At 40.7% G+C, this 71,911-nt stretch overlaps 4 protein-coding genes across 5 annotated transcripts in view; 3 read left to right on the forward strand and 1 right to left on the reverse strand.

Annotated features, from left to right (window-relative positions):
• LOC102299395 (netrin receptor UNC5D) overlaps positions 1–11,634 on the forward strand; it is a 185,354-nt gene extending 173,720 nt beyond the window's left edge. Inside the window, exons 14-18 of the mRNA XM_005929783.2 lie at positions 1,895–2,125; positions 6,182–6,331; positions 7,571–7,735; positions 7,967–8,145; positions 10,315–11,634. Of these exons, the coding sequence (XP_005929845.1) occupies positions 1,895–2,125; positions 6,182–6,331; positions 7,571–7,735; positions 7,967–8,145; positions 10,315–10,513 (924 nt within the window). The 3' untranslated portion in view covers positions 10,514–11,634. The remainder of the gene's footprint in view (positions 1–1,894; positions 2,126–6,181; positions 6,332–7,570; positions 7,736–7,966; positions 8,146–10,314) is intronic.
• A 16,200-nt stretch (positions 11,635–27,834) lies between these two features.
• On the forward strand, positions 27,835–51,185 carry tnfrsfa (tumor necrosis factor receptor superfamily, member a). The gene is made up of 10 exons (XM_005929784.3): positions 27,835–28,148; positions 38,621–38,804; positions 40,284–40,415; positions 45,457–45,568; positions 45,696–45,826; positions 45,932–46,030; positions 46,119–46,165; positions 47,027–47,302; positions 47,397–47,433; positions 48,505–51,185. The coding sequence occupies exons 1-10, from the start codon at positions 28,116–28,118 to the stop codon at positions 48,804–48,806; spliced, it is 1,353 nt and encodes a 450-aa protein (XP_005929846.1). The 5' UTR covers positions 27,835–28,115; the 3' UTR covers positions 48,807–51,185.
• A 663-nt stretch (positions 51,186–51,848) lies between these two features.
• Positions 51,849–56,788, reverse strand: LOC121814952. The gene is made up of 2 exons (XM_042223253.1): positions 55,011–56,788; positions 51,849–53,816 (listed from the first exon to the last, which is right to left on the reverse strand). Exons 1-2 carry the CDS (start codon positions 56,739–56,741, stop codon positions 53,472–53,474), a joined length of 2,076 nt encoding a protein of 691 aa, XP_042079187.1. The 5' UTR covers positions 56,742–56,788; the 3' UTR covers positions 51,849–53,471.
• A 10,217-nt stretch (positions 56,789–67,005) lies between these two features.
• Positions 67,006–71,911, forward strand: part of trappc13 (trafficking protein particle complex subunit 13) — a 10,426-nt gene continuing 5,520 nt past the window's right edge. For both annotated transcript variants that reach the window (XM_005929786.2, XM_005929785.2), the window contains exons 1-2: positions 67,006–67,154; positions 68,256–68,324. In XM_005929786.2, coding sequence (XP_005929848.1) covers positions 67,109–67,154; positions 68,256–68,324 — 115 coding nt within the window. In that variant the 5' untranslated portion in view covers positions 67,006–67,108. The remainder of the gene's footprint in view (positions 67,155–68,255; positions 68,325–71,911) is intronic.

The raw sequence follows: 71,911 nt of genomic DNA on the forward strand, positions 1-71,911 counted from the left end.
AACGGCAGAGAGATTCTTTGAATGTAAAGCTGTGGACCATCTCTGTCACTGAGAAATAATGAGGCCTTTATCTCAGACAGGATGCTTACTCAAAATCTAATCTCTGGAATTAGTGATATAATGGGAGATGGAGGTTCCTCTTCCACTCTTTCTTTCTCTCTTTCCTTCTTCCACCTCCGCTTCTATTTCACTGTGTCTGCCTCTCAGTGCCATTCCCATTAAAGTCTGCACTTTGGTACACTAGATTTTGACTCTATCATTTTTCCCTGGCTGCCTGGCGGGGATGAGCTATGTCATGGAGATCCTTCATGTCTGCTCCAGCGCTAATGGGGCAGGTTTAGGAAGCTATGGGACACTAAATTACCCTACATTGCTTTATATGCCTCAGCCAGGCCATATGCAGAGGGGACCTGTGGGTCACAGTTATGTTCCAAAGGTGATTTAGGGAGAATTGAGCACAAGATGAGTAGCAATTGGCCGTTGGATACAACTGCGCCCCACTAATCCGTTTTGTCAGTGTTACTGTATCCCCATCTGTTTAGTGAGATGTGTCATTATTCATTTGGCCGTCATTCAGCTTTGCACAGCTCCTGGTCCTGTTTAAGTCTATGTACGAGGGAGAGATTCCAAGTTACTGTCTGCAAAGTGTCTTAATAAAATGCCTAACAGCAATGCAAAAACGCTGATTAGTGGCTCCCGTGAATTGTTGGTTAACTGCATGACCATTCAAAGTCTTTATTTGTCTTTATTTTCTACAGGAAATGGTGGCCAATGAGATAATGTCCAAGCAGTCAGCTTACAAACTATTGCCTTAATCATGCCAATACAGGCTGGATGTGGTTAAGCTTTTAGTTTGTAAACTTAAAGCAGGTTTTTAATGCAGTTATGTGCATTACAGTCAGCACTACTAAAGAACATATAGCATGCATGATTGCAGCACAGCTGAGCACAGTGATGCAGAGTCAAGTGGTGTCTTCATATTAACAAGTGAAATGCATTACTGAAAAGCTGAGAGTAATTTAAGAGCACTATGCCCTGGAGCCACTAAGACCTTTGCTTGACCTTGGGGGTCTGTGACGCGCTACCAGCCGGGTCCTTTCAGGCCTTGTGACATTTATATAGATTTAATTTGTCAGCAGACACATTGTTCAAAATGAAGCTATCGAAAGATGCGTCGCTGAAGGCAGGTGCCTGCCAACAGAGAGAAAAAATAAAAAGGAGACTGTACTGGACAGACAGAATTTTTTCAACCTCCTGAAACCCGTTTTCAACAACAGTATCACTCAGGATGCATCAAAAATCACGAGTATGACAGAATTCCAATATTACAGTGTTCTTATGATTAATTACTAAGCCACTGAAGTCATTATACTTAACACCTCCATATTTTTATCCTTGGACTCTACTAGAGTTCCTGTGCATGACTGACAGCTTAAAATAAACTTATTTAACTTATACTGTGCCTCGTTGCAGCCCCTCAGTTAATCCTCTGTCTGAAACAAGCTGTTTTAGCTCCCTCCACTTTTCCTTTAAGCAAGCTTTTTTCCGACTGACTGCCCCTTGCAAACAGAGGGTTTGAGCAGCAGGTGGGTGAGGCTTCTACTCACAGCCAGAGCTATCTGCTCTCATTGACATCATACGGAGCCAAGAGTAAAAAAAAACCTGTCTGACTTGGAGTGTTCAAACATTCTGTAGCCAGAGCATTTGGCTCACAGGGCTTACTTGAAGATATGCAAATATCAGTGTTTGAAACTCTGGCCGTGTTTAATGTGAGTATTCACCAATGCAGCGGATCATGTGTGCATATAGGCATAATATAACCAAAGTAAGAAAAAGCATATTACATTTAATCCTGGACCTAAATTAGTCTCCTTTTATGTCCCTACCACCAAAGGAAGTGATGTCTGTAAACGAGGAGAGCACCTCCTGTTACTGTCTGCTGGAGGCCCAGAAGTGCCATGTGCTGTTGGAGCATCCAGGTCGCTACGCTCTGGTGGGGGAGCCGCTGAATCAGGAGGCAGGCAAGCGTCTGAGGCTGGCTGTGTTTGGTAGTCCGGATGCCAGCAACTCTCTGGGCTTCACCCTCAGGGTTTACTGTGTGGACGACACACCCCATGCATTTCAGGTAAGAGGGAAGAGAGAAATGATGAAGATCAGGAATATACCTGGTCATTATATGAATGTAGGTGTTTCCTACATTAATAATTTTATCAATAAACCTCAACTCGTACTAGCATACTCACATACTTACATTTGCCACTTGATTACTCAGTTGATTTTATCAGTGGAGCACCACTAACTATTGGCTGAGAGCGCCATTGGATGCTCCACAAAGACACACAGTATGCTCCATTTTTGTCTTCTTTGTCTATTTAAAGACTGAAAGTGACAGAAACAATCTAATAAGTCTGATGTAAACAGCCTGCTGCTGAGTTATTAAGCTCCTGTGCAGGTGCAGGCTAGTTTTGTTCTGAACTGAAAGTGACAGTTCCACCTAGTAAAGGGCTGAATGTGTTACTGATCTGAAGGCAGCCGAAACCACATCAAAAATGAACAGTGATGCCTTCACTTATTGCTAAAAAAAAAAAAAAAAAAGCGAAAGTGCCTTTGAAGGTTGACTCATTTTCCTCCTGTTGTACGTACTGAAGTCGCTTTGACCTGTGACGTATTCACTTATTCATTGACATACTCATTGAACTGCATTCAAATGGTAAAAAGACTGCTTAACTTCACAAAAACAAAATAGATTCATGATTTTCCCTTCATGCAACATCAAGAGAAGCACACAAAAAAAAGAAAACACAAAGGAAGGACAAACTCTGTTTTGTTTGAAATGGCCAAACTTGTCTCAGTGGTACACATGAAGTCATATAAAGGCTGCTGAACATCACTGCGGCTGTGATTTAGCTTAAGGCTGATGTCATCATTGCGATATGCTAATATTTAGCTAAACAAAGCGTTGGAGAATCAATAATTTTGACCAGATTAAAGGTGACCTGCAGAGTTATAACTAAAGTAACAAATTCAAAGTATTTCCCTTGTAAAGTTAGTGATAGTACTACAGGAAAAGTTCAAGAGCAGAGAATTCACCTCTACACCTACATTCACAGAGTTATGCTGCTAGCCTGGTGACCAATATTATTTCCTTAGAATTATGATGTATAATGAAGTCTGAATAGATTATGTAAGATGTAAAATATGCTGCAAAGCTAATGCAGTAGCCTGGGTTCCACTTTGACCTGTTAGCCTTCGGTGGCTCCCTCTCTCTTTATTGCTTCCTCTTCAATGTACTATGTAATAACAGAAAAAGCCCAAAAGATGATTTTTAAAAAACCTCTAACTCTCACTGCCTTTTAAACAAATAAAATGCCTGAATCTTTATAGCATGATCACACATGACAGCATAGTACCCTTCATAAAAAAAAGAGTTAACGAGCCTAGCCTTCTGGTGTCCCACTAATAAAAATCTTCCCCCTTTGATGAAATTCAAATCTTCTAATGGTGCAGGATCAGGTCGGGAGATTAAATGTATTTTAATTGTAAGTTAAAAGAAGGTGCCATTTTTAAAGTTGGAAAGTTGCTGGTGGTTTTGTCTAGAAGATTTGCTGTCTGGAAGAGTTTTTTTGTGCTCCACTGAAGATATGTTCTGTAACATAGCCGCTGGGAGATGCCTGAAGAGACAAAGAGGGACTTTTAATTACAAAGACAACAGATGCTTCAAGGTTGCGTCTCTGCCCTTTCTTTAAGTAATTTAATTTGCTCTCTGTTAATTAAATGTGTTTCAGTATTGCATTCCATGTGACGAGTCTTAGAATCAGACACAGTCTGAGATGGTGCACAAGTTCACTGGTGTGCTCTTGAGTGATGAAAAGTTTGCCTTTCTCCTCGCAGCGAAAGCCAGACTCAAAAGTACAAATGTACCTCTTTGTTAAAAGATGCTGCAGTTTAAAACACGACTTTTTCAATGATTGTTTCTTTGCTGTTTTAATTAAATTATTCTGAAGTTGTGCTGAGAGCTGTCCCTTAGCCGCTCGGCCTGCTTGAATTTTTTGGCTCCACCCCAGAGGCAGAATTCCAAGTGAACAAAGAGAAATTGGATGTAGGTGCCAAGAGCCAATTTACTCCACCTCTCCATCAGTCAGACTTGGTTATTTGTTCATTTGTTCTTTTTTTTTGCCTTTGTTTGTGCTCCATACGACAAATAATTTCCCCTGTGAGCTTGAAGCAGGAATCGATCAGGTTCAAGGCAGCCTGTGTCGTTTGCATTGTGCTCTTTTTCCCACCCTTCCCTGCAAATCCAAGATACAGAAGATGTAAACACAAACATGCAAGTCGAGCACACGCCAGCACATGCACGCATACAGAGCCCTTCAACAACAGAGTGAAATTTGATGCTTTTGCTGCTTTAGGCGAATACATTTCCAGAGACTGGCTCTGAAAGCTCCTGAATATTTTAGTAATTTTATACAATTAGCCATTCTAATGTCTCTCTGTTCATATGTGCAAAAGTCAGCTGTGAGTCGCTGCCCCGGATGTTTCCAACTACATTCATCGTTAACACGTAAAAGGTGGCAGCAGCTGTGTACTCTTCATTTTACTCTGTCTTTTTATCTGTTAAGAATGCTGGGAGGCATACATCAATGTGAGCACCCAGAAAATGCTCCATGACTTTTAAAAAAATACACTATAACAAGAGAAAACAAAAAAAATGTTGAGGAGTACAGCAGATGCAATAGATCAATTGTGGAAAGGTCTTAAGACAAAAACGGAAAGGAAAGCTGTGGTGGACTTAATACACAGATTGCCCACAAAAACAGCGATTGCGGGACGAAAACCTCGACACAGTGGTCAGTGGCACAATCATCATCATCACAATCTGCTCAGAGGAGACTGTGAAAGCAGCATCAAGGAGCCTCTTGCAAAAATAAATCAATCAATCAATAATTAACTGTTTCTAAAGTGATGGAAAGCCAAAGTATGGAGAAAGACAAACTATTTCACCGCATCAATATAACACGGATCATGTCAGAGCATGGCTGCCTCTGGAAGCGGCTCATTTGCCTTTATCGATGATGCAGCAGATGACGGCAGCAGCAGGAGGAAATCGGAAGATAAATTTTGTTTGGCTGCGTACAAAGGAGCTCTCCCAGTCTCACAAGACTGTGGCCACCAAACACACTGGCTGTGAAACCAAAGCTTTTATCAGTGACAACTCAGACCTCACCAGATTGAAACCCTTTTGGGCATTTTACCTGGAGAAAGAAGATTGAAGAGAGAGCAGCTGTAACAAACATCAGCTAAAGGCAGTTGCTTTGAAAGCTTAGAAAAGCATTTGTTATGTCAGCGGCTGTCATTGCGTCTCAGGGCTATGCACTAGACATTCCCACTGTTATTTCCCTCGACATTCATTTGTTAACTTACCTATCCACACCTAAATAAATGGGGAACCTACGCTGTCTCTCTCTCTTTTTTTTTGTGGAGCACAGTAAGTTCCTGTCACTCTGCATATTAATATTGTTATTGTGAATTTTCTCTCTGCTTTGAGGGAGCTTTTAGTATTTTTAGTACCCACTCAGTCTGGGCACATTTTGAAAGCATAAAAATGATGTTTTTACATTCATGGTCACAGTTGCTCTAAAAGAGTGCAAGCCCGTCTGGTGGGGGGGGGGAAAACAGAGTTTTTCTTCCATTTTTTTTTTCCATTTGAAAAATAAATATAATGTTTGGTCACATTTTTCAGACTGGTTTTAGGGAAATAGCTTAAAAGTTCTAGTTCAAATCTGACTGTTAATGCTGGGTATTACTTTCATCAGACCATTGCTGTTTGGTCAATAATTGTCAGAAAATATTCACAAATTTCTTTAAATTGTTCATTTTCTCCAACCAACAGTTCAAAATCCACAGTGACTTAATTCAGTGTTAAAGACAAAGACTAAGGCTGATGTAGCTGATGATTAATTTCAATCAACTAATTGTTTGAGCTGTTCTCAGTTTCTTTCATTCTTCCCTTTTTCAACTTGAACTTTTGGCTCTGATTCATTGGTGCATGTTTTCAAATCTGTGCTCTTTTGTCTTTATGTCTTTTTCCTGACACACTGACACTTAACAACCTTTTTTCCTGTACTTTGCTAACCCGTACCCCACCACTGGAAAAAAAACATGTCACACCTTTCCTTATCAGGAGGTGGCAGTGGGCGAGCGCAGCAGGGGCGGGCGGCTGCTGGAGGAGCCTAAAATGATGCTGTTTAAGGCGAACACTTTCAGCCTCCAGGTATCCATCCAGGATGTCCCACAGTTGCTCTGGAGCATCAAGCCTTTCACCACCTGCCAGGTAGGCACTTCCTGTTTTCTATCGTTTCGAGTCAAAAGCAGGACATGTGTTAACTGCGTGTGCATGTTCAGTGTTTGTCACGGTCATGCACAATGAAGGAAGCTGTGCACCTTCATCAGCTTCCCTGTTTTTTATTTGGTCACATCAAAGCCAGAGGACAGCAGCAAGGGCACAGCAGGGGATCACTATGGCTGGCTATCTCGCCCACACACACACCCTTACGAACTTAATTATGACTTCCAGGCAAGGCATATACACACACACACCCACTCTCATATCATGCTTATCTTCCTTGGGGTCTCCATGCTGCATGTTCTGCTCTCCCCCATGATGTTTATCCCACCAGTGACATCCTATTAGCAGAATTAGCCTGTTATAATGCCCCAAGTATACTAACTAAGATTTCTCAGGGAAGAGCTGCTGTGAGAGGGTGCTGCAGGGAAGACGACGACAGGCTTTCATTCAGACACTACTCTCGTCTAAAGGAGGCTTTTATAAGAGTTTGTCCCGCTGTCTGATGGATCTGAAGAGAGGATGATTCATCTGTAGAACAGTGTTTTTGACCTGTTCTTACTGCACCACTGTCTGGGTTACACAGTAGTTAGTAATTGAAGGTGAAATGGACCTTTTAGACTGCATAGCTCTGTTACTTTTAGTTTTTTCAGTTATTTGGAGGAAATGTAGTGCGAGCTGCCCTAATACCATCAGCACAGCACAGCTCCTGATCGAACAGGTTGCAGTTACATGTATGGGTTTTGTATTAGGAGTATTAAAATGTGGAAAATTAAAAATAAGTTAATGAAGTGTTTGATGTCAGTAGTGTCGTTATGTTGACCATCTCTGGACTTTCAGGTAAGTTTGGTATTTAGTTGCTTTATTAAGAATGCTCGTGCATTTGTAACTTAAGCATTTTTTTCTCAAGCAGTAGTTAAGTTTTTGCACTAATGATTGTAGCCTTTACACGTGGTTAGCAGGATGTATTTACATCCTGAGGGCTCTAACACCCACCGGTGCTCCTTCTGATGGGTAGACTTCTTGATTAGGCAACATCATCGATTGGCTAAAGAGGCTGCTCGTTCAGTCTTAATTAATCATGTAAACAGCAAAGCGGGTGGCAAAGCAGGATTCAAATAACAAATGTCTTTAGTGGGGATTTAATGAGTGTGTTGTCTCCACCAGCCTAATCCTTTCATCATTATGTTCGTCCTGTCCGCCCTCCCGTCTCTCCTTGCTCCGCAGGAGTTCTCCTTTTCTCAGGTGTGGGCCAGTAACCAGCATCCCCTGCAGTGTGCCTTCACTTTGGAGCGATACAGCCACTCCTCGTCTCAGCTCTCCTGCAAGATCAGCATCCGACAGGTCACGGGCAAGGAGCAGATACTACAGGTCTACACGTCTGTAGTGGAGGTGAGTAGCACTCAGAGAAGGCGTGGTGCGTGGGCAGTCATGCGGCCTGTTAATAGGTTCTTTTACTGCGCTGAATAACTCTTGATTTGATTTAAGAGCTTGCTTAATGAGCCTCTCAGGGAGCTTTTCATCTATAGATTGCAAAGTCCTTGTCCTTGTCTTCACGTTGAGGAGGGGAAACTTTTTGCATCAAATCACCCTGACATCTCTTACTTTTTGTCTTGCTACTAGAATGAAAAGGGAGTGGTTCCCTTTTTCACGCAGTCGGACTGTACCATCACCTCCCAGACAGGGTCAAGGGCCTTTAAAATCCCCCTGTCCATCCGTCAGCGGATCAGCACCACCTTTGACACCGCAAATGCCAACGGGAAGGACTGGCAGCTCCTGGCTCAAAAGCTCCACATAGACAGGTCTGAGTTTTAACACTCTGAATGCTGCATTTCATTCTCGTGCCTCAGCTGCCATTTACATACTGCTGAGTCAAATAAAAGAGCAGGTATGTTTTCTTTAGGTCCGAGGAAGAAAATAGAAAATGTTCCATAATGTAAACACTGTTCCCACTGTGAAGACTTTTGTTTAAATCTGAAATTTAGACACCACGTCAGAAATTATCTTCTCCAGCCTTCAATAACATGCCACACCGCCAGTTTCATTATAGATCGTAAAACACATGCAGAGAAAGGGAGAAATGTTAGGCACAGCCAGAATACTGTAGAGAAGAGATGCAGTGTTTTGTAGAAATCTGAAGAAAGGTCTCTGACTGCTGACAGGCCAGCCTCTGGCAAGAAAATGTGTTCATGTTAGCACTTCTCATTAGCAGCATCTCTGCATGTGCTCCGTCCTCCAGCCTCTCGAGAGGTTGTGCCAGGTCAGTTATTTGCGTAGGCTGTGCAGGATTTCAGTTGTTTGGTGATGGGGTGATCTCTATTTGTGCTTCAAAGGAGAAGTCAATAATCAAGTGCTTATAGCCACGAAGACTTTAGATCTGTGCACCCAGAGAATGTACTCACTGTCAGTACTCTCTTCCTCAAGTACATCAAGTACTTGAGGAAGAGAGTACTGACAGTGAGTACACTCTCCATCTTGCCAGTTGGAGACACATGAGAGGGAAAAAGTTCACTAAGAAGCTATGACGGGAAACTGTGTGATTATGGAATTTCGCTTCAGCTGAGTCTGAAAACAAACACCTGTGACTGAGAAATGGGGAAAAGGATTTCTGAGCTTTTTCTACCCAGCCAAACACACCAGGAAGCATCTAATGGGAATGTCTCTACCTAGTTAAGCTGATTTTTGTAATTATTTCTCTGAGTGTGTGGGAACATCAGCATACAGAGGTGGGAAGTAGATTGGCAAAGACAGGGAGAAGGCAACAAATGAAATCCCATTGTAATGAAACAGTGCACTCTCTTGGAGAGGTGCTGTAACAACATCAGAGGAAGAAAATAGGTGGAGATTGAATTTAAAACCTGTTTTCTCATAAACCACACAACAAAGTGTGGCTTAATTTGATTGTTCTACTGGTGTGTTGTATTATTTTTTTTTATTGTTTGTTACCATTGTTTAAAAAAATAAGAGTTATATTTATCCAAGGATGGTAAATATGGAGCTGCCAGGCTGGACTTGAAGAGGAAGATTCATGGAGTTGTTGAAGGAGACACGCAGAGGGTTTGTGTGGCAAAAGAGGATGCTAGAAATAGGATGAGATGGAGGCAGATGATCTGCTGTAGCGACCCCTAAAGGATCGTACAAACCCATGTGAATCAAAACAGAATGCAATGATTCTCTTAAGCCCGTGTTATTAAAAGTGGAACATAGAAAACATATGAAATGTGCCATTTTAAGACAAATATTGACTCATTTTGACTCACTTTGACAAAAAAGTGTGGACAGGGCCATGTTTAACACTTTGTAGCATCCCCTCTTCTTTTAACAGTCTGTAAATATCTATCTAAATATCTGTTCTTGTCTGATAGAGGATTTATAATAGTTATCAAATCCAAATATTTTCAGTTGGTGAAAGGTCTGAAATGCAAGCAGGCTACAAAGTTGTGATGTATAGATGCAGTATGCACGACCTTTTCTGAAAAGGTTGTAACCTAGATGGGAGCATATTTTCCTCTAAAAGCTGTACATACCTTTTAGCACTGATGGTGCCTTTTCAGATGTGCCAGCCCCTGAATTGGATGGATGGATCAATGGATGGTAAAATGCCTCAGTTTGAACACTTGATATGTTTGATATGTTCAATTGTAAATAACACAAGCTTAAAGGAATTTGCCATTTCGAAGGCAAGAAGGGTCTATTGAAAGATTAGACTGAATATTCACAAATCCCTGTACCAATTTCAGGCACAAAGCTCAGGATATCCCAGCTCCTGCAGCTTTGACTCCTCTTTTTAGTCTCATCTTTTGTTCATCGTGCCTTTTTAAAAAAATATGTACTTAGAACAAGCAAAATTACCTCAGTGATTTGCATTGGCATCTTTGGCATAATAACTGCAAAGTGATCGCCTCATTACTACTTCACTTGGTTGCTATCCATCGTCAATATTATAATGTTCGATTTTTCCTGTTCTGCAGGAACTTGTGCTACTTTGCATGTCAGGAGAGCCCGTCATCAGTGATTCTGACTCTATGGGAAGCCCAGCACCCGGATTCTGGGGACCTGGACTCTCTGGCCAGTGCCCTGGAAGAAATCAGCAAGGTTCATTCCCCTAAGGCGGTCTCTCTCAGCTGCAGCAAAGAGGAACGGGACTCTGAATTCACAAAACTGGCATAGAGTGGCTGTACATCAGATGAAAATGATGAACCTTTACTGCATGAACATTTATGTTCAGGTGTAGTAGCTAACCTACAGTGAGGTGGAGGAGATGCACAGAGGCCAGCAGGGCAACTTAATTATTGACTGTTACTAAAGGAACACCTCTGTTAAACCAAATGAACCATAGAGGCAGAAGGAAATCAGGAAATGACCAAGAGATGTGTTATTAGGAGGCACCAACAAACTTTGGAAAGGCATCTCAAATTGACACACAAACACACACACATTCATCTTTCATTGAGAAATGTCAACTTCTGATACTTCTGAAGACCAATTTGATACCCTGTGTTGAAGGATTACAGAAGCCTGTGAAAAGAAGACAAAGTGTGTTTTAAGGAAGCTGCCAATCAGGTTGGTGCCGTGACCTCCCAGGATTGGATGTGCCGGTACTTGCCCTCAAACAGTCATCTGGGCTGTCAAAGTGTTTAGTGTAATGCCATATTTTCTTTATGTCACTGACACCTCATGCTTTTTTTTTCTTTTCTGCACATATTTCTGCTGAAGCTTTTTAAAAACACAAAGAAAAAAATGAATATTGGCTCTTTATTTTGTCAGAACATCTTATTCCACAGTGATCAGTATTTGCTAAGGAGATGGAGATTTATGAGAAATTACTTTTTAAATGCCTTTGAGAATCATTTTACACACTTTTTTCAGCTCAACAGACAGAGTCCACTGTCAAAGCACCGACAGCAGAGGAGGGTAACTCACCCACCACTGATCTGTGCCTCATATAGCAATGCAGCCAGAGGTCCATCCCTGAGTGTCTCTCTTCTTAATTTGGAGGAAAATTACGTTTTACTGTGAGTGACCTCATAGCAGGCAGACAGTGGGGACAGAAGTGTGTAAAACGAAAACAAAAAAGATTTCTGGAGCATGGAGATGATCAAATACCAGGAAATGGTTATTCAGAGACACTTTGCCATCTCTTACTCCCTCTACTCCTGTCTGATCTTCCCAAGCAGAGGCAGCATCCACTTGAAAAATAAGATAAAAAAAAAAGATATCCTGATCAGGAAGTTCCCACATTCGGTTGCTCCAGCTGCCCCCTCAACTTAATAAAGTGACTTTGTGTTGAACTCTGCGTTGGCACTCTCTTTTCATGTGCTTAATGAATTTAATTCTGAAAGGCCAGACAGCCCACATGCTGCACAGTGGTAGAAATCAGTCCATGTTCAAAAACTCAGATAAGAGATTAAGCAGAGTTTCAGAAAGGTGTAAAATATATACATATGCACTATTTGAGTTTGGACAGCAGATCATTGCCATGTTGGTGTTGCATCATGCAGCTGTTTGAACTCCATCTGAAGAGAAATATCTGACAGTCTCTTGGTTCTAACCCATCAAATTTGCCTAAATTAGTAACCCCCCTTGAAAGGCTCAAATATTTTTAAATGCCTAAAACTCTTGATGGATTTAAATTCTTAATGAAGACTTTCAGCAGAGTTCGTCTGCTCAGTAAGACCCTGTGCTCCACGGCACTCCACAAATTTGACATGGTTTAAACATTTTAAAAAGCAGCATGTTGAAAGAGCACTGCTTTCTTTCTTACTTTGATGCATACTTTGGCATTTTGAGAAATTCAGCCATCGCACATAGTTTGCCAAGAATGTTGAAAATTTGACACTACAGCCGGTAGTTGCTTAGCTTAGCATTACAGCTGAAAATGGAGAGAAATAGCAAGGCTTGCATAGGAGTAACAGCATGTGCCCAAAGGTACCTCTAAATCTCAAGTACCTACCTGTAAAATTTGATTATAAAAACATTAGATTACATGCAGGACTGTATGCCATCGCTTCACCATGTATCTTTAAGCTAAAGACTAAGTTTATTGCTAGCTGTAGCCAGCATCAACATTAGGTTCTGGGAGTCCAGGCTTACCTAGTAAAGTCGCTGTGTCCCCTCAGCTGAATTCCACAATTATACTTCAACTGCTCAACTAATTCATCCAATTTGGTAATGAAAAACGCATTTGTGGTAACCAGTATGACTAAGGAGGACACTGAACCCACAGGCCTATGGAGGTCAAGCCAGGTCAGGTCCTGAAACTAAATTGAGATCATTTCAGCTTGTGCAGCTAGTTTTAGCTAGCATGCACCTAGTCAAATATTGCAAAAACACACGAAAACATGTTGAGAATACTGTACGCTCACAGTCAGCTTTCCTACTGTGTGGTGATTTTACTTATCCACTTTGGCACCAAGAGAAAATGCCTACTACTATGCATATATCCTTCCAAATATGTATAGGGTGTTTGGGAAGTGATTTGAGCCGAAAGCCCCCTGCTGAGAGGGGCCAAAGTTGACAACCATCCAGTTGTCATGGTCTGCTATTGATCCACGTTGGCTGTATCCTTCCACAGACAAACTAGTGTGCAATCTAGTGAATTTCTCAACATGTGGAACAGTTCTTCTATTTAGCCTCCCAACTTTGTGGTCAAGCTGGCAGAAAAAGATGCAGATTGAAGTGCTCATGCTGGCTTCATACAAAAAAATTTATTTCTTATTGATTCGTGCCATCGTGGAAATAGCACAAAGACATGCAGTTCATTCAATAACTGCTGGGAATCTGTTTTCAGTTACCCACGACTGCTCACTGAAAATAATACAAACCTGTACACGGTTAGCAAACATATCCAAACCTTGTTTTTCTATCTGTCTGCATCAAAGAACAGCACAGAATAAGTTGGACTGATTCTCCACTATTAGCTAAAAAGTTGCTGACCAAAGTTTGGAATGCAGTCATGACTGCAGGAAATTTATTGACAGACGCCCTCTTAGTAGTCGCATGCTGAGTCAGACCTCTTACGTTTAGTCAGGATCTAAACATAACATTTAAAAACACAGCTCACAGTACAGTAAAGATATATATTTATATATCTATATTTTACTCTCGGATGTATCTTCTGAAGAGTGTAAAGTGTCCGTTCCTGTCTGTTCAGTTTTCCCATTCAGATTCCCCCATTCCCAGTTTATAAAAAGTGTGAAAAGAAAAATAACATTACGATCTGCCTTTAGTCAGCATGGTGCTGACTAAAGGCAGATCGTAATGTATTTTTCATGTCTTTGTAATGCTGTTGACATCTATTACCTGCATATCTGCTGAATGAGGACTAACAGCAGTGGAGTTCTTGATTCATCAGCTACAGCTCAACAGCTGAACTCCATTCACTCCAAAACAGGTTTTCTCAATTGTGAGAAAACTACATGGAGCAGATTTTTGTCAAACTTCAGACGGAATATAAAGAGTTTCAAAATTAGAATCAGGTCCCAGTAGTGAACAAGTAAAGTAATAGAAACTGATGTATGAACAGGAAATGAAATTGGTCCATGCAGTGCTGTTTTTCTACAGCAGCTGCATTATTCCCATACTTGCTTCTTCTGTTTGCCATCAGGAGATACTTTCCATTGCCACACGAACGGGGCCAACTTTTAGCATGCTCACATATGGGAGTGCAGGAATCATCTGGAAGAACAATCTTACCTATTCAGAGTTTGGTGCAGGGGATCTCCAGCAGAGCTGCACCGTTGGCCTGCGTTGCTAAACATTTTTCTGCAGTTGCTCACCAAAGAGGAAAAAAAATAATCTAACACATACCCCACTGATACATCATCATTCCCTGAGCTGACTCCTTGAAAATGACTTCTGATGAAAGGCTGGATCTGCCCTGCATCCTCTGCAAGCTGCTGTGTGGCAAATCATTTCTATTAGCTTTCAATTTTTATGATTTTTTTTTTCTTTACCGTATTTACGGATCTTAGCTCGGGTCTTTTTAGATCTCAAGAAATACACACCATTCCAGCCATCTACAGCCTTCTATAGGGCAAGTACTGGGAGAAAAACATCACATTGAGAAGAATGCATAAAGGGAAGGAGGGCATGCAAAAATATGTGTGCTTGAATTGATGAGAAATACAGCCAGAGATCAGCCTTTTTATAAAGAAAACAGTCAGTCGCTCTGGTACTGCTGCTCCACCCTACACATTATTATTATGGAAATATCAGAAAGTCTAGCAGTAATACAAACAGCCTGAAAAAGGCCATTTCTCCAAGCTGAGCATCTTGAGAATGCTGCAGTGGATGGGTGAAAGCTGATGGTCTACTGAGCAACCAAATTGTATTCAAAGAAAAGGACTGTGAGTCTTGACTGAAAGGTTGACCCACAAAGACGGGATATAGCCAGTATTTTCTGGCAGCACAGAAAACCACCGAGCACCTGCCAATGGGCAGTATCCATTTTTCTACATCAGAGTGGAAGATACTTTATTAAGTCATTTTGTCTCCATGTGGAATCAGCATTACTCTGCTCTCCCTAGTTTTCAGTGAGCTTTCTAGTCAGGGAAGGAACCACACGATGCTATGCAGCTCTCTAACAAACAGTGACAACTCTCTGATTTATGCCACCTCGCAAAGATTTTGTGGACACTGCTTGAATTAAAAATGACTTTGGACATTTGGATTTTGTTTCTGGAAATTAACAGAATTTCTTTTTTTTCTTTTTTTCTTTTTGGCAGAAGGAGGAAACTTGTCAGACTTTTTTTGGCTCAAGATTTGGACAAGAAGGTGTTGCTTTGCCAAATGTTCCCCTTTTCCCAGATTGTCCACTCAGTGTCTCACATACCTTGAACTTTGGAGATTTTTCTTTAGTGAAAATGTTCAAATGCCAAATTTTTCCATCTTCTTTTACTACTTCAAGCCAGCTTCCCTCTCGCCCTACATATGCACACGTATACACATGCATACAGGAGTCACAACAAAACTGAGAAGCTTTACAGTTACCCGTGTTGTGCATCACAAAAATGAGTTTTCTAACTAATTGTGCCTCTTTGTGTGGGTTTGGTGTCATAGGAAAAATCTGTCCAGAATGTTTTATTATTATTATTATTATTATTATTATTATTATTATTATTATACATCATATCAAAGGAACTAATTTGTTAGTTGCAATTTGTTATATGCAAGCTGTATTGTTTGATGCCATGCACATCCATCTTATATACACTGCAGAGGTGTTTCCAGAGAATACTGAAGCATTCAAACCTGCTAGCTCCGATGCTAAGACGTGCAGTGGCGATAAGCTAGCTAGAGATTGAGGATGCGCTTTGTGCCCATCAGTGTCCTTTCCATAAACTCAATGACTCAGAGTGTACATGTGCGACAGTGTGAAAGAGAGTTATGTGTATACTTTAAAAAGCTGTATAACGTGTCCTTGGAGAATCCAGCCTATAGTAGTGCTACTATCTCAGCTTGTTCAGAGTGTGATGTAAAGTGTTTGGGTTTTTTTTTTACTGCCTACTATCTTAAGATCGACACTTTGGGAGAAAAACAACAGATGCTAACTTAAGTAAAATGATCTGAGTTTATGAAACGTGGTGACAGTTTCAATCAAAACTTTCTCATTTTACTGTTTTTTCTTTCGGTTGTTTTTTTACTTCTGCTGCTGCCTTTAAAAATTCGAGCATCCTACAAATCTATTTATTGTATCGAACAGCTGGGTATGTTCAGTATCTATTCAGAAGGTTCTGTATATAATTTATTGCATTTTCTGTATGTTTAGTTGGAAACATTTCAATGCATTTTCTGTGCTAAACATTTGAGTTAAGTGCTATATGAATGTTAATGTTGAGAACAGTCACTGGTGATGTTCCTATGGGCCAATTCTTTGTCCTTTTTCCCATTTTTTTTTTCAAAGTTTTGCAAAAATTTTCAAACTGTATATACTGTATTGTGTTGAAATAAATATGCAGTGAAACGGTATTATTTGTTGTTGCTCTAGGATACAATCAGTTTCCTTTCAGATTAGCTAAACTGCCCTAAATCTGGCCAATTTATTAGGTACCTAATCAGCCAATCATGTAGCAGCAACTCTACTTCTGCTACTACTCCTCTGGGTATTTCAGAAGACGCTGATCTACTTCCACATAAACCTCTCTACAGTTTACAGAATGCTCTGAAAAAGAGGAAATATGCAGCGAGCGGCAGTTCACTGGGTAAAAGATCCCCTGGTGATGCCACAGACTGACCAGGCAGATTTGTGATTTGGGTTAAATAGAAATTCAAATCACCACTTGTTACAACCGATTTATGCAGAAGAGCATCTCTAAATACATAGCACATCAAATCTTGAAGCAGATTGGCTACAGAAGCAGAAAACCACACCGGGCACCATCAGGAAGCTGAGGCTACAGTTCACACATGCTCACCAACATTGGACAACAGATGATTGGAGACTTTGCCTGGTCAGAAATTGGCATCTATAATATGAAAGCATGGATCCAATCCACCTTGTAACAGCAGTCTTTGGCTCTTTAGCACCAACTATGTATCACAGCCTAGCCGAGTATTTCTGTTGGCCAAGGCCATCCCTTTATGACCAGTGTTGAGTATAACCATCTCCTGATGGCTGCTTGCAGCACAATTATTTGTCATGTCACAGAACTCCAGGCATGTCAAACTGGTTTCTGAGTTCACTGTACCCGAATAAGCAAAACTGAAACTCATCACTAGAATAATCACAAGTTGAAAACAGAAATGAAAGCTTCAAAGGTGTCACTGGAAATAAAGCTTGCGATCACCTGAAAAAAAAGAAATCCAAAAAGGAACCAAGAAATCCAACAAAATCAAAACTTCAGGCATAACAATAAAGCAATTCGCAAAGAATTCAAAACCGCCAAAACAATAAAAAACCTGAGGACGATGACAGGAAGAGCTTACAGAGAAGGAGAAATTCGCTTTCTTTCACAATTAAACTTGTTTTGAAGGATTTTATAGTCAACACAGAAAAAAAGTATGAGGCATTTGTAAACAAGCTTATTGATAGACACAGCAATGCTGCATGCTACATCCTAACGTCTGGATCCTCACATGCACAACAACAAGAGCAGCAAGAAAAAACTTTGCTGCAGTACTACTTAACAAATAGCCGCTAACTTTGCTTAGCTTCATAGCTTGGTAGCATTTGCTAATCACTATGAAATAAATGAACAGATGGATAAACCTTGACCGTATAATAGCACAAGACGGAAATTCAGGGGTAATTCCAGTAAATCATTTTCACTCAGTACTGCACTGTAACGGTTACATAAACATAAAGTGTTGAAATTGAGAGCTTCAGCAGACAACCATGAGTAACACTTGAGTATACTGAGTTGAGACTACTGATGCTAGTTTATAGCTCTAATACTGAAAGCGGTAAATGAATGAGAACTCATGCTCCCATAACACTGAAATTAAAGTCTGAATTCATTTAAAACCTATATACCTCTGCTGTGAACATTAATATTAAACATTAAACACTGCTGTTTAATATAGAAGCCTAGTTATGTAAAGGATTTACTGTGTTTTATGAAAAGCATCTTGGTGCTAATGATTTTCCCCTTACTCTAAAACACAGGTTTGTTCTAATAACTACTTGGTTCAAATAATGGTTGTTTGATGATTGAATACCCTGTTATAAGCCCACTAACTTTCACTTTATAAAAAAGTAGTTAGTGGCAAATTAATTTGCAGCAATGCGCAGCTCACTGTGCTGCAGGAAGCTCTAACGCCTCCGCCAAGCACCAGGTAGGGAACACAGGAAAGCTGAGAGCTGAGCTCAGTGTGATGCATTACTTTTAGTTCTGCATCTACATAATTGCAATAAACAATAACATAAATAAATAAAGGAACGCTGGACTAGAACTAAAATTTGTCTACTGCCATTGATGAATGAACTCTCTTCCTTTCAGGAAGTCTGTTCTTATTAAAAAGAAGTTCTTCCTCCCCATTATTGCCAACAGCTGGATTATCAGATAATTGACATTCTCTGATATTTTAGGTTCTTTATAATATTACATATCACTGTTAAATTAAAAAACCAAAAAATGATCCATCTATATGAATTAAATCAATGCCAACAATGGCAACAATCAAACCTCAGTCCAATCAGCAGATGGCACTGTATGCTGTCTTCCTATTGAAGGTTATCTTGTCTAGACATGCCTCAACATTCTCTGTGTGCGCATGTGCACACAGAGACAACTGTAGCTTGTTTCCATGACATGAGGCAGCCTCACTTGTATGTGCCCCTTCACAGTGTAGGTAAGGTCTGCTCAGGCCTGGCAGTCAGCAGGCAGCTACACCCTGTCTGCCAACACCAGCAGTGGAACATTCACCCAAGAGGCTGCAGTAACTGCAAGACTCTGTGAAGCACAAGTGTCACTTTGTCCTTGCAAATCCTGCTTGATCTGCATTACTTTATACTTTCCCACAGCAGAGCTCGAATTCTAAGTTAATTTTTATCTATTCTAGTTGAATATCGTCACTCAGCCATGCAAGCGATCTCCCGGCCGGATGTCATCTGTCCCAGGAAGGCAAACAGGCAGGCTGCAGGCCTTCCCAGCAGGCCTCTCTTCCCCTCCAGACACTACACACACACATACACACACACGCACACAAATCCCTGGCACAGCCATAGCCCTCTCACCCCTTCTATACCATGCCCCACCCACTCTGTGTCTCTGGACAACTGCTCTGACTCAAAGTCATTAAAGATGACTCTCTTCTCGCACTTTCTTTTTTTTTTTTTTTCAGCCCCTCTCTCCACTTCTCTTTTCTTTCCATGCTGGATGAAAGGCCTCCCAGACACCCACTCCATGCACATACCATTCAGGCCAGGACACACAGGAAGTCTATGTGCTGCGCTGAGAAGGGGCTAGGGAAGGGGAAGGGGAGGGCGAGGGGAGGGGGGGAGTGACAGAGGAAAGGGGATGGGAGGAGGGGGGTGAGCGTTCAGCACAGAGGGAGAAAGAAGGGAATGAAGAGAGGAGCGGGGGGGAGGGGGGGGCTAAATGCAAGTCATGTGAAGCTCATGAGAACTAACCTACAAAAGTTGGAATCTTATTTTCCTTTTACCAACTCTTTTCACCCTCCGCAGGCTCTTAATCTCACATGTGTTTATTTGCTGCTAATATGCCAACTCCATCTATACTTTAAAGAACATTTTTTTGAACTTTGAGCTTCAACTTGGTACAAAATGTTTCTCTCATCTCAAACAGCCTCAAACAGCAGCTTCAGTTAAGTTGTTGTCAAAGACTGATTTGGACATTGCTAAATGTAGTGCACAGCGATGATCACATATTAAGTTTATTGAACTGTCCTAAACTTTGGTTGATAGGAAGCCAAGCACAACTGACACCAGTGAGCTGAATTCCTCGCAGTTGTTTGGAAGATCTGGGTTTTTCTTCTCTTTTTTTTTTGCAAAAGGCGCCATGCCTTTTAGTTATGAGATTAGCTTCAGCCAAAATTTGCTATGGAACTGTGAATAATTGCATCACGTGGAATGGAGCACTCAGTGCATTTGTTACTTTTACAGGGTGTACTGCTTCAGTGTGTGTGTGTGTGTGTGTGTGTGCATGAGTGGGTGGGTGACTGCAGCTCCAGCTAGCAGGGAACGGCGTCACGTCGCATGCTTTGAATTACTGTACATTTGCGGCTGGTAGACAGGCTGCTGCCAACTGTCTCTGAGTGGATCAGACAGCTAACATCAGCACTGTGGGCTCTGCCACGAGTCCCACTTTAATTCCCTCTCACTTTTTCCAGCGTGCTCTCCTTTTCTGTCTGCTGGAGTTCTCTCGACGCTCTGTCTCATTTTTGCGTGCTCTTCTCCATGCCTCTATTTTTAATCAACTTCACACTCTCTGCCATTTTTTTTTTCCCGTTTTTCTCTCAAATCGCAAAGTATATACAACAGACACACAGACCCTGACACCCACACACATTCCTATAACGCGGCTCAGACAAACACCCACATTTGTCGGAGGGTTTACACGGTTCACCACTCAGCTAATCTTCGTGGCCTTGCACACAGTGAAGTCTGCCTTCTGTCGAAATGCGATTATAAAAATGTAAAAACAAAAGCAGACTCAGGTGACTACTTGGGGCGCATTACAACAGCGTGATTGCTTTTGCTTTAAACTGGCCTCCTCCTGTGGATCCTGCCACAGGTGGTGCCAGGGAAAGTACTGATGACATCATGGGCAAAGGTTTCAACAAAGACGAGCATTCCTCACTCAGTCATAATCCGCGGCCTTCATATACAGCTCGTCTTTAACCAGACAAAACCGGTCCGGACGCTTTTCTCTCACACCTCCTTTTTGCTCTGTGACAGCTCCTTTATTTCGCCCCCTCCCTCTCCCTCATCGGCACTACTATTAACCCTTTTTTTCTCTAACTCAAGCAAAGTGTTAATTGGTTTGACACAAAGGCACTTGACACTGTATTTCCAGTGTATCTTGCCAGGAACTCCCACACGACGTGTCTTCTGTTTTTGTCAAATGACTTTAGGAATTTGGCATGAGTTGATTTTTTTTTTTTCTTCCGGCACTACTAAGAGGACATTGATTCACAAAGGCAATTTTTACAAGACCCGTGTCCTTACTTATCCTCACTATTGCAGTCTAATCTTGTATCAAATATTACTAGCAATAGAATAAATTGTCCTTTTTTATGTAAATCTACTTCATGGGACATACATTACATCCAGGAAGTGGTCATACATGGAAACCAATGCCAAGAGTTTCTTTGGTGTTAATGCCAAAGAAGGTTTGGAGCTCTTCAGTTACTGAGTCAACAGACTGCCGGAGACATTTACGGACTGTGCACCTCAGTGCTTATAATACCACTTTACACCTGATCGTGGAATATCGGGGGAAGAAAGTTCATGAATAGACTTGTTGCAATGATGGCTTCCTGTTACAGTGCCACACTCAAATTCACTGAGCACTTCAGCGTGATCCCTTATTTCACAAATGGCGCTGGGCAGTATGCATCTGAGGCAATGAGACTGAAAACACCCAAATTCAAAAATTAAAAGTGTGGCCCAGTACTTTTCGTCCATATGTTGTGTGATGTGCTATACTTCCTGCAAAGCTCACATTGTCAGTGTCAGTGCTGGAGTCAAGGCCTACACACATTTTGTCTGTAGTTTCTAAAGGTGAAACTTTTTCCTTACCCCTACTTTTTGAACAACAACAAAAAACCTCACATTCAAGAATGCTTGTGCTGGACATTGAAATATGCCTAAATATCCATTGCCCAGCATTTATGTGTGGGGGAAAAACCTTGAGTCTTTTTAAAGCACACTGCTTTCATCTAAATTAAATTTGCGACAACTGATTTTTTTGGATGACTTGGGAACAGCACTAATAAATCAGCTGATTTCTTGATACATAAACTGTTTATTTCTACCAGTTTTATCACCAGCCGAGCTTCTGCCTTAATCATGCAATCAGTAGGTTTTCTTAACCACGTTTCCAGTCTGTGACTAGGGTTAGGTGAAAACTAGCAGATCGATTGCCATTAAACTTGGTAGGTAGGCATCTAATTTACACCCCGATCTAGCTCTATTACTCCTAACTCGTCCGGTGTGACTCAAGCAAGGCTGAAGTGGCAAATAGTTTAGCCATCTTATCGCAAAATAATTGACTAACGGTAAGTCAAGTTCATTTGTTGAGTGTCTGAATTCACGAGGATGCCCAAACTAGATGTCGTGGCTTTGATGAGCTATGATCAATGAGCTACGATCCAGAACTGCAGTCAGATTGGTACTACGAAGCCACGCTGTTTAAAAAACGTGCATAATGTGTCCCTAAAATGCAATTAGACAGCACCATATGCTGCTTCAACACACTTTTGGTTGACTGTTCTTCCCCCACAACAACCCTTTTATATAAAAAGTAATCCTGGTATGTTTTCTTATGTGTAACATAGATTATAGCAGGTTCATTTCTTAACGTGTTTTGAATACATAACACCATTCGTGTGAATGCATTTCTTCTCCACTGCTGTGTCTGTAATGAGAAGGAGGACTGTAATAGATGAAGTTCATTTTCCAATCCTCCACACAGATGATGGGAACATAAACACAACATTCACAGTACAAACTTTCAGCTTTGATTGAACACAGTAACCACCCTCTGGCTGTTGCTGTTCATGCTGAAAGCTCTTAAAGAACACCACCATATGTTTAGAGTGCAGTCCTTAATAATGCTAGCCTCTCTTACAAATATGAACGCTTTATTTGTCTTAATTCAATCTATATAACAGGCGTCAGGGGTTAAAGTCCATCATTAAATGATTAAACTAAGTTTGATGTTCTAATGTGCAGTATAACAAATAAGAAGTGATGCAAGGCCGCATGTCTCTGCTCTCCAAAGAATGTGGATCACATTTTTAGACAATTCTGTATCCAGAAGTCGCTGCTATGCATTTTTTTCTTTTAAGTTTATAACAAAATCAAATCAGAAACAATTACAGGACACGGCAACAGTCATGCTGCAGTGACATAACAGCTCTTCTGTTGCTTTTCAAATAATCTGATCTCAGTCATCTTCACAAGGCTTACATCCTCTATTTCAGCTCCTTGTCACTTTTTTTTTTTTTTTTGCTCATCCCTCATAAACAACAATTGAAACAATGCACAGCCGGCGTCACAAGATAAGTCACTGACGCTCAGGAAGGTTTCCCTTCCCTTTATTTATTTTTTTCCTTTTTTTCACCCGTAGGTCACTTCTCTTAAAAAGAAACAAACAAACCTCATCTGTTGCATACGTACACCTACAGATATGCAACACAGTGCACAGGGCATTGCTCACTTCTTTATATTTTGCGTCTAAAAAGTTAGATTTTCTTTAATTTCTCATTTTAAAGCGATCCCTAGCTTTGAAGGTCTTACAAAGTTTTATTTTGGACACTGACTCACCGAGTCTTTGTACATGACCATTTTCAGAGCTGTTTTTTTTTTTTTTGTTAAGTCACTTAACACTGACCTATGAGTCATTCAAGCATTTAAAAAGACACATAACTCAAGGGATGAATCAGTGTTGCATGTACACACAACAGACAACTTAGCAAAGAAACAACTGTAATTGTATTTTTAGGCACTTTGTTACAAGAGCACGTCACTTGCCTTGCAGTGCGTCCTCAAAAAATTTGAGGATGCACTTCACCTGATCCATCTACCAAAGCCTTATCAGAAAGGGTCTCAATGGAAAGGATGGCAGCCAAGAAGGTATTTTTAAGGAAGGGAAACAGGAAGAAAAATGTTGAAATTTTTGGTTGAAATCAATATCAATATGTACAGAGGAGATCAGGAGAGAGCAACAACAGTGGGTGTCTGCAGCCATCTGTTACACGGTGGAGGCTCTGTCATGGTTTGGACTGCTTTTCAGGATTTTGTTGAAATTGATGCAATTATGAACGCTGAAAATATTGTCAATTTTTTATCTACCATATAATATCATCTGGAAAGCATCTGATTGGCTCCAACACACCTATTTCTGAAGACCAATTAAAGACTGTGTTGAAAAATAAAGGTGGTCATACCAAATACTGACTTTTAAGCTCATTAGACTTGTACAAATGGTGTTTTTGCTTTATATCCTGTATGTTTATTTGTGTTTGCAGATGTTTTATCTGCTCCACCCATTTCCAATTTTCCTATAGCAAAATATAAAGAAATGAAGGGTAGCTCAAGACTTTTATGCGGTACTGTAAAAACAGAAGTGCTATATCACACTACTCCCACACAGGCTATGCAAATGATCCCTCAGCTGCACGTCTTTTTATCCAGCAAAGATCCCTTTCTGAAGAGGTCAGAGATTCTCCCTTAAATTCAAGATGACAAATTGGACAAGCTGTAAAGAAAAGAAAAGTTGTTTTTCCACAAGTTTGCTATGTGAACTAATCAACCCAGTAGCCATTAATACAGACTCGCTCAGGATAAGCTTGCAAATAACTCAATCACACACTTCCTGTTTTTCAGCACGTAGCCTGTGACCTCAGAAGGAGGAGCACAGGATGTGCTCCAAGTGGAAGATACAGATAGAGATTTCCTAGACAGTTTTAATTGAAACACATGTTGAACGTTGGGGGAGCAGATAAGTTGCATCTGTTGGACAACTGGATGAGTGTTATGCTGTTTGTTCCTGTTACTGTGATTGAGTTTCAAGTCCGATCAACTTCTAGAGAAAACTACACGGTTTATTTGATAGTTCGTGTTTATTTAATGTTTCTGTCTATACACAGTGAAATATGCTTCCATTTGGAGCTTTAAGTCTCACCACTTTTCAGCAGCTTCCTGTGAATAAACAACACAGCTGGGAGAGGACTGTGAATTCTGTATTTTTTTCTCAGATGGTCTGCCAGGCGTGAGAACTCATCTGTGACCAGATCACTCAGTTTTTAATCAGCAGTTAATTTACCCAAGCGGTTTTTGTTTTTGTTTTTAAACCAAAAATCTCCTTTCGGCTCCCTACTTTCCTGTAAAATTCACGAGTGCGCCGTTGGTCACAAGACATTTAATTAGTCACTGTAATGTTTCAAAACACAGCAATCGGTCTGTCCGCTGGTGAATGAGAAGTGAGACACACGCCACACAGCATTCACTCTAAATGTCTCTAGAACTTGCCCAATCTTTCTTTCGTCACATGCCTGTCTGAGTGAGTGGAGGGCATGTGATTTATTTATACTAGTTGTTCGGCTCTGTTTCTTTATTTGTATGTGTTGCAAATTAACCCGGCAAGGTCTAATGTAGGTATGCTTCGATATCTTCTGCGCCCCCCCCCCCCCTCCGCTCCCTAGACATCAGGCTTTAGACCACAGCCCCATTCCAGATAAGATGTTGTCAGCAGGAACCACATTTGAGAGGATGTTTATTGTTGTGATGTAGTCTAAATGGTGGAAAAATGTTATGTTGTCATTAAAAAGTAGCTGACTTTCTCCATAAACTGAAGCATTGTTTGGGTTTCTTTTCTCCTCATTGTATTACATCCCTGTTTCCATAATATATTACTCCATATCCTCGTATGGATTTGGATGCCAGTTGAACACTTCAAAGTCACACATGTTGATAGTTCACATTTTATTTCCATCAAACTTTCTTTTAACAGCTCTCTGGGAGCATGTAGGAACTCAGGACCTATTGACATAGTTCTGAAAAAAGAGTATTTTGTGTACTTCATTTATTCTATGATTGTGCTGCTGTTTTTCAGACCACTAAGAGCATCTTTATTTTACGTGCCAAATGTTCTCAGGAGGGCAGCAGGGTTCTTTGAGTCCCGTCCATCATGCAGAACATGCTTTGGCTGAAATGAGCGAGCCGTCTTTGAGAAAGATGATGGATAATAGCATATGCTGCTACAAAACCTGTATGTATCATTTCGTATTAACTCCGTATTAAATGTTTCCTTTACCTTATCTTTGCCTATATTTCCTTACTGCCTCACAAATGCTTGCTTTTAAACTTGTTAGGATGCCTGGGTCGTCGACCCAGGGTTTTTGAGTTTATGATATTATTTATACTGTCTAGTTTTTGGTTTCTTTGAGTTCTGTCTTTTGGCTTAGGTCTCTGTCTTCTTTAGTTGCTCTGTCTCCCCTATCACCCGCATCCCCTTGTCTAGTTTGCGTCTATGTGTATCTTAAGTTCCTATATCCCCGTGTTCAGTCAGTGTCTGTGTCTGCCCTGTTCCCACGTCTCTGTTCCCTTTGTAGTGCCTGCTTATGAGCCTGTGTCTTTGTTCAGTCTGTGTTATGTGTTTCCTGTTTTACTTTGAAAGTCCATGTCTGATGTTAATGTGTCTGGTTTTGCTTCCTCTTGTCTCGTTAGGCCTGATTTGCCCCAGCTGTGTTTCCCTCCTGTTACCCATTCCCTGATTGCTCCCTCTGTGTATTTAAGCCCTGTGTTTCTTGTGTCTGTGTCGCGATCTACCGTTTACCAAGCTGTGTGTTCTGTCAGTCCTCCGGTATTAGTTTATTTTTTTGATCGTTTCCAGTTATGTTATATTTGAGTTTAACATTAAAACGGTTTTTGAGTTTACATCTGTCTCTGGAGTCTGCACCTTGGGTCCTTTTCCTGTCTGCACACAGCCACACCTAACAAAACTACAAGCTGATAAAAAAAACAAAAAAAACTGATTGTCCATAGGAAGCAGTGTCCATGATATCTAAAAACTATTTCAAATTTTCACAGTCCACAGGACAGTTTTCGACATCAGCCTACTTAAAATAAGATGCTTAGAGAAGGCTCCAGCTCTTCTTGAGCTAACTTAATGTGTTTTATTTCTCTTCTTATAGTGCAGAGTTCTAATTTGCATTCTCAGACGCAGCATTTGTTCATTTCCACCACTGTTCCTGAGCCCATGCAGACTGCAGAGTCACCCAGAGCTATGCAGATCTGCTTTTCAGCCTTTTCCCTCGCATACAAGGATTTCTTTTCATTCTCTAAATCTTATGGTCGACTTTACATGACAAAAATTGCCACAAAACTATTTCAGTTTGATTTTATTTATATAGCAGACAACAGTCACCTGAAGGTGCTTTATATTGTAAGGTATAAAGCAACAATCAGATGACCCCCATAAGCAAGCAGTTGGCAACAGTGGGAAGGAAAAGCTCCCTTTTAACAGGAAGAACCAAGCTGGTGGGGGGCTGCGTGTGCAGGATTGAAGATACACTATGAAAGACATCAAGAGTTTAATGATAACTAACAATTAAATGCAAAGTGGTGTATGCACACATGGCAAAAAGAGGTGAGTAAGAATAAACTATTTGCTGGCCAAGTCTTTTGGTTAACCCCTCCCCAGCTTTACTTCTCAAAGATTCATCCTCTGTGGTATGCTCTTTTATTCCCAGTCATTTTACTAATTAGTTGGGGGGGGAATTCCACCAGATGTTTTCTTCAGCGTCCCATAACTTTTCCAAGCGTTGAGTCCTTATCCTATTATGATGTGCAAATAAATAATTACTAGTAAAATTTCCATGTGACAGTGCATCTGATCTTCTTGTAAACAACCGTTAAACTGTAGGTTTAATAATAGACCTTCTGATTAATCATCAGAAATAAGAGCGAGTCCACTTCAGTGCTCTGCACGCATGGAGAGTGTCACACTTTGGGATCACTCATTTCTTCACTTGAGTTCCAACTTGTTGCACATTAGCCGTTTGTTACTAGTGAGTTACACATTACATACCCAGGTTAATGTAGCTGGAGTGTGATGCCACTACACGCTGATCAAAGTCTCGTGGCGTGATGATTTGCAGACTTCTGAGAAACTCCCTCTGCTTGCATGGAACAGTGTTACACACTTCACCCAGTAACAACACACGGTCTTCAGCGAGCAACGCAGTGAAATGCGTTAAAATGTTGCTGTTTTGCTTTGCTTTGCAAAGCTTCGCAATTTCCTCCTTCATTATTATTCTAAGGGACGGGTTGTGATTGGCTCGCAGTCTGACGTCACGCGAAGTGCTCGAAGCATGAAAAAAAGAAAAAGCTCCTCGCTGGTGCTCAGACCGTGTCTGTTTCTCCTCTCTCAGGAAAAATCCGTAAAGTTTAAACACTAAAAGAAAAAAGAAGAGTTAAACTCATGAAAGAAACCGGGCGAAGGAGCGAGCGTAGGTCGAACTCGTGTCACTGTTTTCTTTTTCGCTGTATGTGTTGAGTTTTTTAAAGACTTCAGAGTAGTTTGGGTTTTGTAAAGCGACTTTCCAGCTCTCTGGGATTGTCTCTCAACGCGAAGCTCCCGAGATGAACTTCGATCCGGTGGTCGGGAAACTTCATGTAAGTAAACACGACACTTGCTTTCTAAATACGCTCTTTGTTGAATGCGTACCACTCTATTTGCGTGTGTCCAGTGGATTGTTGATTCATTGACGCTCCTAACTTGATAGTTTCTATAAAAAATCATTTACCAAAGTGGCCTCTTAATTCAAGCTGCCGCTCGGATAATCTAAACGTTTATAATCTAAAAGTATATATTTTTTAAGAAAAGGCTTCTGTCTCATTAAGTTAAAGCGAAGAGCCGACACAGATAAGAGTGTCGTGGAAGCTGAAATCACGTCCAGGCCTGTGAACTTGAAGATGAAACAAGTCCGTGCATTGTCCCAGACACAGGAAGCAACACTGTGTTTATTGTTGTTAATTATTAAAGTGTTTATTTCTGGAGAAAATGCAGAAATACTTTGGTTTTTGTGTCTTTGCTCTCTTCAGTGCATGTGCTGGATCATTCACTCGCTCGCCCCCCTCTCTCTTCCAACACTACAGCCACCATCTGTGTTGGACATCATGCGGTCACACTCCTCAGACATTCAGCATATGACGGCTCTCGGTCTGTCGCAGCGGATGTAGCTGGCCCTCTAGCCGCTATTAATGAGAGCTGTGCGGCCGTGGGCCTGCTGCCTCAAACGAGCTTTAAATCAAATTGTGTAGAATGTGAGAAGCATGACTGAATGTCTAATCAGAAAGCTAAGAATTCACCTTATCAGTTAGTCCATAACAACTCTCAGCTATTTCTCTCTTTGAGTTTATTCCACTCAGACCTTCACAGACACGTCTTTTCATTCCTCCCCTGTTGTTTTTTCCAACTGTGCCGCCTATACTACCAGCACTGTGAGCAGACTGGAAGCGTTTGTCCTGCATTAAAAGTACTTTGATTAGTGCAAAATACGCATTTGAATTAGAGGAGATCTACTTCCTTTGTCACAGTTTACTGGATTACACCAGGATAACGCTACACGAGATAAGATGTGGAAAATGATATGAGTTCCTAATGACGGAACAAATCAAGCGTTGGCATCTTGTTTGGCTGATGAGGGTAGTGGCGTTTGTCAGTGGCATTTCATCACACATGCCCACTGTGGCTCTGCTCACTGTACATGGAGCTGTTTAAAAGTAAATGTAATATCTTCTGATGGGCCTGGAGCTCCAGTGTTTGTTTTCCCAGTTGTCTGATCTGCGTTTTAAGTCATGCAGTGTTCCATTACTGAAATCCGATTTACTTCTCCGGGTGGCAAAGTCAATGTTTATCTCTTTTGTAAACCACAGTACATTCTGGAGGCCTCGCCAGCAGGCTTGTTGCTAAGGGACTATGAGGAAACTTCAGCCCCTCCTCATCTCCTCCTCCCCACCTCTCTAATCCCCCCCCTACACACACACACACACACACACACCACCCCTCCAAATTGCCCGAGTGTACGTGCCTGGCCGTCCAGTAAACTTCCTGTCTTGAGTATACAGATTTGCTGATATTAGTGGCATCAATTTACTTCTTAGAATTGTCATGCCCATGCAAATGTACACTAGATTTTTATCTGTGATTGTTTACTGTGTGTCTGGGTGTTGGTTCACACAGGAAATAGTCCTCTCCGTCTCTGTGGACTACACAGACAAGGGCAGGACAGGCATCTGGGACAAGCGGAGGCCAAACTATGACACTGGGGACAAGCAGTGGTCGGCAACGCTAGTGTTCCTAATACTGTAGACACTGCTTGTTGCCGCTCTGCTCGGTGACCATGTGAACAGTTATAACCATGCCTGTGGCTTAGAGAAGCTGTAGAGAGGCCGAATGATGCAATGCAGCGCAACTCAGTGTCTGATACCAGGTGGCGTCTGTGCCTTTTTAATGTGGGCTCTTCAGAGAGCCCAGGATGTTTTATTGTTAGTCAATTGATTATCCTGTGTGGACCTGCAGTTGCTAAGGTGAATCACCCTAGTCTTATCAAAGGACTCGCTGACTCATGGAGGGAGTGCCACCTGTTCAGGTGCTGCCTACCCACGTAATGCATACCAACAGAGGCGAGTCACCGCTCACATCTGAATGGTCCCGAATTGAAGTAAGTGCAGATAATTGACTCCATGTCAAACATCCCCACTATCAAGATAAACAGAATAACCTCATCTAGTTTCAGTTTGCTATGTTAGCTACTAATTACATCTTTCATACATGGAAAACATTCCTTTGGCTAACCCTGTGTCACATTGTGAGTGCTAAAAGGTAATCTTTACTGGAAGTCACTTTTTTTCATGTCAGAAAGTGCTACGAAGGATTGTTGTGGACATAGAAGCCTGTTTCTAGACTTTACCTGATATAGGTGCCCATTAAAACAGTTCATTTCTATTTATATAGCAAGAAATCAAAACCACAGATCCCTACAATAGACCCTAAGATAATACAGAGAAAAACCCAGCAATCAAACGAGCGCGCACTTGGTGACGGTGGGAAAGACAAACTATTTTTTTAACAGGACGAAACCTCCAGCAGAACCAGGCTCAGAGACAGGCCGCTATTTGCCACCATATCCATGTGATGTTTAGTTATGCCTGTTTGAGAATAGCACATGTAATGGTCCAATGAATGCACAGAGACAAAGTTTTATTATGGATAACCTGTGTCATCTACGGAGGCAGTCAAAACAAAACTCAGTGTTTCATTAGTAAGGATAACCCTGGAAAAGGCTGTCAGGACACCTGCAGGACACCGGCCCTCATGGACTGGGATTGGGGACCCCTGGGCTATGTCCTGCTGCATATTAGAAAAGGCAATGTCCTCATCTGATTCTAATAACTGTCTGGAGTTCAAGTGAGAACATGGCTTAAAATAGCTAAAAGAGTAGAGTGTGTTGTATGAGCACATGGCACATAAGTAGCTGTTCATATATACAAGAACATCATGAAGTGAAAGCAGCACTGTGATGTGTCTCTCTCCAAATGTTGCTAACACAAATTTGGAATTTTCATTATGGATAACTCAGTCATGCAGTTACTCCTCCACTGTTTTATTGCTCTTTTCAGTCACTTTTTAAACACAGCTCCACATGGTCCCTGATCTTAGCTTCTGTGGCGTGACGGACAGTTTGGTATTACTGATTAGTGATTCCTTTTGGTTTTGTACTGGTTTAAATAAAGCTCGAAAATTGCTATACTTCTATTTTCAATTTTCGGCTTCCACCGAGTATAAAGAATCATTGTGCACTATTCTATTTTTTAATAGTGCCACTGTTGGTCTCGTGTTAAAAATTTTTACACTGTAATTATTTTTTGAATTTCAGAGAAATCCCCGAGTAAAATTATTTATTAATTTTTTTTAAAGAAAATCCCGACTGATCGAACTCATATTTTTATTTCTGTTTGTTTACTATGTTTCTGTTGCTATTTCTTTACTTCTTTTACTTGTTTGCCTATAAGCCAATATCAAGGTTGATATCAGCTGACAGCATTCCTTTTGATTATTGAATTATTCCATGATTTCCTTTCCTTAATAGTCAATAATAATCGATTAACGTAGTCAAAAGTACAGTCCTGGCCTAAAGGCACCTTTCAAACCTGACATACCATGAAGCCAGATCAGGAAAATGTTTTGCAGCGGTGCTGTATCTTCTGATTTCCTGCTCTCCTGGAATGAATGAGCAGATTATAATAAAAGTGTTGAGTCTCGGAACAAGCTCAACCTTTGTCTAGAAAATGGAAGTCTGTTTACAAAGACATAAATCTGGTGCAAATTCCAACCATTGATGGTCACTTAAGTCCTTCTTGACCCGCTAAACTAGTCACATAGTCTACATTTTTTGCAGCGGTGTGTTTATAGAGAACTCAATAAACCGCCAGCACTTCAAACTGCCCCCCTCCCTTTTACACAAAGATGAGCTTTAGGGAAGCTAATGTGATTGTCTTTAAAGCGAGGTGATGGATTCCTGCTCATTCTTAAATCTGTTAGTCATCCTTTCTTTGCTCTCTTTTTTTTTTTTAATTCCCTCCCTGCAGGAGTTGTCTTGTGATTCACCGCTTAGCTTTCCTGTGACAGGCCTAATCACGATTTGAAAAGGCCAAGTTAATCGCCCGGCAGCACACAAATGTGATTTGTGGATTGACATTCAAATTGGATGTCCGTAACGTTCTGTATGAGTTACAATGACGTGGAGTACACATACGAGCAGTCAACCTTTACAGACCACCGAGACCACATCGACCTGGCAACAAAATGATTCGAACGAAAAACGAAAGAAGCGCCACGCTGCACCTGCTTACAACTGCGTGGAACCTTTTGAACTTTCAGCAACCCACTTTGTTTCACTCATCAAAACAATGCAGCCATTCTTTTGCGGTAAACATCAACGTCAGGGTATCAGTAATTTTGACAAGTTGTGGTCAAGAGTCTCTCAGGAAATTCAATACAGCTGTCGTCATCGCAGATCATCGTTCTTTTTCCTTTTTTTTTTTTTTTTCTTTTTCCCCCTGGTAAATGTCACCAAACCTGCTTGTGACACACTGTCACCCTCATCTAATCAGTGGAGTGCACCTCCTGAGGAAACTCAAGAATTTGTGCTATGGAGCAGCAGCTTCCCTGAGTTATAAATATCCAGCCTAGCGGATATGCTGTGGGTCTAATCGGGTGCTGGGCCTGCTCTAAGGCAGGCTGCTGTGCAGGGAACAGTTTGGAGCTGAACCCTGCATGAAGCCTCTGTATTGTCTCGAGCTTCCTGTGCTCCCTGAGAGGAGGGGGCAGCCGCTTTTCACACGCTCCCCACACATGCACTCTATGTGTGCTTGTGTGCTATATTATATGTGTGTGTGTGTGTGCGTGTGTGCGTGCGTGCACTGCGTATGCGGCCTAACAATGTGGTTTTGAAACTGTTAGCGCCTTCTTGTTCTTAACTGTACTGCACTGACACAGGAGCCATTCTCTTTATTTTCTATCATTCAGCTTTATAATGATGAATGTGTGCGAGCTTGGCTGAACTTTGAATTTATTTACAGCCATGCAGCGAGTGTCAGACTTATTTCTCCTGACAGAAGCTGGGCTGTACTTGTCTTCATAATCTAACCCAAAATGTCAGCGTAATTTATCACTCAAGGAAAGTTGTGCATGATCAACCCCCTTTCTCCAGGCAATGCCAGGATTTATCTGTAAAGCACAGAGCGTTCACTGTCATGTCAAGGTCAGTCGTGGGGGATTTGAGCTGTACAATACAAAACAGTTTCATTAAGACCCAGAACCCCTTATTGTAACATGTAAAACATATTAAATAAAGTTTAATTTAGGACAGAGTATATGTGAAGATTCATCTTAAATTAGGAAATGAAATCACATTAAACATATTTTGAGTGATAATTATCAATTATATACTCATGACATTACAAAAGAAATCAGTATTTCAGTTCTTAAATGACTACATGATGACAGAGTAACACCAGACATCATGAATTACACAATCTCTTGATCTGGTAGATCACATGTTTTTGAGTTCATCGCCATTAACTAAATAAAAGCACTTTTCAAGTTCTTCTGCATGAGCTAAACAAAAGTGCAACTCATCATACAGTAAGGACAGCGCTCTAGACGCAGCAGAGGTGCATCGCAGGGCAACTGACGGACAAAGCTACAAGCAACGAGCTACATGCAGAGACCTCCACTTCCAGTCAGAATATTAAGACAGGAATCGGAGCCAAAAATAAGCCTGAAGCTAAAGCAGAAGTAGGTCTCTGGCACACATTTGACTCCTTCCAAAGTTAATTGAGCAGATAGAAAAAGCCTTAAGAGGTCAACAGTCGCACCATATAGAACAACAAGGCGAGACATGCGCCATGTTGTGCTCCGAGTCTAGCTGGAGCTTTGTCCTCTTAAGCCTTTAGCCAAAATGACAAGCTTTTTAGTAAGGCAACCCTATGCGCAGCTAATCATGTGATCTCATGAGTTCAGCTAAATCTGTGGGGAAAATTGTGGTTCTATCCCCCCCAAAATTGTCATATGATCTTTTGGCCGGTTTGGTCACCACTGTAATACATTATTCCTTCAGAAATATGTTTAAAACATACGAGACAGTGAATCGGTTAGCTTGAACTCTTAACCCCATTTTATTGTTTTGGGGGTTTTTTCTAGTTGTTTGTTTTTTTCTTTTGCAGTCATATTGAAACCAACTACAGAGCTAGGAAAATTAATCACTTAATTTGAATAAGCAACCAGAAGTAGTTGAATCATCATAAATCTGACTGATATTCTTTGTGGTAAATGGAGTAGTTAAGTTTTTTAAATATGATATATGTTTGACTTTTTTTAAAAGGCACGTTTATTAATTGATTAAATTTCAAAAATGCACATGCAATTCTGTAAGTAACATGTATCTGAATGCTACAATAACACAATGAACAAGAGATCAGTTATTGTGGCTTGTTAAGTAGTGGATGATGGTAAAGGGCAGAAGAAGCCACGTGTTGAAATATGAAATTAAATTAATGTTTGAGTCAATTTTGATGTTCTGCAGAGCCTCGCCTGTCGCGTGCTGAGGTTCTCAAACGTTGTCAGGGTGAAATGAGTAAATTCCTGCATTCAACATGGAAATAAAGGAGTGGTGGTTGATAATCAGTGTTGGTTTACTTAGTTGCTCAGAGCCTCCGGCTGCTGAGCGACGATAATCCAATCAGATGATTAGGCTGCTATCAGATCGAATAGAATAACCTTTTATTGTCATTTTACATGAACAACGAAGTTGTGGGTGCTTCACACCAACTGTGCAGGAATAAAGTAGAAATAGAAGGACAGTAGAAATAAATGGCAAACAGGAGAACAAGTAGAGAACACAATAGAGAACAAGTTGCAAAGTGCTTGGAAGAAGTGCGATAGACTCGATCTGAGAATTACTCAGACCATCAGGCAGCCATGGGGTGTGTGTGTGTGTGTGGGCGGGGGGGGGGGGGGGGGGGGCGGGTGTTAACTGTCAAAGTCTAATGAGAAAAAGCAGATCAACAAATCAGTGCAAGTTACTGTAAAAAAAAAAACAACAACTTTCGATTGAAGTGATATGAAGTGACAACTACAACTGGTTTCCTTTAGACTGCACCAAAGAAAAGTGTAGGCGGCTGAGTTAAAGGTGTGTGTTTTATGAGTAACAACATAACTGTGCTTTTTAATCTCAACTTTTTTCCTCGTCAGCCGTATTTTGTGCATGTAGTGTGACGTCGGCTGCGCGGTGTCCAAGCTGTCCCTTAATTGATGAAAGAAATTTATTTTCTAATAAGAAAAGCATGATATGGAAAATCAGGTCCTGCTCTGGATGCAGGACTATAATGAGGTGCATGATGTCTTTGCTTATCAGTTGGCTATGATTGAAATCATCTGTCCGATATGAAATGAAGACGCTATCTTAGTTTGTTTGTACGTATTGTGCATGTCTGCGTGAGAGACGGGGCGAGAGAGAGACCCTCGCATTTTCTGTTTCTGCCCATCTTTATTTCTTTAATAAAGGGGCTTACTGTAATTTCCTCAGGAATACAGGGTGATCACAGCCGTCTAAATGGCCCATTGATAACCTGGGTCAAAACTGAAAGGATGTCCTGTCATTTAGTCACAAACGCATTCTCAGTGTACATGGCATGTGCAGAGTTTGTGCCAAGGCAATTTGGAGGAACCCGGGTGCTTAGAGGAAGTGGAGTGTTGCTCCTGTTGTCGATGCACAGAAAGTCCCTTATTATTGTATTGCAACTTATTAGTTTAACTTGCATCCACCCATGTAGAGTATTAACTTATCATACATGCAGACTGTATAACAATAGGACACTGTTTTAGCAAATTATCTGTAGCCAAGCTCTCTCATTTGGCAGGGGAGAGAGAAGGACTGGGCTACTTCTGCTGAAGTTGGAGTGTTTCCAGGAATTGGAGGGTTTGGAGGGCTTGCTACGCTGAGGTTACGGTCACTCCACTATTCCTCCTCACTTGGTTTGTGGAGGTTAAACCAAGCCACATTGTGGCTGCCCATAGTGTTTGTATATGCTCTACTTTTGTGCCAGCGTAGTTCAGAAGCCTTAGAATATTAGTGTGGACGTGTGGCCTTGTTTCTTTTCCTTGTGTGCAAGCAAGGCTGTGTTCAAGAAATACCACAAGACTCATGGTGCTGTGTTTGTAGTCCTGTAGGTGCAACGCTCTGTAGGCCCATGTTTGCACGTTGGAGCTTTCTGCTGTCACTTGGGTTGCTATGAAAGTTATGCGTTTGTGTTGTTGCCAGTCCTTTAGCTTGCAGCAGAGAAGATAGCAGTCATAATAGACAAAGAACATCTTTGTAGTGTGGACTAAAAAAAGTGTTAAACACTAAAAACTGCTTTTCTTTGGTATTTGATGTTCCTTTATGCATTTCTTCCTCCTCATGGTGAACTCCACTGTGGTTTCCTTTCCTGGTAAAGCTAACTTTTAAACCAGTCAATATTTGACTGACGCACTGCACCATCACTGTTGGGATTGCGCATGTACTGTAAGTGCATGTTAGCAGCTTCTGTATTATCTGAAACCCCACAATTGCACCAGTGCAGGGCCATAGATCCAACTTTAGAGAAAAGATTATATTTTTGATTCCGTCATTTAAACCCTTTATGGTTTGCTGAGCAACAATTAGTGAATAAATGTATTTGTTAGAGCTACTTCAGTGTAAGAGTTAGCTATTTTCTCGGTTTTACCCAACTGCGATCAGACCAGTAAGACAAAGAAGCAAGACATTTGTTTGGACTGTGAAATTAAATGAAGTGGCAGAGTCAACAGTTTAAAAAAAGAAATGTTGCATCTTTTCTTGTCGTAACCTTGCCGATCATAACAGGTTAGCTACTGAGAACGGCTGCACCTGGGAGTGTTTGGAATCGCAGGCCTTGAAACGAACAAAGCCTGGAAATGATGTAATATCAGCACTGTCCGTTCATGTTTACTGTCAGAGAGGCACCCTTCAATGGCCTGTGCTCTGTAAAGACACTCTATTAAAGATATTCCTGAATACCGAGCACAGCTTCACAGTCTGTGCCTGCATTGTGGGGTATAAGATTACCTTTAACGCAGCTCCTTCATTTCTTTAGTTTCCTGTTTTCTTTCCACTGTTTTTGTCTGTAGCGTGCGCTTGTGCACAGATTTTCTCCGTCTCTCCACATCCCCACCCACCCCACAGTCTTACACACAGTATATTCAAGTCTAAAGACTCACCCTGTGTCATGCAAGCTGTTAGTTTCCCCCCCCCCTCTCACTTTCTCTCCCTCTCTCTTCTGCCTCCCCCGTTCCCCAGAATGTTTGGATAGATGTAAATGGTGTGATTGTGACTGCTCTGCCGGCCGTCTGTAACTCCACGTCTGCTTCTCAGCGTCTTTGGAAAGTCTGACGTGAGCAGAGGGAGAGGAAGAAGGGAAAAGGCAGAGGGAAAGAGAGAGGGAGGAAAGTTCCTTTGAACAACAAGGCATGGCGGCCCTCCAGAGAGTCAAGTCTAGCGTCAGGAGTCGGTCTCTTCCCCAGCCCGTTCCTCTTTCTCTACCTCTGCCTATGTGCTCTCAGCTTTTATTCCCCTCATTCTCCCACACTGTCCTTTTTAGAGTGCCTATTCCCTGTAGAACATCCCATCTTCAACCTGCTGTCTACAGTTTCTGCCCCCCCTTTCACTACTCAGCCCTTTCCACCCAGCCTGTCCCATATTCTCTCTCCTGCTTTAACAGAGGGCGGGGTGGGGTGGTTGTGGGGGTGTGCACACGGGAGAAGACAAAACCTCCAAATCTAGGACTTTCATTTACCCACGAGGTGTCGTGTTGCATTCGAGGCGCTTCATGTCGGTGTCGCATGTCCCGGCATTCAAAGAGTCTGGCTTTAAGAATGTGGGTCATTTGAAGTAGAGGCACTAAAGTGCGTTGTTTGCCAGTGAATGGGGCCTTCTCACGTTGACACGGTGAAAAGCGTGTGAATAAACACCAGCGCCCGGGGGCCGCACTAAAGTGTTTCGGCTGTATTCTTCTCAGTACCCCACCTATACAAGCCTGTTATTATCCAGCCCATGAATGGATTTCTGAACCCGCATTTGATATGGGCATCATGCTGCTGTTAGTTAAGATACCTTATCAAACTCTGTCTTTTACATCCACAGCAGAGGAAGCAGATTCTCTGCCTTTTTTTTCCTCCCTTTTTTTGAACTAGAGGAAAACCAGATCAAGGCCTAATTAAGTTTGGCTGCCTGTTGCGCTGCATGTAGTTAACGTGTAGCTCTGCATCCTGCACACACGAGTTTGTGTTGCCTCTAGTTCTGACCGGCTGCACAGCTCCCTTAATTGCTTCCCACGGCAGATGTTGAGATCAGATGGTTCAAATTAAGATGTAGATTGCTCACACAAGGTTTCCTATGAAGATAGATTCTCCTCTTTGCTTTCCGTTATCTTATGAGTTTGATTGCGGGTTAGTCGGCCTACTGTGGATGCACAAAAATAACCCAAATCTCATCTTTTCTTCTTCCTCCCTGTTTGTCTCCCAGACCTTGACGATGCAGGTGAAGGTGGCAGCACTCTTCATCTGGGTTGTGTGTCGTGCAGCAGAACCTCCAGCAGCTCAGTGGTCCAATGAAGCATACGTAAACCGAACACTTCGACTACACAAATCCTGCGTGGAGAATGAACAGTACTTGCACCAGGGACTCTGCTGCCTCAATTGCAATGCTGGTAAGGCGGATAAGAGGAGTTACACTCCCGTGTCACTATATCTACAAAAATGATACAAACATAAGACAAACTGACACGAGGGCAGTTTGTAGCCAACGTTTAGATTGGCATGGTGTCTTCTTTGTTTTTGTTTCTAACTCAAGGTAAATGGCAAAGCCATAAGCTGAATTTGATCCCAAACTAGTTTTTAAAATATTCCCCCAGGCTGATCTGGAAAGAATGTGTGAACCGCTCCGTCTCAGCAGATGAGAGTGAAGCAAAACGTGAAGTGAAATGTGCGGGGTGTGACGCAGAGGTTATTTTTAAAGCTGTAGTCCTTAAAAGCACTAATCCTTTTAATTTATTATGAAAAAATTCAATAAAGCCGTTTTTTTTGTTGTCGTTTTTTTGTTTCTTTTTAAGTCTGAGCGTTTAGCTGAGACACAAGCACCGCATGGTTCTGCTAACTGATTGAATTATTTTATTTGCCACAGTGGATTCTAAGAAATGCCTCTTTTTTTAAAATATTCGATCAACTCCAGTTTTTGTTTTTTTTACATGAACTTAGAGATTCACAAATGATTACTTGTGAAAAAGCTGCAAATGTAATCATCACTGCCTGCCACTTTGAAGTAAGAGTTAATAGATTATCAGTTCACAGTTAATTAATATAGTAATAAGAGGTCGTCATTGTTTGACACTGTTCGGCTTGCTTGTGTTTGGTTCAATAATGTGTGATGTTCCTTCCTCATGCATTATTGTGTTTTCTCCTCTTTATCCCAGTTGCTCAGCTGTTACCACATGTTTTAAAGCCACAGTAACCATTTAATGGTGTGGAATGATAGCTTTCTGCTTCTTCTTGTCAGTATAAACTTTTATTTACGAGCAAATAGATTTTTTTTTAAATCAAGAATTAGTTTTGGATCCAGTTAAGTATGGGTGAAACGGACTGCACTGTCTCTAAACCTAAGCACAATACAACGGCTTTATTTAGTAGATGCTTAGAAAGTCCAACCACAGATGTTTTTTACTTTTTTTTAATTGATTTTTTTTCCTCCTTCTGTTTTTTTGCCATTCATGCAGCAAACAAATCCTGAAGACACATGAGAATCAAGTGGTCGTACTCACAGCGTGCATGAATCGAGTCTAAAACTGCAAAGCGTGACAGTGTGCGAGTAAAGGAGATCGACTTGATTCGCTGCAGTTCAGCAAATCTGTTCTCCTCCGAATTCCAGGAAAAAATGATGCAGAAATGTAAAATAGTGATAATCAGTCTCTGGGGCTTGGGTCAAGCTCTTTTTGTTTTTTTCTAAGACGATGCCTCCTTTGGTTTGCAGCTTTATGAACCTAACGCGTTGCTTTGTTCTGCTCTGACGTCGGCAGGAAACGCAGCGCGCCACTAAAAGTTGGCATTCACATATTAAATATGCTGTTTATATGGGCGTGCAAAGCGTTTATGTTTTGGGCTAGTTATGTGATGGTTTTCTCCTTTATTTGCAGGAACATATGTGCATCAGCCCTGTGAAAGAGACCTAGAACTCGGGATCTGTCTTCCATGTGAACATGGACAGACCCACACAGAGCACAACAACGGGATGTTCCGCTGCTTGCCGTGTACTCACTGCCGCTCAGGTAATGAGACTCTCCTCCGCTGATAAATCAATAGTGAGGTCATTACTTGTATATAGACTATAAGTATACTTTGTATATAGATTGGTTTTTTTGATCTACACTGTTTTCCCACACATAGATGTTTTACATATTGTAAAAATGTCATAATATTAATTGCAGTATTATAATACTGAATGCTTAGACAATGTTATTGGTCAACTACAATATTGATCCTGGGCCAACATTATTATGATGGTATAGGAACAACACCAACACGGGCATATATATGTCTGTATGTACCTGTAAATATCACAAAATACTCAACTATTATTGACTGAGACGTTTTACTAATCATTTGCTTGACCGTTTATCCGCTTATCTAAGACGTGTTTATCAGCAGCTGCACACAGTCATGACGTCAGGTCGGGTACCAGGAAATGGAATAGTCAAATCTGAGTACTAACAATAAATCTGAGGTTATAAATAAATACAGAAGGCTTTTTTTTTTACCTTAAAACAAACATAAAAGTCGAGTGTTCTGTAATCCAGTTGGTCGGATATATCATTTTAGGAAATTTAATACCTTTTTGTCTGCGCCCCCGCCTTTCAGAGCCACTCATGACAATGTGATCTTATGATGTTACACCAAGTGGCAGGGCGTGTCTTTGTTGTTTTTGTTTTCGTGGGCTGAATGTGAGCGTGTTCCACGTCTCAGGAGATTTGCCTGTGTGTCTGTCTTACCTGACTGAGCTGGGTGTGGCTGCATCTCATTGTCTCCCACACTGCTGTCTTTGTGTCCAATGAAAGGCAGGAGCTGCAGAAAAGAGACTTCTGTTACATAGGATGTGCTTTGTGCTCATTCATTGCGGTTTTAGGAGAGTTTTTTTAATATGTGTGGGTGTGGATGGGTTTGTTTTGCTCTAGTTTTAACTTATTTATGACCATGTAACAATTAAAAGGAACACGCCAAAGGAAATGTGAATGAAATTTTTAAAAGATGCCTATTGTTGGACTACTTTTACTTAAAATGAACTGCGGTGTTATCTGGAACGCTTTAGAACTTGCTGGTCGGAAAATATTTCATATTGACAAGGCTGCTGTTGGTTCAGTGAATCATTTATGGAGTAAGATGGAACTTAAGTTGCTTGGAGCGGAGGCCGCAGTTTGGTTTTTTGTCTGTAAAAGTTATCGCACAAGTAAAAGATGTTATGCAATCGTTTAAATCAGGGGTTATCAAACTTTTTTATCGGGCCAAGCATCCTCTACAGGCAAAAAAATGGCTTAAATGGCCACATTTTTGCACCATTTTATAATTTATAGCAAATTGACCGTGTGTCCTTGACCCTTCCCTTTGTAGGGTAAGCTTTTAATAGTCAGTTTGGACCCATGTCTCTATCTGACCTTGTGGCACAGACTCACACAAATGGTTACCAGTTTAATGAATTAACCAAAATCGAGAAATCACCAGCCTCTTGGTCTATTTTAGGCTTGGAATATCTCCTCGTATCTCCTTTGTATGTGGTGATCTGTCACTATGCCGAGGTACTACAACACCATTGTTGTATGTAAAAATTAGCCACAGCAACAGCGAATGCTATGTAAGGCTGCCACAAACGATTACTTTGATAGTCGACTAGTCACCGATTATTTTTGCCATTAGTCGACTAATCAGATCATGCATCTATTGGATGTAAAACACACCGCTTATTGCACCAGCAGCATCTGCTCTTATATAACTATCATTAGCTTACAGCTTGAAGTGTTTAAGGTATGTGCTAACTAAAAATAAAGACAAGATGATAGTTTATTAAAGTTTAATGAAATCTGCAGATTGTTTTGGTGGAGTTTAATAAACTCAGTCTCGTCTGCTCCTTGCTATCTAAAATATAACAGGACACCGGAGTATATTCTCGAGCATCTCACACTTCTGATAATCAGTTGTCTGTTTGAGGTTTATTCAGCTGTGCAAAAGCTATAACTTTATTTCTCAGCCAAACCGATTTACTCAGGAACAAATAAAATACAAAAAAAAGCCAAACAATAACATTCTTAAGTTATCTAAGTGACTTATATATCATGTTTAACCTGATTAGCGAAAGACGATTTGCCGGGAGTCCGGTGTTCTCAGGGGCTCTAGTGAGCCTTGAACCCCGGCTAACTATCGAGCTAGTGGGTAACAGACGTCTCCGAAAACATCGGAGCGCTTTTGAAAATATGTGGTGTCTTGATAAACTGAGCAGATATTTGAGGTTTACACAGCTATATTCTCGTCTGAAAATATGTTAAACGTCTATTTTGTGACCCAAAAAGAATAATAAGAGTAACATTAAAACTAACTAGCTGCCGCCATTGTTGCCAACTGCTCTGGGCCGCGCTATGAATTCTGGGACACAGCTGCTTCTTCGGGGTTTAACGGCAGCTGGTATCCTTGTACATGCAGTGCTGCCATCTTCTGTTTCAGTCCGTTATTACACTCTTAAATCCTACTACTTATTCCTGCGTCTTTTGGGATCTTATAAAGCTTCAAACGACGCGTCGACTATTAAATTAGTCATCAGCGATTTTAATAGTCGACATAATCGTGACTAGTCGACTAATCGTGGCAGCCCTAATGCTATGTTGTCAGCCACATATAAAGTGTAATATCAGATAAAATCCCCATCACCAACTTGTTTAAAGTGCAACAAAGTCAATTTTGGTAAAGTGGCAATAGACAGGCTTTTTAATACCTTGTTTTGGTTGTGCAGTTGGGCCTTCACAGCCAAGCCCAATGCTGATAGTTGTGTCACTCTTTGTGCAATTATGACACTTCACTCCGACAAGAAACACAGATAAATTTTCACCATTTTAAGCTGCTTTTGTATTTCAACTCATTTTAAAACTTCTCTTCTTTAACAGGAAAAGGTTAAGACCGTACAAATCTTTGATAGTTCTTTTTATGCTACATAATTTCACAGTTAATCCCTTTTAAATATTTGTGTGCTCTGCCAGAATCAAAGCTTCTAGTGTGCCGTGGGGTTTAGTGTTTAACAAGCGTGCAGCAAATGATATCCTACCAGTGTCTTTTTCGTGCCCTGCCTTTAGAAAGGAATGAAACAGAACCCGTGTCGCTCTGTATTGGAAAATTGTAATTTAATTTTGATTGTTACATGTCATTAATATAATAACAGTGAAGCCTGTTGTCCCACATACTTGGAATAAGTAAGAGTAGATGTACTAAACTAAAATAGCAGCCTGTTTGTGTTCAGACTCTAATCAGAGAAATGCTTAAAATACAAAAAAGCTGTTTGTTGGTTTGGAAATCCAAACCTCGACTGAGAGCTTTACTTTTCCAACTTGTCTTGCATAAAGGGAAAAAAATACGTGAAGCAAACAGGCTACAATCCAAGTTGTTGCATTGAGCCATCGACTCATCGACGACAGCAACTTGGTGCATTTAGGCATGTAGACGCGGTCAATAAGACCTGTTGAAGGTCAAAGTGAGCATCTAAATGGGGGAAAAAATGAAATCTGTGTGACTTTAAACATGTCATGGTTATTACTGCCAGACAAAGCCGATTGGAGTATTTCAAAAACTGCTGATCTGCTGTGATTTTCCCGCTCAACCATCTTTAGTACGCCCCCCCCCAAAAAAAAAAAAAAAAAAAACGCAAACCTGCATTGTCAGATTACATCGAGCTGATAGGAAAGCAAGGGTAGCTCAAACAAGGACTCATACAATCATTAAACAGGGGTTTCTGCAGTAACTGTGTGATGCAGTCATGTCAACATGGACCAAAATCTCAGAGAAATCTTTCCAGCGCCTTCTTAAATCGATGCCATGAAGAATTAAGTCAGTTCTGAAAGCAACAGAGGGTCCAAACTAGTAATTCAATAAAATTCAGTTTATTTATTTATATCGCGCCAAGTCACGACAGCAGTCGCCTCAAGGCGCTTAATATTGTACAGTAGATTGTACAATAATAGTACTACTAAGTTATTACTAATGAAATGGGAAATGAGTGCAGTCTTGCATCAGGGTAAGGTAATTTTTTTTTCTTGCCTAACCACATGGAGATCATTATGATCTTTACACTGATCATCATTGACACTTACGGCAGAACGCACATTTGCCTCTATGGGCAGTGTTGAAGCAAACAGAAAATAATTGTGCCATTTCAACTCCAGCTTAGATTAGTCACGATTGTTTAGTATTCTGTGATTTAAATAACTGCAACTAAATACACCAGCAGAAACATCATCAGTGACCTGATGAAGGTGGCAGTTGTCACCTGTGGGAAAGTCACCTTTATTTGGATCACATTAAAATATGCAGTGAATACGAAAAAAAAATCGTCCTTACTTAGTTCTATAAAACTCTTTAAAATATCCATAGCTTGCTATAGAATGAGCTTAATCGCCTGTATAAAACGATAGGAAGGTTAGTGTGAAAGACAGTGTGCACACATTTTGCAAACCAACCTAACAAAGCCATTTTTCTTTAATTGGCAAGCATGAACATGAGATTTTATATGAAAGGGCATCCTGTGGAGTTGGACCGCTGGCTATTAATTATTATTAATTTTGATCGTATCCTAAAGGCCAGGGCTACCATCTATTTAGGTCTCATTTTAAGAAATGAACCATGGCAGATTCTCCGTTCCTTATTATCCCGTTAAAGTGAAGCAAAATATGTCTCAGAGGGAGATAAAATTAGTAACCTAATTATCTAACATATCTTTTTTTTTTTCTTTGCAAAAGATTGCCACATAATTGCCGGTGTCCAGCCAATTAGTTGAAGGTCTTCTATTTGTTCCATCATGTAATGCATGCTGATGGTCGTGGGAATACATTTTTTTAGAAGTTCACTTGTTAAAGTCTGTAGCTGTTTACGCAGTTTGCAACATTCAGAGTTGAGCTTTGCTTAATAAAAGCAGACATGATGCCATGTCTTGAATTTCTTTTTTTAATTGTTTTTTTTAGCTGTTTATTTCCCATCGTGTCCTGTTAGGCACTTTTTGACTTTGTTCTGAAAGGTGCTACAGAAGCCTCTTTGTCTCACAACTTTCCTAACTGTCCACAGATCAGGAGGAAATTGCTTCCTGCACCACAACTGCAGACACCAAGTGCCAGTGCAAACCGAATACCTTCTGTGTTCCGGACCAGGCCTGCGAAGTCTGCAAGCGCTGTGTCAAGTGAGTGTCACTTACCTGTTTCCTGAAATTATTCTGGATTGTTTTTGCGTCTGCGTTTACCCTACAGTCAAAATTTGGGACTCTGTTTTACTGTTACTTAAAATGTTTCTGTGCTTCAAAACTGCAGGTGTAAACCTCATGAGGAGGAGGTAAAAAAGTGCACACCGTTTTCTAACACAGTGTGCCGAAAACGCCCTCTGTCCCCCACACGAATCACTCCGTCCCTTTCGCCCACGTTGGATCCTCCGGCGAGCATCGGTAAGTTTCGCTATCAGTTTCAGCTTCTGCTGCTGAAAGTTTTTTAGCTATCGTTGCTTAAATTAAATTTTTTGTGTTCGTGGCATTTGTTGTTGTTTCTTTCAGTTGTACCTCTGTGCATTTTCCTGGCCATCGTTATCATCATCATTATCGCACTGGCTCTGTGGTGGTTCATTTTCAAGCAGCGTTCATGTGAAATACCATGTGAGTTGATATCAAGTAATGTGCGTCTGCAGTTAATGTTTTGCTCATCAGATGTGTTCCTAATGCTATTTTCCTGCTTCCGAAATAGGCTTGAAGCTCCACTGCGAGTCCAGTGAAATTGTCAAGATTCCCATTGTAAGTTGTTTGTCGTTATTTTACATGTTTAATTCAAACCATTTCAAATAGACATTGAACAAAGTGCTGTGCTGCTGAAGGAAGAAAAAGCAGATGGATCTGCTCAGTGTACCTCAGTGATCTCGCATGAATAGAGCAGGTTACAAGATCAGGGAGTTAAAGTGGTGCCACTCCACTCAGTGACTTAAAAACAAATATTGAAATCAATTCTAAAACTGAATGGGAGCCAACAAGGAAAAGCTAACGTAGTTGATCTCTCTTATAAGTGCCTGTTAAGAGTGCGAGGGGGTGATTTGGACCATTTCCAGTCAAGAACGTAAAGACAGGCTGACACCTGAAAAATGACAACAATAAAGTAATCAAATAGACATAAAATAAAAGCATGAATTGTGTCTTAAAGTCAGTGAAGAAAAAAAGAGAGAAATGGTTTAACACTGTTTTATATGTTTTCATAACAAGATTCACAAGTGTTTGACATTAGCAGATTTTTACTTCACAAAACTTATCAAAGATTTGGGGGGGGCTTAATTCTGTCTGTGAAATCTATCTACAGAACACACTCATGGAAAAGTAAAATGAGTCATTATTATTAGTATTATGGCATGATAAAGCCTGGGCCAAGCATGGACCCCTGAGGCACGCCTCATGTAAGGAGATTTGATAATACGATAGTACACCCTGTGTCTGTCAGTGAAATGAGATTTAAAGCGTTTATTGGAGTTAAATACCAGTCGAGCTTTTCATCCACTAATCAAAACTTTGATGCGTCAGTCTTCAACTCTGTCCATTTATTACACTGTTTGGACAACATATACCATTGTTGTGTTCACGTTTTCTATACATTTCCTTTTTCCTGCTCAGGATGAGAGTGGAGCCACAGCAGAGGAGCGACAGAATGATCAAAACGCGGGTCTGGAAGGCGAGGAGTCCCGTCCAGACTCAAGGCCGCTCCTGCAGGAGACCCAGGCTGGGATGACCAAGGCCTCCCCGCCCCTCGAAGATGAAGACCGAGGATTAGGGGACAGCTTGCCCAACACCACTAGTTCCTCTCAAACTAGCCTGTCAGCCCTTCCCACGGCGGTTTCCAACACCCCACACCAGAGCCCCGTTACCTTCAGACAGCTGCCTGCAGATCTGGTGAGGAGTAGAGTCAGAATGAGCTCAAATGGGTCACACTGTATTTTAAAATTTTCATCACACCTTAAACTTTCTATTTTGTCTCGTGTTGCAGGATGATCCTCTGCGATGTCGACTGGTGCCACTACAAGGTAAGATTCACACAGAGTCTTGTGTGTGTGGAGGGGGGAAGGGGGGTGTCCACTTTAAGAAACATTTTCACAGAGGTCTTTTGAATTTGAATAGCCTTTATTGTCATTGTACAAAGTACAACGAAATTGGAGTGCCACTCCCTTGGTGCAAAATGCAATAATAAATATAAATGTAAGTATAAAAAGTTCAATAAAACAACCGAAGTACTCAGACAATAATAAGTACGATATATACAGGATAGCAGCATTAATATAATGATAGTATGAATAGCAGCATAATATAGTGACAATGGCAAGTATGGTATAGTTAAGCAGGTTCAATTGTTTTGTGCTTATTTACTACGGTGATAGCTCTGGGAAAGAAGCTATCCCTGAATCTGTTTGTCCTGGTTTTATGTGACCTGTACCGTCGGCCTGACGGTAATAGTTCAAACAGTTGATTACTGGGGTGAGAGTAGTCCTTGATGATATTGCCAGCTCTGCTGAGGTACCGAGAGTTTGCAATGGCCTCCAGACTGGGCAGAGAGCAGCCAGTGATCTTCTGGGCTGTGACCCTCTGCAGTACTTTTTTTTCCCCACTTGATTTACCCTAAGAGCCAGACAGCTTTACATAAAAACAGTACAGTTTAATGCTGTTCATGGCAATCCAAAGGGAAGTCACAAAATCTCCTACAGAGCTCATCTTTGCTGCTTGATAGATTTATAATCTCATGATAGTCAGGCCATATCTGAGCCTCTAGGGCTTCGGAACATGCGGCCTTTTATACTGTTGTTTTGTTCTCATGGTGAATTAAAGAGGACACGGCTTAACTGATTTGTTTGATCCTCTGTTAATAGTATTATACATGCCTCCCCTGACAGAAAATGTATTGAAACTTGCTGCTTGTTCCTTTTGTTGGAACAATGCCTATACTGTTATGATTTGCACGCTAGTGTTCACAGTCTGTTAGGAGCAGTCTGTAAAATAACAAGATGCACATGCATTTTACACGTTGTGGCTTTCTGTTTTCACAGTCGAAATTCTTCCCTGTCTCATCTGTGTGTTTTGTTTGGTTTTTTTCCCCCCAAAAGGTTCTGAAAAATCCCTGAGGAAGAGCTTCGATTTGTTCGACGAGTACTTGGACGTGCGGATCCACAACAAGTTCTTCAGAATGATTGGAGTCAGTGACAACCACATTCGGCTTGCGGAGAGCGGCACTTCCAGCGATAAAGTGTATGAACTGCTGAAGAACTGGATGCAGAGGCAGGGACTCCGAGCCGACATCAACGACCTGCTAAACACTTTGCTGACTATGGACCAGCGACGTTCAGCCGAGAGCATCGCCTCCGAAGCCCTCCGAAGGGGCTACTACAAACACGCAGACACGCCCTGAAAAGCAGCGGGGACTTCAAATGAAGTAAACACAAAGTACTTAATACAAAAAGACAGCACACAGACACTGCCAGTGGACGTTGTGTCTCATGAACAGGCTTACCTCTTTTGTGGCTGATCGGCCACGTATTCAAAAGCCAGTAGTTTAAAAAAAAAAAAAAAAAAACATGACAAAAAAGCAAAAAAGGGGAAAGTCAAGCTGTTTTGATGAACGGTCTGAGGATGCTAACCTCTTGCCAAATGCTGAAGCGTAACCATGGAAACAAAAAGCCTGGTGTAACAATTTAAATTTTTTCTTTTTTTTAAAAAGAGCACAAGAACATGAAGTTGTCATCTTCCGCAGGCGCTGCGGCTGCATGGTTTAAGCTGTAGAGAAGCGTAGCCAAGTACTGAAAGCTAAGACGTTTCTGGCTTTGTGTTGGTCATCCGCCCGGATGCTAACACACTAGCGCGAGACAAGGATATATACACTGGTTTGTAGGAGTGGCATTAGCTATGTCACAAATACTGTGCCGCATCGATGCACTGACCTCAGGCACATGTAGGATTTAAAGCAAAAAAGTCACGCTCTGTCAGTTGTGCTGATTTCAACTTCTGTATATTAGTCCATGAACACTTTTCCGACTAATGATTGGAAGATAGCCTCCGTTTGTTATAACAAAGGTTAACTTGCATCCTTACTAATCACAAGCTTGACCTTTGCTGCGCTGTTTGAATACCTACATTTACTTAGGTGTCTTTTTGTTATTGTTTTCTACGACCTGGTCACATCACAAATGGCCTTCCTCGTCATTCAGTCCTGTTCAGTGTTACTACTCACACATAACGCTGAAGAAGGAGTTTCACCAGCTCTTTCTGCTGGGACGACGACAAGTAGCTTAGTAAAAAAAAAAAAAAAAGTGTGTCCTTGTAACTTGGAGAATTTCAAAAGGTCATTTTATTTATTGATATATTTATTGTAATAAATAAATAGTTATCTCTTGTTGTTTAATGCCATTGCCAAAGCGACCCCTGGAATACACACGCAGTATTAGTGCTGTCGGGGTTTGTAGCACCAGGGCAAAATGACTGAAAACAAATGTTTCAGGTTGTAGTTTCAGCTCGTAGTGTTTTCTTAGAATCCGTTCGACTGCGGGCGTGTCAGTGATTCGGTGCCATTTCTTCCACCGAGACCGCGTTGGGCACGTTGTCGAAGCGTCCGTGATGCCCAACGCTGAATGCGTCTTTTCAAATTGGACTTTGAGTGAGCCGACTGACCAAATAGTCCCTTCATATCAGCAGTGACGCAGGGTGCAGGTACGGATTGTTTTGTCTCACAAGATGAAGGAAACCTTTTCTGGTTTCAAAAAGAAGACTCCTCCCCCCCAATTTTCTCGCATGTATATGTGTAGAGAGCATAGAAGTCTCACAAACTATATATATGTATATATGCAACTATATTAACAGACTAAAATGAATATAGTGACGTATGAAGTTATTGAGGATAAAAAAAACAAACTATTTTTAACTAGATTTTGTTTCGCCCATTTTTCTGCAGTTCCTCATGTATAAAGAAAAGAGTTACAGAGTTATATATTGTTGCTAAAGAATGATGCTACAGTGCTGGCACTGCCATCTACTGAAAGACAATGAAAATACAGCCTGCATCAATTTCTAGGGACCCTGTACGCCCTTTTCATGCTCCATTTGGATCCAATTTTTTCATCTGATAACATTTTAGTTCTTTTTTTAATCCCCCTCAGCCTTTCCTGGTGTTGTATAGCAGTGAATAGGCTTCAGTGGATGTTCTGTTTACTCAGACAAATCAAGTTTTTGTAATATTTCTGTGGTTTTACATATTTCATTGCAATTCCTAAGCTGTTCACAAAACTTCCTTTTACTTGTATAAAAAACCATTCTGTTCATGATTTCCATTAAGCCATGTCTCCGTAGTTATTGTTTGCTCGTCGTGGATTTCAGATATGAATGATGCAAATACATCAAAGCTGTTTTTATGTCTATTTCAAATAAATGTTTTGTACAGACATTGAAATGATGTTTTCATTGTTTGTTTGTTTTTTACAGCAATGGCTCAGTGTGGCTTTCGGGGATCTGCATGTTTTTTTTTTATTTTTATTTTTTTATTATGAGTCATTCATTGATTGTGTAAAGTCTGTCTTCATCATTTTTACTTTTTTTGATCTGACGATACGTTACTTTAAAGAGCTCTAGTCTCACGGGTCATTCACTAAAGTTGTGCTGTTTCCTAAACACCCAGTGCAAGCCGTTTCATTAACAAGCTCAAGAAGTAAGGCATGAATTTGTTGGCGTTAAAGATCGGTGTAACTGGCAGCGAACTGTGTGTAACAAACAGTAAATAAATTTTTGCACTTGATTTAAACATTATCTTCCCGATACTGCGCCATACTTTCTGCCTTGACAAAGGAAATACGTATGCACCGGGGTCAGTGGCAAAAAGTTCCCACCTCTTACTGCACTCTTTTTGTAAATACCCTCAGTACTTTTTATTTAACCCAAAATTCACCCTATGTTGGTGAATCAGGCTCATAATGTCACAACTTAATATTTTTATGTTACATTTTTCAAGTCATAATACAGTATTTACATATAAATCCTGGCTTCAGACTATGGTCACCCAGAAAACTGTGGCAAACAAGTACCAGTATTTCAGCTTACAAGCATCGTGTGCTTCCCCCTCGTCATGCTTCCAGAGGACAGCCAATCAGAAGAAAGTGGGCTTTTAGCCCTCTGGAGTCTATACGTCTGTAATTTAGGATGACCTAGCAGCAAGACGCAGCTGCTCTGAGTGTCAAAAGTGTTGAGTTCAAACTATGTTAGAATTAAAATCTAGTACAATCTAGTTATGTGGATTTTATTAATAGTGTGATTCATGTAAGTCCTAAACACTTTTATTTTAAAATAAAGTGCTAGACATGACCCTGGAGGTAGCCCTCTTTAAATACTACATTGACTGAATATGATCAGCCTGAATTTCTGCATTATCATTAACTCATTAATCCAAAATAGAAATGTTTGTAGTCATCATGCAGCAGTGAAACAATATGATAGTTATTTTTTATGGACAGTTTGACTAGGAGATACACAACACAATTACTTCATTGTAGTCAAATTACTGACACTCATGGCTTTAAATTAACTTGTTTCTTGCATTTTGTAATGGCCAATATGAAAAGAAGGAATCCTCATAGTGAGGGAAACCTGTTTCACTGTGTGCAAACAGTTAGATCCAGATGTTTTCAGGAAATTACACAATTTTTGTCTCTGTACACCACCTTTAACCTCCTAGGACCTGGCGTCCACATATGTGGACATCACATATTGGGTTATTTAGACTAAAATACTCAATTTTGCTCTACGTGGGCTGATATGCACTTACGAGGACATTAAAAATGCATGCCGTGGAAGAGTTTGGGTCTTAGGAGGTTAAAATAAAACTATCAAACAATTAAGATGTGACTAAAGTGCAGTTTTTCATGTAGATTTTGACTGAAGAGGTTTAACAGATGAGGCCTTTTCTCTTGTCAGTCTATGACAGAGTAAGCAAATAAAAGACGTGGCACTAATTCCAGTTGAACTTGAATTTGCTTTCATTGAAACTCTCAATATGAGGCCCAAAGAGATGTTGATGACAGCAAAGGAGATCCCCAAAAGGCTGAAAAACTCAAATAAATGTGTCACAAAGATAGCAAAAACTTTGAGAGTGGCCAAATCAAAGGCCTGGCTGCAGTAAAGGCCTGGCAGAGCATCTTAAGGGAGGAAAGAGCAATTTGTTATGCCCATGGATTCTAACTTCAGTGTTTCACTGACTCCAAAAGCATTTTCTTCCAAGAATTAAAAAAATAAATAAATAAACAAACTAAGCCCACTACAAACACATTTTGAGTGTTTCAATAGAAATCCACTGTGGTGGTGTACAGAGGCAAAACTGTCTAAAAACATATGGACCTAACTGTACATGTTTCACAAACTCGCAGTTCACAGAAAAATCTCCAAATTCAGCCAACAAATACTAGAAATAACCAGTCTAGACAATTTATACACAGTAATTGTTTTATTTTGTGTTCCCACTTACCCAGTACATTCAATCACTACAGGTAAAATATCAAAACCACAAGTCATGTACAAAGGCTGTGGTGAAAATAAATGCTCTGTTTAGTTCTGCTAAACAGAAAGGCTGATTAATTATATTATATGAATTAGAATTACTCTGTGAAGTCTTTTATAATACATAGTGCAAACTTCAGGCCCTCTTGGCTTGTGCACAATTAAGTGCATCAAGTCAAAATGTGAACACGTTTAGGCAAATCTCTCTACATTCTTATAAGTTATATTCAGAGGTAGGAAATACATTTTTTTAACCAGTAAAATTCAGGTTCACAGTATCTTCACTGTGAACTTCACTTTCTGTCCTGTTAGTTCCTCAGACTGTCAGTATTTAACTGGATATAAAGAGAAGTTAGAAGTTTTGAATGATCCAGGATACTTCAAACAGGACATTGCTTTCCACTTGTTGTCCTGTGGATAAAGCTCTTGTTATTGCATACTTTTTCGTTCAGGTCCTTTGGTCACCTTGTGGATTTCACTTATTTTCAGACACTACTGATCATGTCTCTAGAAATCATCTTCAGCACCTAATCTTTTGAAGTCACTGACCCCTATTCCTTAACGTAAGTCGCAGAATATAACTGAGAAGATTTTCACGAGTGTCTCTTTTTTGTCTCTCTGCGGGAACGCCACTCTTGTAGTGGGGGTAAAAATTGTTTTGAACTCTTTTGAGAACTCCATCAAAATAATAGAAGTGTTCGTTTTCTTCATCATTACGTCGGCTGTTGTCATCGTCTCTGATAGGGTCTGTCTGCAGCTCACCTGGAACCAAAGGATGCCTTGAAGCAAACATCTTTGTTCCTCCGAGTCTCTCTTTGCAGTGTTTCCAGCCAGCTTTCGTGCGATGTATTAAACCTGTGCAGAGCGGCACAGTGTCCCCTGAAATCTGTTCAGAAGATCTTTCATCAGCACCGTCATTGTTGTTCATCGTGTTATACTCAAAACAAAATGAATTCAATCCAGTCAAATTAAATTCACTTGACTGATATACATTCAGTTTATACAAACCACATTTTCCTCAATGATTAATTATTTAAATAAATAAATCTTTCAGTTGCATTTTACTTACAACTTTATCAGGGCTAATAATCATTTTTGGCCAAGTATTTTCCAACACCATTTTTTTCTTTCAAAGGTAAACAAATACAATATAATGCAATAAGCTATCTATTTGATGGCCTTCCTGTCCTGAAGGCCCACCTATCACTTCATTGCACTGCAAACCAAAATAAATTTGCAGGCCTTAAAAAATTTATGCAACTGAATGCCTTATTTTTCTTAAGTTGTAGAACTTAAAAGTTGAAATACTGTTGGATTAGTATGTTTAAGTACTGTAATCGCAAATTTTTTTAGTTAAGGTTACTTAGTATTCGTTCACCTCTCAAATTGGATTAACTCTAACTTTTCATTTCTGCAAATATCTGTGAATAAATTCATCATTAACCCATCAACCCACTGCACCCCTGGTGTCACTGCTTCCTCTGGCATGGAAGTAAATAAAACAAATTCTCAGCCTCTAAAAAAAATAAATCATTGAGCAACTGAGTACGAGATGTCGGGGGGACGACAGTAAAAGCCAACATTAATAGTTAATGGTTACAAATAGTTAACCCTTGAACTCAAATGATTTGTTGAGTTATTAAGACATTGTTTTCTCCTGAAAAACCTGATGTTTACAATCAAACTCATGAGGCCCTACTGTGAGCAATAAATTGAAAAAAAATGTCAGATGTAGCAAAAACAATACAAATTAAAACGTATTTACAATTCTAGAAATTTTTCTTCGTTTAATTACTTCATGGTTCAGGCATTACCGTGTTAATCAAAAATCAAAATCTCAATATCTCACAGGAACTCAAAATATTTCAATTGGTTGGATTTGAAAAGAAAAGGAAATTTCAACCCCAAAATTTGGGTTTAAAATGATTGTTTTCAACATTTCTGTTTTAATATAGTATTTCATTACTCATGAAATGTAACTAATTTAAATGATAGTTATATGAATCTAACAGTCAAACGGGACATATACTTCCGCAAACATTCAACTATTTATTTAATTGAATCTTGAAGAAATACTTACTTTTGCATGCTTGTGTGTGGGCTCCACTCGTGGATGATTTTGAGCTTCCTTTCTTTCAGTTTCTGTCCTGCTTTTTAAAGCTTCTTCTTCACTCTGTGCGTCTTTCAGAAATTTGGTTCGATTTTCTAGGACGTCTTCTCTCATCCTGAGGCTCGAGAATGGCTTCACGGTCGTTGCTTGCATAGTTTCTGTTTCATTCTTCAAAAATCCTGGCTCAGTGTGTGCCTCGGGCTCTGGACTCGCTCCAGTTGTTGGTCTCCTCTCTGCGCTCGGCTGTCCATCGTCTTTGTGTGTGCTGCTTTGAGTGATGACTTCCGTACTTATTGTTGTGTCCTTAATCTTCGTGTTTGCTGTAGTTGTGTCTGTTATGTGTTCTGTTGTTATCATTTTGAGCGGGCGAGGTGAGGGTACGACTGTCTCCTCTGGTTTCAGATTTCCTTCGTGTTCAGCGTGGTTTATTCTTGTTGTTTCATCGTATATATTAGTTGTTTGTGAGTTCTCTGGTTTTTCTGTGGTTTCCTTGACTTGTTCCTTTATAGTTTTTCCACGTTTCACTGCTTTCCTATCTAAGCTCTCTATTACGAAGATTTCTAATAAACATATTCTTCCTTTCAAACATTTACATTTTGAGTCGTATTGTTTAATAGCGATGTCCTTTAAAGCTTTAGTGATGGGTGGCGGGTCACCCAGCTCAGGAATATTCACTTTCCATCTAAAGTCTGTGTTGGAAATAAGCTTTCTTTCAGATCTTGGATCCGTTTGTGTCTCCATCGCTGCTTCTGGCAGGAAAAACATGATTAAGGCTTCTTCTCCCACATCAGACAGCATTTGTTTTTCATTGAAATCATGAATATCTGTTTTATGCGTGGAGCGTGTTCGTAGGACGTATGCAAATCTCTTTTGGTTTTCATTTTCCATAGGATTCATATTTTGTTCTGCTTTACTATCTCCTACTGGGTGTCTGAGCTCTGGTTGTTTTGTGATCATTTTCCAGCTAAATAATTCATTATTATCGTCCTGAGTGGGCCTCGTCTTATTCAGTGGTCTATTTCTGAATCCTTTCTTCTCCTTCGATACCAAGAGGGGTTGCCTCGTAACATCAAATCCACCATCATCCACACCAGATGCTGCTTTTAAAGAAAGTTGTTTCTGAAAACTTCTTTGGCGAGTGGAGTCTTCATTCAAGTTCAAAAGTTGCTTTTGCTTCACAAGAATGTTTTCATGTCCTTGTGTCTTTAACTGTGACACATCTGACGTTTTCCTTGAAGAGGTGCCAGAGTGCAGAGTAGCTGCATGGAAAATGTCACGTTGACCGACTGAAGCTCTCAGAGATCCTCTTTGATTGTGCTGCATGAGAATTTTAATGTCCTTTGGTGCATTTAGTTTTGTCTGTAGTGGTTCAGACTCTTCCTTTGAGGTCCTCCTGATGTTCATTTCTGCAATTTCACTAAGTTTTGGACAGCAGGAAACAATCATAATTGTAGTCACACAGATTTGCTCCATCAGCATTTTCTGCAAATGAGCAGTGACGGTGGCTGCCCAGCCCTCGGGTTTCTCCAGTAAGAGAGCCTGAAGGTTTTGTCCTGAGACAATGGAGCGGTGGAGCACTAACAATGAAGGTCTAGAATCAGGGCTATCTTTAATTATATCCATGGCAATGTGACTGGTTTGACTAACAGTCTTAGTTCTTGGAGTATCGTTAATATGAAACAGGGCTGTGTTTGACTTCATCGTGAAAGCTGGAACAAGTTTTCTTTCACCACAATGAAGAATGGCCTAAAGTGACAAGAGAGGAAGACTGAATTAGTTATAAAAATGTTTCCAGATAAATGCGTGAGCCATAAAAACAACTTCCATCACCATGACTGCAGTCCAGATGGAAATATCCATCTTGGAGACTTGGACACTTTGGGCACTTGTTCTTCTGAATGAGACTTTGTTAGTGAGGGGCAACTCTGACAGACCGCAAACACTGCACACGCAGAGAACAATTACCATGTCGGATCAAATAAGACTTGAAAATGTAAGCTGCTCAAAAAAGTAACACTTTTTGATCAGAGTATAGCATTAAGACAGTACATACGTAGCAGAGGGGGTTGTTGTTTCAGCTGCTTTTGGAGTTAATGAAACAGATGCAGTAAAAGGGGCAACAATGAGACAACCCCCAACACAGGAATGATTTTACAGACGGAAGCCACTGACATTTTTTTCCTTTTCATCTTTTCCAACAGTTTTTTCTCTAGTTTTGCATTTGGCCAGGGTCAGTGTCACTACTGGTAGCATGACGCGATACCTGGACCCTACAGGGGTTGCACAGGTAGTCCTACTCCTCCAGGATGGCTCATGAGTATGTGCCACTGCCAGAATGTTTGCTGTCTTTTTTACTTTGATTTCTGAGGTGTCTTTGAAGTCAACCCTCACTAGTTTGATTATTTTCTTTTCCAACAAACTGTCATGGGCTTGTTGTGTGGCAGTCAGTGAGAGGACCAAAAATAAAGGACCTGGCAGACAGGCTTAACTTAAGGCAAATGGCTGATTGAACAATATAAGAAGCAGAGCTGAACTGGAGTAAACTAATTGAAACCACAAACCTTGAGTAACAGACATGACAAGGAACAGATGAAAACTAAGGACCTAATTACACAGGATCACGAGAGGATGGGCAACAGGTGGAAAACACAGCTGAAACAAAATCTGACTGACCAAACAGAGGAAGCAAAGTTAAACGTAATGCACATGAGACTAGGGACTGTCAAAATAAAACAGGAAGTAACAAGCACTCAGAGAGTCACGTGACATGCCAAAACATGTAAACTTGACACTTGGACAGGGGATAATAGATATGGAAACAGACTGGACCAAGTCCATAACAGCATAGAAATCTACCATGATTTTTTCCCTCACTGAGATCTGCTTTCTTTACCATAAAGTGCATTTGTGTTTTTTGCAGCACTGCAAACACACAAATATGCTCCAAGCACACGCCCGACTGTGCAGCACATCCATTGTTAACTGAGCAAGTAGAGGGAGAACAACTGTTCGAACTGTTCTTCCATGAAATCTATTTTTAATATGCCTGTTTAACCCAGTTGGTCACAAATTGTGGGGCAGGCCCCACTGGTGAGTTAGATGGGGCGCATATAAGGAGGCAAAAAATATTAAATAAGATTAATTAAATTTGAAGGGGAAATAAACCAACAAGGTTTTATTTATGTAAACCTCAGTTTGAAACGTTTTTATTGTAAATGGTCGAGTGGCGTTACGAGTAAAATTTTGACATCTGAAGTGGGGCGTACGTCTTCTATTTGATAAATGTGCAGATTCTCTGGAGTAAATATTAAAATCACATGCTAAGAGACTGTCACGGTGTCACGCTTAGTTAAAAGCATTACCCGAAAAGGCTTTTTCTCTCTAATAAATATTGTAATCTGGCACAAAAACACGCCACATGTCAGATATTCTTATTATCAGCAGCATGAAATGGGTGTAAAAATAAAGCAGCTTGTGACTGAGTCATCAGCTTCGTGCTTTCTAGGTAGTGTAATGTGGGAGACTCTTGGCTGCTTTGCAAAATGTGACATTCCCACCTGGTATGCTGATAATTCATGCACAGAGGAGCAGCATAAGAGGGAACATGTATAAATTAAAAACAAATACAGTTGATGGTGGGAGTAGTTTTCCTAATGAAGAACAAGACATAAAAAGGAAACCTTTTTTTTTTAACAGCATTACTGAATAAAATAAGCATACCAATACAGGAATCTGATCCCTTTGCATTATTCTTCTCAAGTCTTTGAAAGACAGAGTGTGTCCATGGTCACTGTGGACTGTGAACGGCCAGCAGAAGGAGTAGCTCCTCTGTTTGTGTAGCAAAACAGCATACATGTAGTTTCTTTTGAAGCATGTAGACTCAGTTTGGCTCCGAAGTATCTTCAGCCCTTTGGGAGCCATCTGTCCACCGAGGATCAGTTTTCTGCACAAAGTCCAGCTGAAGTAATCCATAACCCAGTTCCCGTCTCCTGGGGGAGTCAGGTCAGAGACGAGCAGAGACAGCAGCAGCCAGGGCCTCATTGTGCTGAAAATAAGTGCTGGAAGGCAGCCTGAAGCCAGCAGTTATGCTTTTATCTTTCCTGTATTTCTCTACTTTGTGTATGCAAAACACAGAGCAAATAAAAGATTCTGTTCTGTCTCTGACAATAGGCTGTAATTACACAAAGGCAAGTTTTCATCGTCTCACACTTGTAGAAGTGTCAGGTTATTAAACCTTAGTGGAAACTGTAAGCAGTTCTGTAGTTTCACAAATAAAGTGGTGCTGGCTATTTTTGCATATATGCACTCAGACAAATGTAATACTCTTTGTTATATGTATCGTTATATCTACCACATTGCAGCAATAGAGGTCTGAGGATAAGTCTGTTATTCTAGATTTCTTCCAGTGTTCAAAGCCCACTGTGAAGTAAACCTACTGTTTATTTCTCTGCATCTAAGACCTGACAGAACTAATTCCTGTGCAGTGCCAGCCTACATCGTTCTCCTACTTGCGTCATTCTACTTTTGGACTAGACTAAAATGTTAAGTGGAACTTGTGATTGCTATTGCATAATTGTCGTTTAGTTTACATTTTTCACATAAAAAAAGCTGAAAAAGCTTTTTTTTTTGTATGTGCCACTTTAGTCTTGGATTATGAAAACATTACACCCGGTGCTTCTAATCTTTAAAAGCATACAGTACGTTACCTCATGTTCATGTCTTTTCATCTTTTTGCATATTATCAGACTTTGTCCGTAAGACACGCACAGCTCAGGTGAGCAGCTACAGTAACAGCTCATTATTGTCACCTGTCCTTCACTGAATCAGCAGGTAAGAACTCAGTCTATATTTGATTTGCTGAAGAAACTGCAGAGGATAGCTTATTTTGGTACCTAAATTGAAAGCACTTGAGCATTTTTAAATGTATGAAGTTAAAACAGTTAAAGCATTCCTGGCTGTCATACCAGAGATAGTGAAATAAGCGTAAGTGAAGAGACATATCATAGAGACTCAGAGTGCAATAAAGAACTACAGTTAGAATAATTGTCAAACTGTTATGTTTAAACAGTTATTGTGAAAGGAAAAAAAAAATTATTATATCCATCTTAATAAGGTCACATAGATGTGCAAATTTTGATAGACTTAGGGTTAGGTTTATTTTTTTTTCTTGTAAGCTAGTAAGGGAGAACAGTCTATATTGTGTTTATATTGGTAAAATAAAAAGAGGAGAGCATCAGTCATGGATGTCACAATGAATAAAGATGTAAAAATGTCAAGATTAATCCACTCCATAATACCAACAATACTAAAATGTCATTACCTAGTGCTTCAGTTACTTAGAGCATAATATTTTATTAGGTTCCTGTAAGAACTTGACCTATTTCTGGTGTGTCTATCTTTAATTATGTGTAGGCAAATATAATTACATTCTAATTTCGAATAAAATACATTTAAATTCTGTTTAATTACAGGGGAATTGTGGTCTTGGTCATGGGACATATTGTGAAGTGTTAAAGTATTAGGAAGTTTTTGATCACAAGCTTAATTTGTTTAAAAAAAAAATATTTAGGAACAAAAATGAAATATAAAGAATGAAATATGGATCAATACTCCCCACACATGTGGGTTTTTAGATAATGAGATGCTCAGAATTTAAGCTATATGTCTGTCTCAGCTTCCACTCAGCCTCCTGACTAATCACACCTTTGGAAAAATGGGCAACATCAGCACTGCGTGTCAGTTGAGCAACAACAGCAAGAGGAACGTTCGAGTGTTCATCACAGGGAAGGCTGTGGAGATTGATGCCTTCATCGTTTCCCAGTCTGATGAAGATGCCGATAAGGAGACGACCCCCTCCGTGGTGAAGTTCACCTTCAAGAAAGACATCGACTGCATCCGTGTGCTGGCATCCGAGACCAAGGAGGTGCCCTGGAGCCCTCAGCACTTTCTGTCTGTCCTCGTGGAGGATGAAGACGATGAAAAGATTTGTTCTAAACAAATCATTCTAAGCAAGGCGTTGAGTGCTCCGGTCGCCGTGCTGCTTTATGACGTGTAGACTTCTATTCATTACCGTCTGCACGCATACAGATAATGGCTTAAATGCAGAATTGTCATGTTGTTGTCACAAGAAAGTCAAATTGAATAAAGAAAATATCAAATTCTGCTGTTAACACGTCTCTTGTGATGCCTTCAATAAAAATGCCACTCAGCTTCATACTCTTCTGGCCTTTTGTCATTGCAAAGGAAGATGAGCTCATTTTGTGTCAGTCTGCTTGCATGACTGGTCCTCTGTGATCATCTGCTTCAGTCCAAGCCGCAGGATCGTTTCTACACTGCAAAGGCTTTATTCATTTTGGAGTCCCATGCTAATTAAAATAGCATGTCACACACTCTGTCACAGTCATATTGGTTTTTTTAAATTTGTTTCAGTCAACAAGTTCAAGTTCTAAAAGTGCACAAATATCAACATGTTTTAGATGCTGGGCGTTATAAATAACAAGTAGCTCTTGACTGTATACTTGCTTGATGATGCATCATAAATCATTCTCAAGTCGAAGACGTTAATTATTGTGCTTGTGATTTGCTGCAAAGAGAAAACAAAAGTGAGTTCAAATTGTATGGCAACTGATTCGACATCAGTTCATGTGAGTAAAGTGTTCACAGAAAAAACTAAAACAAGTTCTCAGCCGTGGAGAAGTAATTCCCAGAATGCATTTCCTCCTTATACATTAGGTTACCCAGCAGGCCCAGTCTCTGTTCCTTCCCTCCCTCTCGCTCTGCCCTTCTCTTTTCCTGTCAGGCTTCCATCATCTCATTGCTGCTTTGTACTGTCTCTTACCTCCATTTTCTGCTGAATTGCTGTCACTCCTGTGATGTCTACTTTCTACGTTTTGTCCTCTTTTCCTAGTTTCTCTATGGTGTGTGTGGCAGTCAGGGTGCCATTGTCTACCCTGTAGAGGTCTGTGTGTCCCTCCATGGATATGCCTCTCCAGACAATCACTGATCCCATCACCAAACCAAACTGGTCATGCTGAATAATGTTATTGGCAGCATAACGTTCTCCACGGCTTCAACAGAGTTTTTCAAGTCTGTCACATGTTCAGGATGAACCTGCTGTCATCTGTGAAAAGCACAGGGCACCAGTGGTAGACCTGCCAATTCTGGTATTCTGTGGTAAGTCAGACTTCACAGTGCCCGGCAGTGAGCACGGGGCCCAGCAGAGGAAGGGGGCTCTCAGACCACCCTCATGAAGTCTGTTTGTGACTGTTTGTCAGAGAGATTCACACCACTGTCCTGCTCATCAGATCATTTCGTAGCTCGGGCAGAGCTCATTCTGTTCCTTCTTGCGCAAAGGAGCAGATAGCACTCCTGCTGGTGGGTTAAGGACCTTCTATCCAGCAGAGTCCTAGAGTAACTGCCTGTCTCCTTGAATCTCGCCCATGCTTTTGAGACTGTTAAGAGACATATCAAAACTTCTGGCTATTCTGTATTGATCTGGCATCCTTTTTTTTTTCTTTTTTCTTTTTGCCTGTCCCGTTTGGCTCTTTTACCATCAGAATTGTTGTCTAAAGGCAAAGAAAGATGCCCAACGGATTTACTTTACCAAATTGACCATCCCAGCCTTGCCTAATGGTCCATTTGATTCACCTTTTATTGTTTATTTTATTTTCACTTACTGAATACGGGACAGACTTGACTGGGGGAAAGAAGGGGAGAAAGAAAGAGGGAAAGAGAAACAGCTGAGAAGAGGGACGGGGGAGAAGGGCAAAAGACAAAAACCAACAGAACGGGCAGAGAAAAAAAAATGCATATATCAATCACCTGGGTCACCTGCTGAGAAAGAAAAAAGAAACAAGCAGAAGAGAACAAGAGTAATAGAATAAACAACATCACAATGATATATGGGAATATGACAGTAAATACTAAATATTAAACATTATTGTGCAGCACATAAGATCAACAGACACACAGTGTGCTTTGAGGTAGGAGCCAAAAAGGGTGTAGTTTGTGGGTGTGATCACCCGTGTGTACACCTGTGAGCATGGACGCGCTTGTTTTTTTTAAAAGGTTCCTTCATGTAATGATCTGCTAGAGGGTGTGGGGGGGCCACAGCCCCGTCCTCCAGGGCATGAAGCAGGTATGGAGGAGATCAAAACTCCAGACATCCAGAGGCCCCCAGAACACAAGAGACCAAGGAAGACCAACAGAGGGGCAGCCGCGCCACTGTCCCAGAAAGAGCTGAGGAGAGTCCCAGATGAGGGCTCACTCAGCAGCCGCGGAGCAGAAGCCAGGGGGAGTTGCAGTGACGCGCCCGTGAGCTCCGCCGGCAGCCAGCCGTGCCTGAGTGACCGAGCCCCAGGCCGAGAGGCCGACAAGCGGCCGCCAAGGAGTGAGCCGGTGTGTACCTGGACGCCCATCCCGGACACAAAGAACCACCAACGCACCGATGTCTGAGGGAGTCCGCCACTGGCAGGGGAAGTGGTGGTGGGGGAGATAGGCCTCCAAACCTTGGAGGGCCTGAGATGTCCCCAGAGAGGTGGCGTCTGAACCCAACCTGACATATAGACACAGACATACAGGCACACACAGATCACAAACATCCATTCCCACCCTCATGCTCTCATATGCACTTACTCCACACTCAACCAACGTGGAGACAGACATAAAGAGACGCTGTACACACGATCACACTCCCCAAGCGTACTCTACAAACCGGGTCTAGGTACCCTTGCCCCTGGAGGGGGGAACTGCACCCAGACCCAGGTGGTGTTACCCTTTTCCCTGCGGTGGGGGGAGGCAGACCGCCCCGACTCCGCAGCAGCAGGGAGGCCCCACACTCCAGACCGCAGTCGGACGGCCAACTCCTCCTCCTAGCCCCCCGCTCCAGCAGGCCGCAGAGAATGGGGGTGAGAGAAGACTCCAAACCTCCCTCCACCCGCTCATTGTAGTGTTGATGCATGTGTGTTCTAAGGTGCATTTAAAACCCAGGAGGGCATGGAGCTACCTGCCAGAGAGCAGCAGGTAAGCGCATAGGTCCCTCCTGCTAGCCCTCAATGTCTACGTGTATTTAAAATTGAGAGGTGGGCAACGACGCCAGGGGTGAGGTTGTACACCCTGATGGTACTTTGGATTCCGTGTATCGTGCCCACCCCCAAGATCCTATATGTATGTGTAATGAGAGTGTGAGTAATGTGAATGTCTAAGTTGTGGGATAAAATTGAGGCAGAGGCAGCCAGAAGGGGACAGAGAGGGGGGTAGCCTCCTCTGCACCCTGGTGACATACCCCTACTCCAAGGCCCTGCATGTGTGGGTGGTTGTGGTGGAGCGGGAAGAGGGAGGCAGCTGGAGATGGGGAGGGAAGGAAGGGAGGGGCAAGTGACCCCTCCCTGGGGCCAGCTCCCCCGCTGACCCCAGTAGGCACCCCCATACTCCGCGACCCGCCAGGGAAAGGGGGCCCGGCCCATCCAGACCCACCCGCCCACAACCCCGGCAACACACCAACCAGGACCCAAGCCCCCGAGGCCCGCCAGGCCCCAGCCCAGAGACGGAGCGCCCCCAGAACCTCACGCCCATCCCGGACCCACCCATCTGGCATCCTGAAGGAGTTGGACTACCTGTGCAGGTATCTCCTCATTCTATGAGTATTAACACTAATCCTAGCCAAAAAAAGAAAAGAAAAAAAGCAGTCAGAAAATATGATGAGGGAAAAATGTCAGTGACCTCCACCTGTAAACCCATTCCTGTTTTGGGGGGTGTCTCATTTTTGCCCGTCTAGTTCTGCTACTGTTACTGTATTTAACACCAAAGTGGCTGAAACTTATTAACAACCGCCTCTTTCTTAACTAACTATACTGTCCTGTTCCAGGTCTCACTCACTGTGGGGTCTCCTTTACCAAAGAGTCCTCAGAGTGGCCCCTGTAAATCCTACTCTTGCTTACCAACTCCAAATTCTTGTTGAAGTTCTCATGTTCCTAATAAAGACTATTAAACTTGTGACTGTGTCTGGGTCTTGATGTTCTGGTCTTTATGACTATGGATAATTTGAAAAGTGGTGGTTCATACAAAATCTTGTATTTGTTTGCAAAAACTAAAGTTCTTTGTCAGTGAACAGTTTATTGAGCTCAAAAGAAAAACTTAATTTGAAATTATGTGAAGCAGATCAAACTGGTATGGTCTTTGGTCAGAATAACAGCTGATTTGAAGTGTGTCCTCATCTTTAATTTCCTTGCCTGACGTGATTTCACTGACACTGAACGGCCACTGTATCAAAGTCTGTTCTGTATCAACGCGAACATGACTCAGCTGCTTATGTCAATAGCACAAGGTCTTGCAAAACACTGGCTTTTGCATGAATTGTGATGGTGGAGAGCATTTTTCGTCACACAACTAAAGTAAAAGAAAAATTACTGCAGAGAAGAAAACATGTAACACCAAATAGTGCATAGTGTGCAAAATGAGCCTAATAACAAAACAGTGCTGAGAATTGTTCGATATCCTTTCACTTCTGTGCCTTATTTTGTTTTCTGTTGACACCACAAGTGTTTCCATGAACACAACTGTTGTAACTTTGTCACGCTAAGGCTCTTTAAATATGTTTTGCAATAGTCATAACTAACAGCAGTACACTTGGCAAGTTTGATAACAATGGGGAGTATTATTGTGCATGTGAAGATTTACACAGTGAAAGGATGCTGGCATGTTTTGATCTATTCTAAATAAGTGGAGGCAATATACAAGGAAACTTTATTCAAATTGTTCACCCTTGCGCTTAGTCATTCATGTTATCTTGTGTCCATGGGAACTCCACAGGACATAAACTCTATATATACACCGATCAGGGATAACATTATGACCACAGGCCTAATATTGTGTTGGCCCCCTTTATGCTATCTGGCACCAAGATGTTAGCAGCACATCCTTTAAGAGGTGGGGCTTCCAGGGATCAGACTTGTATGCCCAGAGCATCCCACAGATGCTCAATTGGACTGAGATCTGAGGAATTTGGAGGCCCAGTCATCACCTCAACCTCATTGTTGTGCTCCTCAAACCATTCATTTTTGCTTCGTGGCAAGGCACTGTATGCTGCTGACAGAGGGCACAGCCATCAGGGAATACCGTAATTAATGAAAGGGTGAACATGGTCTTCAGCAAGGCTTAGGTAGGTGGAACTTGTCAAAGTAACATCCACGTGGATGGCAGGACCCAAGGTTTCCCAGCAGAACATTCTCCAAAGCATTCCTCTAACACAGGGGATAATGGTGCCAGTATTCACCTTGTCAAATCCTTATGCTTGCTCATTTTTCCTGCTTCTATCTCATCAACTGTGAGAACAAAATATCCACTTGTTCCACAATATATCCCAGAAACTAACAGGTGCCATGATCAAGAGATCATCAGTGTCATTCACTTCTGTCTGTGGTCACAATGTTATGCCTGATCGATGTATATATGCTACATAACCATTATCAGTGAGAAACTGCGCAGTAAATGCTCATGCATTCACTTGATGACAGCACAGTGCCTTCTTTTTTTAAGAGGAAAACTGACTAAATCTCATATCATCTTATTTGACACTGGAATTGTTGCTCTATAAATCAGAATGCTGACAAATTTGTAGCTTTTCTGTAGCTCAGCTTCTCCGTTTGCTGCATGCAGATGAAAACACTGGTGCTGCTTACAAGCCGTGCCCGTGGAAGCAAAGCTAACAAATTTCTATTGTTATTTCAACACAGCAGAGGTTATGGCCGAATGTAATGCCTCTTCTCACCGCTAGATGTCAGTGACGTTTATCATTTATATCACGTTTTATCTATTTATTCGCGGTTTGGATTAGGAATAAAACATATGGTAATATAAATTAAATTGTCTAAAGTACAACTTATCAACGGTGACGAAAAGAAAAGATTCTCTGTTGTTGTAACGCCCATCTCGCACTATTGGAGGCAGTATAACATGTCAGGGGTGTCCAGCCTGTCCCTAAATGACATGACGAAGAAGAAACTGCCTGTCACATAAGCAGCTAGCAGAGTGGCTAATATCACCCTGATTAGGCTGTTTTCACTGTCAAAATGGATGTAAATCAGGCGAAACAGGAGCACCTGCTCGCATTAAAAGGTATTTTACTGTTAACATATATGTTGTGACTACAGAGGTTGTCTTCATGGTTAGATGTGTCAGTGTATCGCGCTGTTGTCATTTGCTGCTGCTTCAAGTTGCTAGTAGCGCTAGCGAATGCAATATCATGCATTTACTTTTGTGAAGGTGTAAACAAGGCTGATGGCCAGTGGTGCGACTTTAAAGACTTTTCTTTTCGTTTGGGGCGCTTAAAACATATATTAAAGACCCTGTTTAGCAAAGTGTAGCTTAAGGAACTGTGTCATAGTGTAAGCTAACTCTCTCTTGTGCTCTTAGTTGTTGCAGCTAATTTATTTATTGCACTAATTCGTTTTTTGTTTGTTTGCTTGGATTGGACTTTTTTTTTTCCTCGAGGTAACATTTTTTTTTTTGCTTCTACTTCCTCTAATCTGAATCTGAATCGGACTCAAAGAAAGAACTCTGGGAAGTTAAAGTGTTCATTTTCCTGTTTCTTTTTGTTAGCTTTCAGCTCACCACCCGCAAAAATAAATTCTGAGCATAAGTGATATCCTGCAAACTGTGCAGCAGTCAGAATACTAACGGTATTACTCAAGTATTAGCTACTACAGCTACAGGTTTTATGCAGTAGCGAAGGGAAGATTTTATTCCCTGTTTTTAGAGCACTTCATGGACCTGGGCTTTGACATTTGTGTGAGGACTGCAGAACATTTTACCTGTTAGGCAGTTACAATTTTTTATCAGTGAACAGCGTGTAAGAAATGCATCTTACAACAGTTTTGAGACTATTAAACAAACTTCTGGAACTTTAGGCTTACTGCATTTACCTAGAGAGGGAGTTGTAAAAGTTGCATTCAGATAAGGTAACATATAGTTGTCCTTCACACAAAACCTGTATAATTTGTGCGTTTTAATTTTAATGTCAGACCACCACTTTCCCACTCAGAACTTCTCTTTGTCAGCAGATTCATTCTTTGTTGAAATAATCTTTAGATACACCCCTGTTGTGGGTGATTTCAGTAACTGGTAAGCATTCATTCTTGAATGCAGGCTCCTGAATCCATGTGAAAATATCAGCTTGGTCACTAATTGGCTGCTAACCAGTGTCACTTTACTTTACAGTGATGCGCTTAACGAAGCCCACTCTCTTCACAAACCTGCCGGTGACGTGCGAGGATCGAGATCTGCCAGGTGAGCCTGTTTAAACTTGCAGACAGAGTTCCACCCACCGAGCCTGAAATGAATTTCACTCCATATTCTTTAGCAGAGCTGTAGCAAACGAGAACAACCGGGGTCAGGTCTGTGAGACTGAGCATCATGATATTATCAGGGAATCCAATTAGCTCAGTTGATGTTAACCAATCCAGTGCAGGACGTGGGATAGTAGGAGGAAACCACAATGGCTGAGCCACTGTACCACCACTCATAGTAATGACAGTTTATTAGTCAGAGGTCTCATACTCATGTTTATCAGGACGCAGAAGATCAAATAAGACAAGAACAGTAAAACAACAGCCTTGTGTCCATGTTATAATCCCTTGCATGTGGGTTGTTTTTGTTTTTAAATTGGTAGTCTAATGCTTTTGTTTGCATTGTGTAAAATGGAAAAGTTAATTCAAGGAGAAATCTGTTTGAACGCTTAAAAGCTTCTTGTTCATTAAATCTCCACCTTTTTACATGCATATACAACAATCTGAGAGATTTTTCCCAACCTCTGTAAATTCATGATCGTGTTCGAGAAGCTCACAGTCAAGCATTGCGAAGCTGAATGCTGAATGATAAGTGTTTTGTTTTTGTTGTTTTATTTTTTTTTAATGCTGTTGTTTTTCAGAGGTCCATGTCAGCATTGCACTCCACTACAGGAAATAACACAAGTATTGAGGCCAAACTTGGTCAGGGAGCTTCCTCAATTTTTTTTACACTCATTTAAACATCCTCTGTGGTTGCACCAGGAAATCCCACTCAAGTCAGCTTACAAACGAAAACAAGATACTGAGTCCTTGTTGGGCAAGAAAAAAAATAGTTAATATTTCCATGTTATCAAGCTTGTCCAAATGCTATAAAACAGAGGTAGACACATTAAAGTTGTTGTTGTTGTTAATTTATTTCAAACATGGAAACGATATACAGTTACATTTAGTAAAGAAAATAAGAGAGAGAGAAAAAATACTATACAAAAGTCAATACATTTCAATATAGCTACCGTTCTGATTCATTTACATGTTGAAAGGGAGTGGGAAGAAGTACACACTTATTTAATCCCACACCATTGCCATAAGTTATCAGTTAATATTTAGTAAGCTTCATTACTGATATAATATGTAATAAAAATAGTGAGCAGATTTCTGATATAATATATCATAAGTTTCTGTTGTTGTTTTATTATTCCCTATCAGCCACTGAGTTATGTTTTCTGAGTTTGCCCATACAGTGGATATAAAAAGTGCCAGGTTTTTGTAATGTTAAAAAATGAGACCACAGTCATCCAGTCCAGCTCTTTGCAGTGTCACTCTCATCCCATATTTTCTTCACTTTTTTGATGACGCAGTCTTTACTGTGCTCTGTGTTGTGGTATTTTCAATGCCGTGGAATTTATTTCTGTAAACGTTTGGCGACTAATAAGATCAGTGTGATGCTTTGCAAGCTCTCTGCGAGGGTGCCAACCTTTTCCTGTAGCAGGCAAGTGAGTAAATGTCAGGCGAATCCTACTAGAACGCCTGAACTTTACCTGGGGGTTAATCAGTCTCTTTAACTGATGTCGAGTGTATACCCAAGAAAACGGAACGCTGTGATTCAATAACGTGAAGTAGTTATGAGAGTGCACACGGTTTTATTTTATTTTTTTATTTCTCCTCGAACAGATTTGTTTCTTTTTTCAAATGATTGTGCGGGTTAAGGTGGGAGCATTTTGAAATCATTTATTGTTGTCTAATTAACATCACAAAAACCTGGAATCTTAACAGGTGTGTCTGTGTTGGGGTGGGTGTAGTAGTTAATAGTTAATTTGCTAATTATGTCCAAAATCTTTGCAAAAATGTCTAAAAGGATAAAAGTGACAACTACAAGGTCAAAGGTTAGCTTTGCAGCTTTGCAAAAATTTAGCCAGATGTTATATTTGTGACAATAATCTTCCATCTTTAAACTACAGTTATTTAAGACCTTTTCTGCTGCTGGGTTAAAAATGTGTGTGCTACGCATCTGTTTCTGGCATTTTTGTAGCAACATCCATATTTGAAGGATTGCCTGCTGTCATTAGTTAAACCTTTATTGGCCAAACATCAGTATAGTTTATACCTTCTTATTAAACCTCTTCAGAATCATCATTATATTTATTAAGTGAGTTACTGACTGACTGGCTGGCAGAGGCATTCAACAGCTAAGCAGTAATTCTAGTTCCTTCTTGTTGAATGCAGCACAGAGCAGTGCAGTGGTAACTGAAGTCCATATAAATCAAAAATGTGCTGACGAGTCTAGGTTGGACACCTATTTCTGTAAGTAGTAGGGAAGTTATAGTTTATTTTTAAAGAGATTTAAAGATGAATTGCATTACTATAAAAACATTCCTTTTTCTTGGAAACTTGTTGGGTCAATTGAAAACTCAATCGGTACCTTCAGCTGACCCTTTTTAAAATTAGCAGGATTTTTTCTGGGACCATAACTTTAGTATATTAAGTAAAAATTGACCTCAATATTATAAATAAGTCTTTTTACAACTGCAGCTATTGCCATCTGGTGGCCTTCAGATAGAATACAGGGTTAAGGTACTTCTGCATTGGCTTCAGTGAAGTAGCATCTGTATGATGTCTAATGTTGACAGAAACACATATTGGTACTCTCAATGTTTAATCTGTTTATTAAATTTCACTGGAGGAAAAACTTGAAAAAATGTTTTTGAGCATATTTTGGAAGGGTCAAAAACCCATGTGGAATAATGGTTGCTCAAAAAAAAGTAACAGCGTATGAAAGATCTCATCTGTTAGGCTCGTTTTGACACCAGGCTCGTCTTCTAGCTGTTGCTTTCTGGTCCATATTTATATTGTATTATCTTACATTATACATATGGACCAACAGGCGACTGTTGTTGTGATTTGCTGCTATATAAATAAAATTGAATTGTAAATTTAATCAAATTATTTCTGTATTATAATCACTTTCTAATCTAGTCCTTTTCTAACACACATAAATGTATCCTATAGCTGTGAAATGGAGAAACACACTGTTCTATGTAATAGTTTAGTTTAACTCCTTTCTTTTTTTAAATCCAATATGATCACACACATCACTGGGTGATCTGAGTATCAGCAAGGGACACTGAACTGAACACAGGGGCTGAATGTCCCCATTCAGAGTTGAGTGAAGTGAATATGCCAAAAAAAACATTGTCACAAACTGTGAGTCCACTGAAACCCCGAGACCCTCTGTGATCAAGCATGTAGGAGTTGATGTGAAACTGATTTGGTTACAGTCTTAAAATGTATTTTTCAGTCCTTTTAGAAGTTATGACAGTTTTAAAAAAAAAAAACTGTACTCAAAACATATTAATAATATTCAGGGTAGAATCTTGCATGTCTTTATTAAATACATTAAAGTTAATGAAGAGAAAATTATTCTCAGGGCATCAGGTGGAAACTTATATTAAGATGTTAGAACCTGTCATAAAACTAACCACAGTACATATTATTCAGTGAATTGAACACAAGATGTTTGAGGCGGAGTTATTAGAAGGAAAGAAGGAGACGTTGAAACCTAATGGTTTTACCTTTCAGGTTCAGTCTGCT

This window comes from Haplochromis burtoni, unplaced genomic scaffold (genome assembly GCF_018398535.1).
Source record: "Haplochromis burtoni strain Fernald_Lab_line unplaced genomic scaffold, NCSU_Asbu1 Contig_107, whole genome shotgun sequence".
NCBI lineage: Eukaryota > Metazoa > Chordata > Actinopteri > Cichliformes > Cichlidae > Haplochromis > Haplochromis burtoni.

Bases quoted from the DNA above. Each gene is read 5' to 3' on its own strand.
- tnfrsfa (XM_005929784.3), top strand. From the start codon at position 28,116: ATGAACTTCGATCCGGTGGTCGGGAAACTTCAT. The intron at 38,805-40,283 runs GTAAGGCGGATA...CTTTATTTGCAG, and splicing joins CTGCCTCAATTGCAATGCTG to GAACATATGTGCATCAGCCC. The intron at 45,569-45,695 runs GTGAGTGTCACT...TCAAAACTGCAG, and splicing joins GTCTGCAAGCGCTGTGTCAA to GTGTAAACCTCATGAGGAGG.
- LOC121814952 (XM_042223253.1), bottom strand. From the start codon at position 56,741: ATGAAGTCAAACACAGCCCTGTTTCATATTAACGATACTCCAAGAACT. The intron at 53,817-55,010 runs GTAAGTATTTCT...TCTTCTGAACAG, and splicing joins CCACACACAAGCATGCAAAA to ATTTCAGGGGACACTGTGCC.